Below are 72,089 nucleotides of genomic sequence, written 5' to 3'. Positions count from 1 at the left end.
AGGTAAGGGTGTTATATATGCAGGTTTTTAAATGTCATTTACATAACAATAAGCCTATTAAAATTGGGATGTATTTTGTCTTAGGTTAAAAAAGAAAATCTACAGACTGCACTGTTATACTGAATTGTTTAAAATTTATTAATCTCAATAATTTCAAAAAAGAAATTCTATAAAAAGGAGAATAAAGGAAAGAACATAATACATAAAAATTGACAAATTTGAAGACACACCATGTGTACATATCAAAAAGTGTCATATATCAGTGCTTTCAAAAGACAAATTAATTTGAAATAAATGTAGTTAATGTGAGATGTAGTAATCATTTATTAATTATATATAATGGTAGTATACATGTATATGAACAAAATGCATCTCATAAAATTATGAGTATACATTGCAAAAAATGAACTCTACAGTATTTTTTTTTTAATTTTGCTGACAACATTATAAATACCTACATCTAGGTTTATGTATTACCGAATGTTCAGGATACATTTTGTACTTCATAAAGTTTACAACTCACCAACAGACATTTTTTTTTCAATTTTTAAAAGGAGTAGTATTTATTTTCAGTTATAACATAATGCCATCATTTATCTTTAATTTTTAAATATTTTTTTAATTATATATGACAACAGAATGCATTACAATTCTTATTACACATATAGAGCACAATTTTTCATTTCTCTGGTTTTATACAAATTATATTTACATGAATTCACTTCTTTATACATATACGTTATATAAAAATATACATCATATTCCACCATCATTTTTAACCCTATGATCTCTCCCCTCACCTCCCAACCCCCCAAAGGTAATTTTGATACAAAATGATGTATGCTATAAAGTTATAGAAAAGAGTATATACCTTATAATAATATGAACAGATAAAGTTTTGTAACTAATACATAGCATAATAATAATAATAATAATAAACTTGACATTTAGACATTAATAAATTATATATCTAGCACTATTGACATCTTTTCCAAAAAAAATTGACATCTTTTCCAAAAGAAGAGGGAGTTATTTTTTGGGGAAAATGGTATTCTATGCTTTCTTAATATCAAGAATAAATTATTTTCAGAAGTAATATATATTTCAATATAAAAATAAAATAGAACCAGGTTCCATGGCACACACCTCTAATCCCAATGGATTGTGAGGCTAAGGCAAGATAATCCTGAGTTCAAAGCCAGCCTCAGAAACGTAGCAAGCTCCTAAGCAACTATGTGTGACCCAGACTCTGTGTGCCCCTGATTTAAATTTCCAGTAAGAAAAAAACAACAACAAAAAGAATACAATGTATTTATGAGGACACAGAACAAATATTCATGAACTAAAGATGGAGTAGAAATTGCTGTTATTTCATCATGAAAACTGTATATATAATACTCCTCACCAAGCAGCTTAGACCTGTAGAAATTATAGTATATGTGTGTACAATGACAGTGTACAAGTATGTGATAGCATAAGACTAGAGCTATACTTGTCAATACAGTAGAAATCTGTGGCCTAGGAGGAAAGATGAGGTGATTCAGAAAAATAAAAATAATAAAGTTTGAGGAAAAAAAATGGTTTCTGAAGCACTGAAAGATTTTTGGTTTAATTAGAGTACAAAATACCACATAAGTATTATACTGAAGTTACATCTGTTAAATACATCACATGTATAATGGATTTCAAGGAAAATATGTGGAACTTACCACAAACTAAATAAAAATTTACAAAAGCACATAAAATAACATGTGTGTAAATAAAACTAATCATTACAAAGACAACTATTTTAACTCAATTTAATATATAATATTTTCCTATCAAAATTTTAGCATGTTTTTCTTTAAATTCAAGAATAGAGCTGGACCTGTTGGTGCACAAATGTAATCACAGTACCTTGGGAAGTGTATTGTGAGCTCAAAGCCAGCATCAGCAAAAGTGAGGCCCTAAGCAACTCAGTGAGATACCATGTCTAAATGTCATACAAAATATGTTTGGGGATGTGGCTCAATTCCTCTGAGTTTAAATCCAAGTACCAAATAAAAGAAAAAAAAAGAAGGAACCAAAAAAATTATCTTAGAAATGAAATATATGTAAAATACCCCAAAACCTTTAATAAAAAACAAATAATATTGTTATGAGACACATTTAATGTATATTATGAAACTATATTGCAATAATACAGACCAATATATCATAATATAAATCAAATCTGAAACCATATGTAGATCAATAGTATTGTTAAGAGCAATAGAAAGGCATATGTAAAACTGACCATATGAAAAATAACATTAGAAATGAATGAATGAATGTTTCCAACCTAAAGTTAGAATTGGGACATAGAGGAAAAGTTCACTGTTAGAGTGTGTGTGCAGAATGTGCAAGATAGTCAGTTCCAAACTTAGCAACACTATAAAAAGCAAATATTAATAGGGAATGATGTTGAAAATAAAGCAGAATATTAAATGAGACACTCTCCCTCCATCTATAGATACATTTAAGGAAAAAACTACTGTGAGTATCTCTTTGGCAAAATCATGAATGAGAGATTTAGATACACTGGATATTAGTCCGGTCTTAAGAAATGTACCATATTTGGGACAAAATTCCCAATTACCATCATCACCTCTAGTGAACAGAAATGTGAGAGAGGGGCTGAGGATGTAGCTCAGTTTTTAGAGTGATTGCCTTGTATGCACAAGGCCCTGGGTTCAATCTCTAGCACCACAAAAAAAAAAAAAAGAAGGAAATATAAAAGAAATGATACAAAAAATGGTGATATCTAGGAGCCATAAAATTTTTCACAAGTTTTTCATCAGCTGTGACCAAGACACAAAAATACCCAAATATCAAAGCTGTCAATTTATCTCAAAAAAAATCTGCCAGCATATTTTCCCAATTACTGTTGCTGACAGATGAAGTTCACTCTAGCTTGTATTATAGGTGAAATAGGGAGGAATCCAGTAAACTACTCTTAGCTTGAGTGAGATTTTAGCACTTCCTGAATCCTGCCCCAACCCTGATGCACTAGTAATAAGGCGAGAACTACCAATTCCTCCTAGAAAAAGGTTTTTTTTTTTTTTTTTTTTTTTTTTTTTTGTGTGGGTGTGTGTATGTGTGTATTGAATGTTTCACATTTAACATATTTTGTGTATGTTACTATGTCCCTGATACACTAGTAATAATGCCAGAACTACCAATTGCTCCTAGAAAGTTTTTTTTTTGTGTGTGTGGATGTGTGTGTCAATGTGTGTACTGAATATCTCAACTTTAACATATTTTATTTACCTTACTATGTCCTGAAGTTCCAAACTCTAGAACAAAAGGTGATTGAGCTTATGTAAATCTCTGTAGATTTCAAACAAATGAATTTACATCCTTTTCCCAGCACTTTTATGAACTATGACACCAAAAAGCTGTTCAGAAAGGAGCTTAAAAAACAATGATCCCTGTTTATTCCAACAAATCTTTACAGAATAGTCCTACATTGGCTACTTCATATAAACTTTCCTCAGGGATAAAATGCATCAGTCAAAGAGATTTTCTGTAGCCTGGGCAGTGTTGTTGAAAAGGTTATTATAATAATCTGAAAGAGCTAGGTGTAGTGGCAAATATACTAGAGGCTAGAGAGGCAAGTCAGGAGGATTGTAATTTGAAAGACAGCCTTAACAACATAGAAAGGGTATAAGCAACTTATTGAGAAATTAGTGATATATCATCTGTCTCAAAAAAAAAAAAAAAAAAAAGGACTGGAGACATAACTCAGTGGTAAACACCCGCAGAGTTCAATTCCTAGCACCAAACCACACCAAACTAAACAAATATCCAAAAGATAGTAGGGACTCCAGAGTACAGGTGTATATGCATAGATAAAAATTTTGGTTACAATATAAAGTTAATAAAGATACTTTTGAAAAAAAAAATTCATGGTTCTTTTTTTTTAAAGAGAGAGAGAGAGAGAGAGAATTTTAATATTTATTTATTCATTTTAGTTTTCGGCAGACACAACATCTTTATTTGTGTGTGGTGCTAAGGATAAAACCCAGTACCACACGAATGCCAGGCAAATGCACTACCGCTTGTGCCACATTCCCAGCCCCTATCATGGTTCTTAAGAGCTCAAAATAAAAATGCCATATAATCCACTAATAATAATTTTTTTGAAGCAGGGTATCATTGTTAATGTCTGTACTCTCAGTGGCTTGGGAGGAAGAAACAGGAGGAACTTAAATGCAAGACCAGCCTCAGAAACTTGGCAATGGCTTAAGTGACTCACTGATATCCTGTCTTATTAAAAAAAATAGGGATGTACCACAGTAGTAAAGCGCCTAAATAAGTAAAAATAAATAACAATAACAATTCTTGGTTTAAAAATGCCCTATAACCCAGTAATTGTAATTCTGGGTAAATATCTAAAGAAATTGGAACACTTTTGTTAAAGATATTACTTCACTTCCATTTTTATTGTAGGTTTATTCACAGTATCTAATAAAAGGAATCAAATGAAGTGCCTTTTAGATGCAAGGTATTGATGAAAATGTTTCTTCCAGCTGCAGATCATCCATCTACTTGCCTTAAAGGCTGCATACTTATAATTCAAACTGCTCCCAAAAAGGCAAGGCTCAGATATGGATTCTTCTGAGTACTCCAAGAAATTTTGGTACCTCCGGAAAAATTCTATAAGACTTTTCCAAAATTAAGGAATAGGTAAATTTTGGAGTTTGGAATGTGGACAACATACAGTAAATTCTTCAAGGGAGAATCTTAATTCAGACACTGTGATAAGGTGTCTGGTCTGGGGGAGAAAGAGGAAGTAAAATCAGAGTTTGAGATAAAACTAGACTTTGCTTCACTGATTTCTAGGTTATTGATTTAATCCAAACAGATATTGGAAAAGGGTTAAAGCTACTAATTAAAATTTATGTAAAACAGGTATTTAAAAAGTACCAGGAAAGAGCTGAAGGTGTGGCTCAGTGGTACAGTGCTTGCCTAGCATATATGAGGCCGTGAGCTTAATTCTCAGCACCCCATATAAAAAAAATTAAATATAAAAAAAATATTTAAAAAAATACCAGGTAAGGATTTAGGGTTGTTGCTCAGTAGTAGAGTACCTGGATAGTATGCATGAGGCAGTCTGTTTGATACTGGACCTACATTAATAACAACAATAACAATAATAATAATAATAATAATAATAATAATAATAATAAATATATTTTGTTCATCCACAACTAAGAAAAAAATTATTTTAAGCAAGTACAAGAGTGCTATGGCCTGTAACCTTCTAATTATCTGTGTTCTAATTAAGCCCTTGCAATTCAACTTTCTTGTTATTTAAATTAAAGTCCAGTTCCACTTTTATTTCCTGCCATACCAGGTCTAAGGAGTTTGCTTGAATGTTAGGAATGCTTCTAAATGTCACTTTAATAAAGTCGTTTTACATATTTAAAAACTCAGTTGAAAGCAAACTTGGTGGCACAGGCCATAACCCCTTTGGCACAGAAGAATTATACATGGGTATCATGAGTTCAAAGCTACCATCAGCAAAAACAAGGCACTAAGCAACTAAGTGAGACCCTCTCTCTAAATAAATACAAAAAAAAAAAGGACTGGGGATGTATCTCAGTGCCCCTGAGTTAAATACCTGGTACAAAAAAAAGAAAAAGAAGAAAAATGAAAAAAATTCACTTGAGGACAAATACATTAAAGAAACAAACAAACAAACAAAAAACACCTTAATTTTGGACAAATTAACTACACTATTGTGAGGATGGCCTTAGGCCTGGCCTAAAGAAAACTCCATTTTAAAAACTTCAGTTTGAAACATGCAGTCCCACCAGGCATGCCTAAAGAAGCCCTGAAGTATTGCCTTCAGACATAAACAAATCACATCCCCTCACCATAAACAGAGTGAGGCCTCTGGCAGGTTGTCCTCACCTAATAAGAGGGAAGGGTGAGAAGACCAAGGTGCAGACCACCAGACCAGATGTTTCTGGCCCTAGAGTAAATGATGTCATGGAAAAATCTGGTGGTAACTAACAAGGATTGAAAAGAGGGTAAAAAAGCTGCAAAATTTAGTATAAAGAGTAGAGCAAATGAACAGATGTTCAGCCAGCTCAATAAAAAATGCACTTGAGCTGGGGAGGCTGATGAGGACTTGGAATGACATCTCATCACTTCTCATCATTTGTATTATCCTCACCACTCTTAAACTCTACAGCCACACCTTAGTGAGAGGGGGAAAGGTAAAAGACTATATGATGTTCTTCTCATATGATGAAAACTTAATTTCAGTGGGGAGAAACCCAATGGGGAAAATAAAACCAAGAGGCAAGATCTCCCACACACCCAAAATATATACTTTTGTGAATAAAAATTTTATCAAAATTACTTTAAAATTTCATTTAACTTTTGTGCTGTCTGGTCTTATGAGAAAGCAAATTTTATTTTAAACTTCTAAGCAATGTCCTAAGGCATTAATATTTTCCCAGAGGGAAAAACAATATAATGCTAGTATAATTTAAAAATTTCTAGTATTCATAATAAAAATTAAGAAGGAGAGCTTAAATCAATTTAATAACTTAAACCACTATATCCAAAATATTATTATTTTTGAAAATATAAATTGACTAATAAATAAATGTATTTTTCAAGCTTCATCCTAAAATTCACTCTTGACCTCTCAGGGATATCTATGTTCATTACAGCTATATTCTATGTTTGAGATTCATAAATACCCTGACCTCAGCAAGGTGAAAAAAATGGACAACTCAGTTCTGTGTCATAGGTTATGGAATAAACATACCAAACAACATTCTCTTACGGCCAAAGAACAGGAGAGACTCTGCACTTTGAGAGAGAAGCCATCTACAACTCAGAAGTGTACAAAAGTGGAAACTGTTTCTCACAGGATTCTGGGCACAGATCCATTTTCATTTTAGATATCATACTTTAACCAAAAGAGGTTGATATCACTGGAGAGAAGACTCTAGGTAATCAGATCATCAGTAACCCAGAAACTAGAGTCTAAACATTTAAAAAAATTTATTTTGCAGTTTTGTCTTTAGCCTAATGCAGGGTTGTTATTTCAATTTTCTTCTTTAGGATGGGGTACTCTGAGAATATCATCAAACATTAAAGGCATAGAAGTCTACACATATTTCCATATAATTCAATAAAGCCTGTCAAGAGATTAAAGTTTAAATTTAAATTAATAAAAATATAACCAGTACCTATAAGGCACAATATGTTTTTCATATAACTTCTGTTCCACATGTGATTGAATCCTGGCATTCAGCCCATGTTTAGTGAATTAGATATCTATCACTGAATAAGAAGAAACCATATAAAAATTATTGTCTCAAGTGTGGGCTTATCATCAATTAAGCCTGGGTTCATATGGGATCTTTTTACTGGATTAAGTGATAGTTGGTAAGGTTACTGAACTTCAGAGGGAGATATGGTTGCCAAAAAAAAGCACCCTTCTTCTCAGAATCAAATAAATTAAGGTGGGCTCATTCTCATGGAGGTGACAGTGTTATGAAAGTAAAAACAAAGTATTCAAAATGTTTCCTGACTAATACACTTTCATAGTCACAGATTTACATAAGTCACACACAAAAAAATAAGAGCTCAGATCCAAAATTTGTGAAATATACTCTGCACTTTGGCTACAAGAGGAGTAAAAACTCATTGTCAACTTTACGTGTACAGATAGGGCTAAAGAATTGCTAATATGTTGACACTCGGTATCATTCTGCTTTTTGTAATGGATGAGGTTTACATAGCTGTTCAGTGTGAAAGAATATTTGAAAGGTCTCCTGAATATTAAGCAACTTTACTGGAATTCAGGAACAATTCTCTGTGACCCCAAAGCCACAACTCACATCCTCTAGACTACATGAATTATCAGTCTTTCATTATTGTCTTAGAAGTTAGATAGTGGCACAAAGAAGCAGAATATTTTTTTGTACCAAGGACTGGACTCAGAACACTTTATCACAAATCACATGTCCAGCCCATTTGTTTTTAAAGAAAAGCCAAGTTCTCACTAAGATGCTTAAGGCCCCACTGAGTTGCTGAGTCTAGCCTTGAACTTAAAATCCTTCTTCCTCAGCCTCTTGAGTCACTGAAATTACAGACATGCATTACAATATTGGCTCTTGTTTCCTGGTTTATGAATAGGCAAAATTGAAATGATAAGAAGAGAAGCAGCTGTTATAATCACCCCTTTATTAATTCTGGCTTAATTGCTAAGGTTTACATATTGAAACCCATATTTCAATGTATACTGAAGGTAACATTATCTATTATAGTCAACAGTCTGTTGATCTCCATTTTATCCAGACAATTTTTTACTGCCTAAACTTTGATTTAATTTGAAAATGTTACTCAATATGTTTGAACTTCTGGTTTTTCTTCTGGCATTATTAGGATACTAGGTTCAAACCATACAGCCTATGGAAAATTACGGTGTGGTTATAGCTAAAGAGAAGACTATATGATAAAATTTTAAACTCATGAAGATGAGGTATTTTCTTTATTTTTATGTAACCTTGGTGAATAAGATACAGAGTACACAGCCAAACCTTAAATCATACAAAGCAGGCTCTAACTCTAGTTAATAAAGAAAAATTTCAAATACAAAAAGTTGTGTTGCAAAATCACATAGTAGTTGGTTTGTTATCAGCAGCACAGGAATGGGTTTCTGCCATATAATAATATCAGTATGACTTCAATACATATGATATCTTTAGATGCAGCCACGCAGCAGTTGATCAATGAGAAGTTGCAAGAATGATGAGCTTGTTTAGATACCATCTGGAGATGGGTTTTAGTAATCCTAGACAGGGGGATTGTGTTCTAGTCATATCACAATACAGCATAATTTTTTGAGGCATGTGGATGCAGAGCTCTTACCTCCTTGCTAATAGATCTTTGCAGAAGACTTCAGGTGTGTAGATTTTTTGATGATGAAACCTATAAGGGTGGATCATTGGAAAGGCCAAACATGGCTATAGCTACTCTGTTGTTGATGCTTCCAACAGGTTACTGTTATGATGATGATGATGATGATGATGATGATGATGATGATGATGAAGATGATGATGATTAATATTATTATCATTTATTTAAGTAATGAATACCTTGATTAAGAGTATACATTAATTGTCATAAACATTTTCTTCTGAGCATGTGTTCACTATGTAAAATATTGATCATGCACCTTCATTTTCTGGCCTATATATGAAAAGACATATGGAATGATGCAGGATTCTGAGGGCTGGATGCTCTGGGCTACCTGGGAGCTATTGTTACCTCTGCATAAGCATGACTACACTGCCAACTCTTCCTCACATCTCTCAATTGCTAGAGACCAAAATTTTACATCCTGGGTCTCAACACCCACACAGCAACTCGCATAGTCTTTAGGATATTTGCAGGTGAGAGATATCTCAGTCTTGATAGATTAATGGAGATTTTTAGGGGAGTAGTGGCACCTATGGACACAAAGAAGCATACAACACTTTTTTGCCTCAGTCCAATTACAGTGAACTCCTGTGAAAAACTGTGACATAATGGGATTAGTTCCTTGTAAACAGAAATAAGGATTCGGACTGCACTGTGTGGAAACATGAACCTTGGAAGTTGAACTATCAATGAATTGCTGAAGCCCAGGCTCCAGCCCCTGGCCAAAGAAAAAAGTGGCAGCAATGGCATAGATGATTTGGAGAAGTAGTCAAATGAGTCATGTGCAGCTGCTGTGGTCATGGGATGAATGGTTTCTATAGATCTGACAGCAAAAACTGATACAAGTGTAGGAGAGACTACCAGAATGAGAAATTGCAAGATAATCAAGAAGTATAGGAATCCAAATTATATCCAGTAGAGTAAGATGTCTGTATTTTGAAAATACCCATCAACATTTTCCATTGTGATGATTGAGTCTGGGGAGAAGAAAAAGGATAAAGGCCTTCAAGTCCAGTCAATGGATGATGCATAAAATGAAACAACAGCAGCCAATGGCTCCAGTGAACAACTGGCATGGCCAGCCCAGGTATCCAAGTTTACCCCATTTTACCTGTTAATCAGAACTGGTGGACTTAAAAAATAATTTACCCAGGTGGCAAGAGAGCAAGATTATTATTTTTTGTCTGTAAGAATTAGAGATAAACAGCATTCTGTGTTGCACCTTAAGAATGGAGAGGTTAGCATTGCTCCTTACAGTAGAAGTTGTAAAATGCTCAATGCCATGAGGCATTTAAGGACAAAAAAGACCATGTATGTTAGTATCTGGCCAGGCTTCCAGAGGGCTGTATTTTTAGCAAGTAACCAAGGTCATAAACAATCATATTCAATCTATGTACTCAAGATAAAAAAAAAAAAAACATTTATTTGTGAGCATGCTCTTACATCAGTAAAATGTTGTTGATATGCTTTCTTTGTCTGACCTGCATTAAAAAAAGTTCCATTTAATAATTTGGGGGGCTGAGGGATAGAAGCTAGAGTTTGGTTATGGGCTATTGCTGCTTTCAAAAGTAGCATGCCTACCATCCCAAAAGTTCCTCACATCTTCATTCAACTGCTTGAGCCCCAAACCTTGCTTTTTTGATATAAGCCCCTGCACAACAGCCACAGATGTGAAATCATTTTTAATTTGATACTATCACAAATCCTCTGCTTTATTCAAGGAGTATTGTGTTGTTTTGTAGACATACTCCCAGATAAAATTCCTATAGTAGAGATTTAGTATATTATTTATTTTAGATTACACATATGGCTTTAATGTTGTCTCACCCTCACTTTTTTAATGTAGTGTTTCATATTCTCCATTTACAAAACTTTTGTGATACAGATACAGTCCTTTTGTTGCAGTTTCCATAGCATGCTGCATTTTCATCATGACTGAAATGAAATATGCCTGTTTTCAAATTTCTCCTGATAAGAAATTTTAAAAATATTGTTTGTTCTTGATTTTTCAATTCAATTTTCAGCAATTTCCCAAGTTTATTTTATTTCCTTGCTATAAGCTTTAGACTTTTTTCTCAAACATATTATCCCCATTGAATAAAAAGTTCATCAGATGTAAAAAATTTGTTTTTCTTTTTTTTAATTCTTTCTTTTCTTTTTTTAAGGGGAGAGGAATGAATACTTAACCCAGGGTAGTTCTCCTAAACCCCTATATAATCAGGCTTTTTAAATTGTATTTTATTTTATTTTTAGTTTTCACACAAAGTCTTGCTTAGTTTCTTAGGGCCCTCTCATATTATTTAGGCTGAATTTGAAATTGTGATTCTTCTGCTTAAGTCTCCCAAATTATTAAGATTGCTGACATGAGCCACATATGTGTGTAACCCCCTCCCCTTTTTGAATAAATGTCACTACTTAAAAATGTCACTACTTAAAAATAATGATGAATCATGGCTTCTAAAGGAGGTAAGTTTTGCCTTTGTGTCAGGCATATTTGATCTTGATATGTACTTAAAAATTGTGGGCACACAACAAAGCATCTTTGTAAGATCCTGTTTCAAAATAAAGAAAAAGAAAAAGAAAAAATTGAGAATATAGCTCAGGAATATTAATTCTCTCAGTTTAACCACCAGCAGTACACTCATATAAACACACACACTCACACACACACACACACACAGTACTTATGGGATTTTGAAAATATGTTTTTGACACTGAACAGCTGTATTAACCTCATCTGTTACAAAAGGCAGAATTAGTGACATAATATCAATAGTCCTTTAGCCTTATCTGTGTGCAGAAATTTGGTAATGTGATTTTACTCCTACTCTAGCCAAATGCAGAATGCATTCTACAAACTTTGGGTCAGGGCTCTTCTTTTTTTATGGCTTTTGTAAAGTTGTGGCTATGAAAGAGTACTAGTCAGGTATCTAGTCAGGAAATATTTTTTAATGTTTTTGCTTTTTCTTTTAGAACACTGTCTCCTCAATGAGAACAAGCTCACCTTAATTTATTAGATTCTGAGATATCATGTGAAGAAGATTCAGGGTCCTTTTTCTTTTGGCAGCCAGATCACCCTCTGAAGTTCAGTAATCTTAACAGCTAAACATATGCAGCAAAAATATTGCAGATGAATGCAGTTCAATCCAAATGTGAACTAGTAAGTTTTAGAGTGACTTCTTATACAGTTATAGACAACAATATACTCACTGGAGGGAAAATGTCAGGTTTTAATCATATGTGGTACAGTGAATATCTGGAAAACAGCAGATATCTTATAAGAAGTATTTTAATTTCTTCTATTTAAGTTCATATTCCCAGCCCTGATCTTTTAACAATGAAAATGGACCAGCTTGCCTTTTGGACTTGATTCTGGGCCCACTTGGCTTAGGTTGGAGTCAGTGCCTGAAGACTTGTCCAATCAGTCCCTTAGGTGCCATTCTTTTAATCATTTTGTAGGCTTTCTGTCATGGATGAAGAGCCCAAATTTCTGTGCTAAGAAGAAGCTGAAAACAAATCACAGGGAGAACTCTGAAAACCCTGAAAGCAAGAAAATTATAAGAGTGCCTTGTTATCTTGAGACTGGATAAGTATGTTGTTTGAAGCTGGCAAGAGTGGCAATGGTGGAAAATGAAAATTGTGGCTAGGTACTTGTTCTGAGGGGGCAACAATTGTGATATATGCAGTACAGGAGAGAAATAAAGAATTTCCATGCACTTATGCCCCTTTCAATGCTTTATTCACTCAATTACTCAACACAATTTCACTCTATAGGTTCTTAATCAAGAAAACAACAATTCTTAATGCTAGGTACTGCAATAGACATAATCTATTCAGAGCTAACAATTATAAATTAATTCTAAGCACTGCAAAGCACACGTAATAATGACAGGCTAATTACAGACATTCCCTCTGCATGCTAAGTTCAAAAGTCTCAAGCCTTAGGCTTTATGTCCAGGATATGCACACTCACTCAGACCAGGGTGATCAGGACAAAAACCAAGGCAGGGCTTTCCTGGTATGGAGCAGATGACTGGTTGAGGAGAGAATCATAGGGAGAAGTTGCAGCACTCACCACGGTCCAGACAAGGGCATAGAGTTGGGGAGTGGTGAGTATTGTGCAGAGGATCAGGAAATGAAGACAACTAATGGGATGTCAAGTCCTCATCAGGCTATCTATCTCAAGTGCATCTTTGTTTTGGCTGGCTGAATCCCTGTTCATTAGCTGTATTATTTACATAAAATTTTGGGCTTTTTGACCCCCCTTGCAATCTTCTTCAGCTAAAACCAGGTTTCTCATTGTCATTTACCCTGGGGTCAGAAACATCTTTTCTGGTGGTCTCCACCCTGACATTTTTGCCTTTCTCTCTTATCAGGCTAGGAGAGCCTGCCAGGGGCTTCACTCTATTTATCAGGTTGAGGGGAAATAACTTGTTTGAGGCCATACTGGAGTGCTCTGTGTGTGTGTGCCTGGTGAGACTGCAGGTTTGAAACTAGAATTTTTAAAATAGAGTTGTGTAGGCTCAGGCCTAAGGTCATCTTCACAGGACTCCTCAGAGGGTCTCTGTGGCAGATAAACCTCCATCCCCGACCCTTACTAGTCTAGTGAAGCTTAGATCAGCAGTTAAAAACCTGGGCATTTTGTTCGATAATTATATGGTGTTTTCAGCTTGTCTCTAAAGCCCTTTGTGGGCATCCATGTGCAATGAGTCCAGCATGTTCCCACATTGTGTGGTGAAGACTGGAATAATTATCTGAAGAGAACCCCAACTTCATTTGTTGTTTCCATGCACAAGAGAGATTGTACTTTTAGAGCGTGTTATGGCGTTTTTTTTTTTTTTTGTGTGTGTGTGTATGTGTGTGTGTGTGTGTGTGTGTGTGTGTGTGTGTTTGGTACCAGGAATTCAACTCAGGGGAGTTCAGCCACTGAATCACATCCCCAGCCCTTTTTAAATATTTTGATATGGAGACAGGGTCCCTTTGAGTTTCTTAGGGCCTCATTAAGTTGCTGATGCTGGATTTTAACTCAATGCTCCTCATGACTCAAGAGCTTTTTTTTTTAGAGAGAGAGAGAAATTTTTAATATTTATTTTTTTTCAGTTTTCGGTGAACACAACATCTTTATTTTATTTTTATGTGGTGCTGAGAATCGAACCCAGTGCCCTGCACATGCCAGGCGAGCACTAAACCACTTGAGCCACATCCCCAGCCCCTCAAGAGCTTTTTTAATGTAGGGGAAGTAGTATCACAAATTCAGAACAACAATATAAATTCCAGAACTTCAGCTTAGCTCTTCCTAGGTGTGAGAATAAACCTCTAGTTTTCTAGCTCTCTGTTCACATAATCAAATCTAGGGTTCTTTTTTCATAGTGAATTAGTATAAAATAGAAGGGATAGTAAAATTACAGTGTAATCAGGATTATGAACATTATTCTAACACAGCTGGAGGATAACTGGAAGATATGTTAATCAGCACCATTAAGGCCTATTTCAAATGTAAAAAAAACCTTAATGCCCACTTTTGGAAACACCTTCAACAAAGTCCTTTGTCCAGTGGTGAAGTTACAAGAGGAAAGATGGGTCATGGAAAAGATGAAAATGAACCCATATGGTAGTCAGGATGCCTTTTCTAAAACCTATTTTAAATAATTTTTTTTTCCATTTCTGCTGAAAAACATATGTAAACTTTTAAGATGGCACACAAAAATGAGTTTATCTGGTATCATTCCCCATCCCACATGGTGGGAGTTCTATTTCAACTTGCTTAATTAAATAGATTTTATTCTTTAAAATTTGTGAGACAAGTACCCAGATGCAATTGGCAAAGTAAGAAATTTTGTTTCATCTCAAAACTCCACTTTCAACATTATCAATGACTATTTTCCCATATTTCATTTCATTTTTCTTTAAGAACTAGAGAACATTTTTAAAAGATTTGATTTATCATCTGTGTAGGAATGGTGGAAAAGCTCCATAAACTCAACAAACAGGACTGTAGAGGCCTGTCACAGAAGAGAAGGGGGAAGAAGAGAGAGGGAAGGGGGAAGAGAGGGGGAGGGGGACGGGGAGAGGGAGAGGGAGAGGGTGTTGATATTGATGAGCTCAATGGGGGATGAGGAGTAGCAGGGGGGAGTGGGCTCTTACTTCTTTATTGGCTGAGAGTTCACGCCACTTTGGGGATTTGGAGGTGTTCCATTGTGCCATTAAAATTCACGCCATTCAGTGTCATGGACCTGAGCTCCTGGAAGAGAAATGCTCCAGGCACCATCTTTTTTTTAAGAGAGAAAGAAAGAGAGAGAGAGAGAGAGAGAGAGAGAGAGAGAGAGAGAGAGAGAGAGAGAGAATTTTTTTTATTTTTATTTTTTATTTTTTTTTAGTTTTCAGCGGACACAACATCTTTCTTTGTAGGTGGTGCTGAGGATGGAACCTGGGCTGCACGCATGCCAGGTGAGTGCTCTATGCCTTGAGCCACATTCCCAGCCCCTCCAGGCACCATCTTTACCAACAATCCGAGCTTTTTACATATGAATAAAGCAGAATAAAATTAGGTGACATTTAAAAGAATTAATCTCTTCTAAATGAGGTAGTGTAGTTTATGTGTCCCAATAAAGGTCCTCAATTCATTTTGTTTTCATATGTAAGACCTTTTTATTAAAATGGCCCTGAACCATAGAAACATTCCAAACATTTCAGTAAACACCTTTCTCTGGTGTGGCAGGAAAATAAAAGTGGGACAAACTTGAATTCAAACTACATGAAAGATCAATCTCTCTCTTTCTTTCCTTTTTTTTGTTTTTTGTTTTTTGTGGTACTGGGAATTAAACCCAGGGCCTCATGCTTAGAAGGCAAGCACTCTACCAGCTGAGCTATATCCCCAGTCCCATATTTTGGGAGACAAAACCAGGGATTGAAGTCATGGGCACTCTACCACTGAGCCACATACCTACCCTTATTTTTTATTTTTACTTAGAGAAAGGTTTTCACTGAGTTGCTTAGCTTCTCACCATTGCTGAGACTGACCTCAAATTCAGGATCCTCCTCTCTCAGACTCTGAAGCAGCTGAGATTACAGGCATGCACCACCATGCATGGCCAACTTCCATCTCAAAAACTAAAGTACACAGCAAATTAGGTCACAGGCTGTCAACAAATAGGTACACTTTGTAAAAAAAACTATTTTTAGTTGTTGATAGACCTTTATTTTGTTTACTTATATGTAATTCTGAGAATTAAAAGAAGTGCCAGACAAGTTAGCTACCACTGAGCTCCAGCCCCAGCCCCCTGGTACATATTTTTTTTTTCATGGTGGATACTAGAGATTGAAATTAGGAACACTGAACTACTGAGACTCAGTCTCAGGGTTATTTTTTACTTCATTAAGAGATGAGGTTTCACTGAGTCATTTAGCACCTCACTTTTGCTAAGGCTGTTTTGAAATTTGATGCTTTTGCCTCAGCCTCTCCAGCAACTGGGATTACAGGCCTGCACCAACACAGCCAGCCTTTGGTATATTTTCAATACCTATTATAAATAGATTTTAACCAGTAGCCTTAAATCTTTTCTAATATATGTTTGGATTGAATCCATAACCCAGAAATCAGTGAAACAGGGAATCTAGTTTTATCTCCAAAACTGTTTCATCTATTAGAGTGTCTGAGTTAAGATTACCCATTGAAGAATTTACTGTATATTGTGGTTTCATCTTGACCTCCCATATGTACCTCGTTCTGAATTTTAGAACAGTCTGAAACAAGGTGCCCACAGATACCAAATATCTTGGAGTACTTTAAAAACACCAGTATCTGAGTCTTGCCTTCTAGAGACCAGTTTTAATTTTAAGTGTGTAGTTTCTAAAGGCATTAGTTGAATAATCTGCAGCTGGAAGGCATTTTCTGATAATACCTTTTATCTAAAAGACACTTGTTTCCTTTTATTGGATACTGTGAATTAAGATACAATAAAAATAGAAGTGTAGCAATATCTTCAGCAAAAGGATTTCAATTGCTTTACATATATACCCATATTTTTTAAAAATTTATTTTGAATTTAAATTACATGATAGTTCAATCTATCTCTTTCTCTCTTTTATTTTATTTATTTACTTATTTGTGGTACTGAGGATTGAACCCAGGGATTAATCATGGGCATTTTACCAATGTGCTACATACCCAGTCTCCACCACTTTTATTTATTTATTTATTATTGAGACAGGGTTTACTGATATGCTTAGGACTTTGCCAAGTTTTTGAGTCTGGTCTCTAACTTGAGATCCTCTTGTCTCACCCTTCTAAGGCACAGAGAGTACAGGCATGTACAACCTTGTGGTAGTACCCCAAATAATTACTAGTGGATTATGTAGCATATTTATTTTGGGCTTTTAAAGAACCTTAACACTTTTATCAAAAATATATTTATTAAATTTATGCTGTTGCCAACATTTTTTACATGTTTTTGTACCCTGAATCCTTATGTTTATTTATTTATTTTTTAATTTTTGGTTTGGTGCTGAGTACTGAACCTGGGGGTGCTTTCCATTGAGCCACATTCACTGTCTTTTTTATGTTATATTTTGAGACAGGCTCTCACTAAGTTTCTTGGAGCCTTGTTAAGTGAATGAGGCTGTCTTCAAACTACCAATTCTTCTGCCTCATTTTCCTGAACTTCTAGGATTCCAGGCATGTTTCATCACTCATGACAATTTTACATTATTATAATAGCCATTACAACAGCACTGTACAGGCTGCAGGAAATTCATTTGATTTATGAATTAAATCCCTGAGGCAAATTTATGTGAAGTAGCCAGTGTAAAAGTGTTGTGTAAAGATTCCTTGGGAATAAACAGGGATTTTTTTTTTCTAACCTCTTTTGTGAATGACTGTTGGAAACCATAGTCCATAAAAGTTCTAGAAAAAAGAATGCAAATTTATTTGTTTGCAGTTTACAGATATTTGCACATGCCCAGTCACCTTTGCATCTAAAACTTTAAACTTCAGAACATAGTAACTAGAACAAATTTTTTTTAAAGTTGAAACAGTGCACAAACAAATTTCTTTTAGGAGCAATTGGTAGTTGTGGAGTTATTACTGTGGTCAGCAGAATTGGGCCAGGGCTCTGGAAGGTCTCGCTCAGGGTATTGGTGATTTACTTTATTCTACACTATTACACCCACAATACAATACTCCCAGCAATAGTAGTTGAGAAAATATGCTGATAATGTCTTGAGCTAAACTGGCACTTTTGATATTTGCCTACTTCTCTGCACTGATCCCAGCTGAGTAATTAACATGGAACCAGAATGTGAATAGGGTATTTCCTGGGCTTATTGTTTTGGGGTCAGCTGCTCCATTAGGGTGGGGGGGGGTCTGAAACCAGGCTGGTGCAAGTATTTTTGTATATGTTCCTTTGCTCTGGCTGAGGTCTATCATTTTAAATGACAAAAGATTTAGAGTAATGTGCTTGGACTTATTTTTCATACACTTCACAGTTTACATCAAGAAGAAATGCCGCAGTCTGGCTGGGCACAAATAACCGAGCCACAACAAAGCCTTGTAGGTTCAAACAGCAACTACTTTATTTCAACTCTCACCGGCACTGCACGCGTACTTTTTCGCCAACGCCACTCACATAGCCCTTCCAGCAACCCCCCACACTGGAAATCCCCCCTCCGGCACTTCCCCAACCAATGGGAACTCTCTGGGAATCCTCAGGAGAACTCCAAAGTAGAGCAAGAACTTCAAATTAGCAGGCGCCCAAGGCAGCAAGAGCCACCCCATTGCCCGACAGTAAAGGTCAAATATTCAATGCAATTAATCTAGCATCACAGCAATTAGATATAGCTTAACTCAAATCATCATCTCAATGGTTCCCTGGCTTAACCTTTCAAACATTCCTTGTCACCTTTCAAACATTCTCTCTGGCAAATGCCAGGCATCATTCTGACTGGCTGTGGCTCTCAACAAAGAAACAACAGCTAGAATTTATCTCAATACCCCTTTACATACAAAATATAGGTTGTCATTGAATATGTTGGAAGTTTAATCAAGGTTTATTCATTAGAGAACAGGCTGATCTAGAGAGAATGTAAAGTACCACACAGTCCTATGTTTTCAAAACAAAAAGAAATGTGAGATATATAGGCATTCAGAAGAATTTTTTTTAATTTTTTCTTTGTTTATTTTATTTCATTTTTTAAATAGAAAGCAAATAGAGGAAAAAGGAGACCAAGGTGGGAAATATAATTACTGACAGGACTATGAAACATTAAAAAATAGAATCTAGATTTCAGAAAAGAAAGATTTGACATATTGTATTTGGAGATGTGGATGGCATGAGTGTCCATGATAAGAATGTTGTAAGCTTCTGAAAGAAAATTGATATGGTGAAAGAAGCTTATGTAACTCAGATCCTCACTTAAGCCACTTTCTGCCCCCCAAATAAGCCATGCTAGGTAAACCACTGCTTGACTCTACTGCTGAATACTGAATAAAGAAAGATTGCCAACAAAAGGTTTGCTTCATACCTTCCACCTTTGTCATGTTTGTGTCATTTATGCAATTGTTAATCAATCCAAAATTATACAAACAGTAATGACATTTCAGCCCCTTTGAAATTTGTCAGTGAATTCCTGACCATTTTGATGGAGGCTCACAGCAGGCCTAGCAGGTGCCCTGGAGAAGACTTGGACCTGAATGGCAGCATTAGAACCTTATTTTCTTTTTTTTTTTTTTTCTTTTTTCTTTTTTTTTTTTTTTCTGGCTGTGTCTTTTGTTTATTAAATACTTGATACATTGACATTTAGAAATTTCTATTTGCCTGATTTCAGATGGTCATATATCACATAAAAGAAAATTAGAAACAATTATAACTTTTCCCAAGTCAGAGGAAATTCAATATCTAGTACATTGTGCATTTTTACTACGTGCCATTAAAAAATATATTTCTAAGTTCCAATTGCCTTTCTAACTCTACCACTGGTAATGATGATGGACTGTGATTGTCTAGCAGCAATCCAGATTTTAATCCAATTCAGCCACTTGGCCTTATACTTTTAAGTTGTACAACAAAAATGCAGGTGATCTAAACTGCTAGAAGGGGTATTCTTTTTTTTTTAATTTTTTATTGTTGGCTGTTCAAAACATTACATAGTTTTTGATATATCATATTTCACACTTTGATTCAAGTGGGTTATGAGCTACCATTTTTACCCCATATACAGATTGCAGAATCACATCAGTTACACATCCATTGATTTACATATTGCCATACTAGTGTCTGTTGTGTTCTGCTGCCTTTCCTATCCTCTACTATTCCCCCTCCCCTCCCCTCCCCTCTTCTCTCTCTGCCCCCTCTACTGACATTCATTTGTCCCCCTTGTATTATTTTTCCCATTCCCCTCACTTCCTCTTGTATGTACTTTTGTATAACTCTGAGGGTCTCCTTCCATTTCCATGCAATTTCCCTTCTCTCTCCCTTTCCCTCCCACCTCTCATCCCTGTTTAATGTTAATCTTCTTCTCATGCTCTTCGACCCTACTCTGTTCTTAGTTACTCTCCTTATATCAAAGAAGACATTTGGCATTTGTTTTTTAGGGATTGTCTAGCTTCACTTAGCATAATATGCTCGAATGCCATCCATTTCCCTGTAAATTCTATGATTTTGTCATTTTTTAATGCAGAGTAATACTCCATTGTGTATAAATGCAACATTTTTTTTTATCCATTCATCTATTGAAGGGCATCTAGGTTGGTTCCACAGTCTTGCTATTGTGAATTGTGCTGCTATGAACATCGATGTAGCAGTGTCCCTGTAGCATGCTCTTTTTAGGTCTTTAGGGAATAGACCGAGAAGGGGAATAGCTGGGTCAAATGGTGGCTCCATTCCCAGCTTTCCAAGAAATGTCCATACTGCTTTCCAAATTGGCTGCACCAATTTGCAGTCCCACCAGCAATGTACAAGTGTACCCTTTTCCCCACATCCTCGCCAGCACTTGTTGTTGTTTGACTTCATAATGGCTGCCAATCTTACTGGAGTGAGATGGTATCTTAGGGTGGTTTTGATTTGCATTTCTCTGACTGCTAGAGATGGTGAGCATTTTTTCATGTACTTGTTGATTGATTGTATATCCTCCTCTGAGAAGTGTCTGTTCAGGTCCTTGGCCCATTTGTTGATTGGGTTGTTTGTTCTCTTATTGTCTAATTTTTTGAGTTATTTGTATACTCTGGATATTAGGGCTCTATCTGAAGTGTGAGGAGTAAAGATTTGTTCCCAGGATATAGGCTCTCTATTTACCTCTCTTATTGTTTCTTTTGCTGAGAAAAAACTTTTTAGTTTGAGTAAGTCCCATTTGTTGATTCTAGTTATTAACTTTTGTGCTATGGGTGTCCTATTGAGGAATTTGGAGCCCGACCCCACAGTATGTAGAACATAGCCAACTTTTTCTTCTATCAGACGGCGTGTCTCTGATTTGATATCAAGCTCCTTGATCCATTTTGAATTAACTTTTGTGCATGGCGAGAGAAAGGGATTCAGTTTCATTTTGTTGCATATGGATTTCTAGTTTTCCCAGCACCATTTGTTGAAGATGCTATCCTTCCTCCATTGCATGCTTTTAGCCCCTTTATCAAATATAAGGTAGTTGTAGTTTTGTGGATTGGTTTCTGTGTCCTCTATTCTGTACCATTGGTCCACCTGCCTGTTTTGGTACCAGTACCATGCTGTTTTTGTTACTATTGCTCTGTAGTATAGTTTGAAGTCTGGTATCGCTATACCGCCTGATTCACACTTCCTGCTTAACATTGTTTTTGCTATTCTGGGTAGTTTATTTTTCCATATGAATTTCATGATTGCTTTCTCTATTTCTACAAGAAATGCCATTGGGATTTTGATTGGCATTGCATTAAACCTATAGAGAACTTTTGGTAATATCGCCATTTTGATGATGTTAGTTCTGCCTATCCATGAACAGGGTATATTTTTCCATCTTCTAAGATCTTCTTCTATTTCTCTCTTTAGGGTTCTGTAGTTTTCATTGTATAAGTCTTTCACCTCTTTTGTTAGGTTGATTCCCAAGTATTTTATTTTTTTTGAAGATATTGTGAATGGAGGGGTTGTCCTCATTTCCATTTCAGAGGATTTGTCGCTGATATACAGGAATGCCTTTGATTTATGCGTGTTGATTTTATATCCTGCCACTTTGCTGAATTCATTTATTAGCTCTAATAGTTTCTTTGTAGACCCTTTTGGGTCTGCTAGGTATAGAATCATGTCATCTGCAAATAGTGATAATTTAAGTTCTTCTTTTCCTATTTTGATGCCTTTAATTTCTTTCGTCTGTCTAATTGCTCTGGCCAGTGTTTCAAGAACTATGTTGAACAGAAGTGGTGAGAGAGGGCATCCCTGTCTTGTTCCAGATTTTAGAGGGAATGCCTTCAATTTTTCTCCATTCAGAATGATGCTGGCCTGAGGCTTAGCATAGATTGCTTTTACAATATTGAGGTATGTTCCTGTTATCCCTAATTTTTCTAGAGTTTTGAACATAAAGGGATGCTGTACTTTGTCGAATGCTTTTTCCGCATCTATCGAGATGATCATATGGTTCTTATTTTTAAGTCTATTGATGTGGTGAATAACATTTATTGATTTCCGTATATTAAACCAGCCTTGCATCCCAGGGATGAATCCTACTTGATCATGGTGCACAATTTTTTTGATATGTTTTTGTATCCGATTCGCCAGAATTTTATTGAGGATTTTTGCATCTAGGTTCATTAGAGATATTGGTCTGTAGTTTTCTTTCTTTGAAGTGTCTTTGTCTGCTTTAGGTATCAGGGTGATGTTGGCCTCGTAGAATGAATTTGGAAGTTCTCCCTCTTTTTCTCTTTCCTGAAGTAGCTTGAAAAGTATTGGTATTAGTTCCTCTTTAAAGGTTTTGTAAAACTCTGCTGTATACCCATCCGGTCCTGGGCTTTTCTTTGTTGGTAGTCTTTTGATAGTTTCTTCTATTTCCTCAATTGATATTGGTCTGTTTAGGTTGTCTATATCCTCCTGACTCAATCTGGGCAGATCATATGACTTAAGAAATTTATCTATGCCTTCACTATCTTCTAATTTATTGGAGTATAAGGATTCAAAATAATTTTTGATTATCTTCTGTATATCTGAAGTGTCTGTTGTGATATTGCCTTTTTCATCCTGTATGCTAGTAATTTGAGTTCTCTCTCTTCTTCTCTTCACTAGCATGGCTAAGGGTCTGTCAATTTTGTTTATTTTTTCAAAGAACCAACTTTTAGTTTTGTCAATTTTTTCAATTGTTTCTTTTGTTTCGATTTCATTAATTTCAGCTCTGATTTTAATTATTTCTTGCCTTCTACTTCTTTTGCCGTTGTTTTGCTCTTCTTTTTCTAGGATTTTGAGATGAAGTATGAGATCATTTATTTGTTGGTTTTTTCTTTTTTTAAGGAATAAACTCCAAGCAATGAATTTTCCTCTTAGAACTGCTTTCAATGTGTCCCATAGATTCCGATATGTTGTGTCTGTGTTTTCATTAATCTCTAAGAATTTTTTAATTTCCTCCTTGATGTCTTCTATAACCCATTGATCATTCAGTAACCTATTGCTCATTCTCCAAGTGATGTATTCTTTTTCCTTCCTTCTTTTACTGTTGATTTTCAGTTCCATTCCATTATGATCAGATAGGATGCATGGTATTATCTCTACTCCTTTATATTGTCTAAGAGTTTCCCTGTGACATAATATATGATCTATTTTTGAGAAGGATCCATGTGCTGCTGAGAAAAAAGTGTAACTGCTTGATGTTGGGTCTACAAAAATAAATATAAAACAACTATACATGTTTACATATGTTACTTATAACAAATACATATTATTTACATGTTCAAAAATTCCAAACTACAGCATATTTTGTCCATGATTCTCAACATGTCTGGGAAGTAGAGAAACAATAAAAGCATAAATACACCACACACCATTTATATTTTTGCTTTTAAAAAAACATTCAATACAAATATACTCAGTAAGCTTGAGGGTATGTTTTCAGAGCAAAGTTAGGCATCCTATTGTACTCTGCGACCAATTATTTGTCGACTCAAATTTCATTCAGTTTTCTCTTAGTACACATCCTTTTCTGTACAGATTAAAATTCTCTTTAATAGGCTTTCTGAAGAAGTTATATTAAATAAAAAGTCACTTTACTTGAAAGCCAACCAAAAAGTTATTTATTAAATTTAGGTATCTTTTCAATCAATGAAAACCAGGAGTTGCATTAGAAAACATCAACAGGATGGAAGAAAGACACTGTAATTTCTGTTTGATGTATTCCGGTAATTTTTCATTGTCTCCATACCCATTTTTTTTCTTCTTAAAATAGGATAATTAGCCAGACATGGTGGCACAGGCCTGTAATCCCAGTGACTGGAGAGGATAAGGCAGGAGGATCATGAGTTCAAAGCCAGCCTCAGCAACTTAGCAAGGGCCTAAGCAACTCAGTGAGACCCTGTTTCTAGTTGTTTGACCATTTGGTGATGTGTAACTGATAGAAGATACTCCTGCCTGGACAACCAGCTGGGACCCATCATTAAACTGAACCCACACAGCTTCACTAGTTAACTGTGTAGCCCAACCAACATTTTTCACAAAAACAGACTTCAAAAGTTGTGCTGATGTAGGAAGACAATCTTTTAGATTATTCGAAGAGACGTTTGTTCCTGAAGCTGTAGTGGTATGGCCAAGTCTTCAGCTGTAACTATAGAAGGATTAAGTATGGGTGCCTGGGTTGGAGTAGTAGCACTATTCATGATCAATCTACCCAAAGATGGTGCATCTCTTATTGCGTAGTTTGGATCCACACAAGGAGGTGTTGACAGGGCCTTAGGTGAACTAGTATTACGAGGTTTTCTTCCCACAATTATTGGGAAAAAGGGAGCACTCCCACTCTTCTTTTACTCTCCTGAAATTACAGATTCCAGTGCTAAACAAATACGATGAGCCTCATTAGCATGGTCCATGTATATTTTTATTTCCTCTTTTAAGTTATGAATTTGATTTTCATCCTTTAAAGTGTAAGATTTCCCAGTCTTTTCAATTACTTGAATTAAATCTTCTGTTTTGTGTATTTTTGCTCCACCATAAAACCAAACCTCAAAATCAGCATCAGGAGAATTCTCCATCAAAATACATTTAGCGTATCTTGTAAAATAAGTGATTTGGGGAGATTTAGATCTTACAAGCTGTACAAATCTGGAAGCATATTGATATTTTCGCCAGTATTTTTCTGGTAAATTGTCAAAGTTGTACCTACTGATGGTATCAGTAGGTAAGGGCAGTTTATCAGCAAGAGGAAAGCCTCTTCCATCATTTGGATAATATATAGTGATCATATTCCCATCACTAGATATTTGAAGTACTTCTTTCACATATTCTTGAGATGCATATTCCTTTAGAAGCTCCACACACACCTCCTCTGAATCAAGTATGCTCACCACAGCCTTTTTAGTTTTCTGTCTGATTGGTTTTAACCTGTGAGCAATCAAAGGAGACGTAATGCTTCGCAATGTGTGTTTCTGATATCCCACTGTTGACTCCATACCCCTAGTCTTGATTTGTTCTGAAAGAGGATCATTCATTTGCAGATTTCCAAACCACTGTTGTACAATTTCAGTTTGAGGTGTCTGGTCTGAAAATGGAAAAGGACTTTTTCCTGGACAAAGATGATTTGAAAGTGCTTGGTTGTTATCAGGTCTTTCAAAAGATCCAGAACTACGAGATGTCTTTTCTTTAAAGAAATGAAAAATATTGACATTGCTATTTGTGGGTGGATATCGGTCTTCATTTTCTTCTATTCCTGATCTTTTGGACTTTGAAAGTGTTTCTGCTGAGTGACATCGTTCCATTGTATATGTTTTTGCTCGAGATTGACTATTAGAAGTGCCAGATCTATCAGAGGAATGGGCTCTACAGAGGTATCAAGAATGAGGCCTTTCTTCTGCATCTTGAATTACTCTTCCTCTTCCACTGTTACTGGTTTCATGTGCTTGATTTCCCCACTGAGTACAAAAACTGCTTCCATCTCCTGAAGAAAAGTCACTTGAATTTTTATGCTTTGGAAATACAGTCATTTTATTTGGAAGTGGCTGGCCAATCAAGAGTCATCTTCTGTCAAGTAAACTACCACTTACACTGGTACTGGAAGAAGCCGTAACTGCAGTAGAAATTGTGGCATGTCCACTATCAATTGAGTCTTCTACAGTTCCTAAATCTTTACTTTTTGTTGAAGAATTTCAGGACATAAAAGGATGGTCCAATATTGAAGACAGACTTAAACGATCTGCTGGATTTCTACGAAGTAGCTGGTGAATAAGATCCTTGGCCTCTCTTGACAAAAACGTTGGCATTTCATAATCTGCCAATACAACTTTATTTAATGTGTTCTTGACTGTGTCAGTGTCAAAAGGTGGTCTCCCAATTAGTAATGTATAAAACATGCAGCCCAAGGACCAAACATCAGATTCAAGTCCATGGGCACTTCGAGTTGCAATTTCTGGTGAAATGTAATTAGGAGTTCCACATAATGTATAGTGCTTTTCATGTGGCATTGTCAATTGAGTTGCCAGCCCAAAATCGGCAATCTTGATATTCATATTACGAGTAAGTAAGAGGTTAGAAAGTGTGAGGTCCCGGTGTAACATGCCATGAGAATGAAGATACAACATTCCTGTGATGATCTGGTGCATGAAGTGTCGAGCTTCATTTTCTGAGAAAGGTTTCATTCTATTCTTTAGGTATCTGTTCATTTCACCATTATGACACATTTCTAATACCAGGTACACATAATTGTTATCTTCAAAATAGTTATATATCTCCAAGATAGAGGGATGTTTCAATTGACAATGTATTTTCACCTCATTTTGGACTCGCTGTACCATCCCAGCTTTGTACATGGCTTTTTTATCTATCATTTTGATTGCAACTTCCAAACCAGTGTGAATGGACTCAGCTCTGTAGACACCAGCAAATGATCCCTTACCGAGCAGATTTCCGACTTTAAAATCCTCGATCTTCTCGCCGATGCAAGTCGCCATATTCTCAGGCCCGGGCTGGCGCTCCCGGGGTCAGGTCCCTTTTCACAGTCCCTTCGAGGTGGAGCTTCAGGCAGCCAGCCGGTCGTGGTGCCCATCAGGCTCTACCTTCTAGGCCGCCGCTCCGGGCGATGACGCTAAAGCCACCGAAGGAATTCCTCGACACCATCCGAGGCTTGGGCGGTGCCTCTGCACTCCCATTTTGAAATACTCCTGCTGGTGGCTGTTCAAGCGAGACTGGTGGTAGAACCTTATTTTCCTCCTTCTGAAATTAATCAATATTTTGAGATGACTTTCTGGCTGGAGGCAGAAAACAGGAATCATTTCAGAAGATTTGAGTCAGCTCAGAAATATGTCAAACCCAGCTGGGCACTCGGCTCAGTAGTTGACTGGTCACAAATATCTGCAGTGGCCTCATGATTGGCAGCCTTGCACAAAGAAAGATCAACTTGGTGCTTGTCAGGTTTCCAGGTAAGTCACATGGATCCCAGGCATTGGGCACTCACCTGCCTTCCTAAAAAACCTGCAAAGCCACTATCCAGTTGTTCATTCTTATGAATTATGTAATGCTGTTTGCTATGAAAGAGTATTAGTCAGGTATCTGGTCAAGAAACATTTGAATGTTTTCGTTTTTGCTTTCAGAACACTGGTACCTCCATGAAAACAAGCACACAATACTTTTTTAATCATGAGTTATTTGGGGAAAAAACATCAGGGTGTTTTATTGGCAGCCAGATTATACTCTAAAGTTCATTGTATTTACCAACCATCAGCTAATCATATGCAGCAAAGATTCCAGGTGAACTGAGCCTAAATTGACGACCATCCCAAACATGAGCTAATAAGTTTTAGAATGAGTTAATTAGTGACAGATAATTAGTTAATTTATTCACTATAGGCTGGATGCCAGGTTTCAATCACATGATGTGCAGAGGTTGTATGAAAAACAGCAGTCATCTTATAGACAGTGATTTATTTTTTCTTCATTAAAATTTTGTTGACTCTCTTAGTAAACTGTATTGAACTATAGAAAAATATTTATAGACATATATGCCTTTAATTGTGAAAATATTCTCCCACTACCTTATAAATTTGGTGTGAATATTAGCACAATTATGAAAGCCAAATATCTCAGTCCTGCCTCTAGACATTATGGAAAATATAATTTTTTTTAAATAACAAAAAAGAATTCGTTGAATGAATACTAATGATTTTAGTGGAGGAAAAAATGATTTGTTGAGACACATAAGGAAAATTGACAATATTAAAATCATATTTAGGATAGAATACAAAGAAATCATAATTAATAAAAGAATAAGTGCAAATCATCCAGAAAGATTTTTAAAAATTTGAAAATGCCTTTCCCCCATAAGCCTGCAGAACCATCATTGGATGATGATAGCAGCATAAAATATTTTAGGTTCTAAGGTGGAGACTAAAGAAAAAGAAAAATGTTGATGGCTTCAGAAGTTCTTTTTCTCCTTATAAGTTTTTTTCTTAATTTTTATTACTTTTAATTTGGTGGAGAGATACTGAAAAACTTCCATGGCCCAGGGAGAATTGCCCCACCTCTCCACCTCCTATGCCCTCCACCCATATTTCTTTTTTTTTTTTTTCTCAATCCACCTTTGTCCCCTCCTCCGCCCTGTCCTTTCCCCAGTGACAGGACTTGGCAGCGGTCACTGTTGGGGAGGAGGAGGGAGGGACGGCCTTGCTCCTGAGCCCCCTCCTCTGCTCCAGAGCTGGTGCGGTCCAACTCTCTCATGCTGAGATGAGGAGGAGGAGGGGGAGGGTGGAGCAGGGAGAGGAGGAAGAGAAGGAGGGGAGGAGGAGGAGAAGGAGGAAGAAGAGTGGAGGAGGAGGAGGAGGGGGAGGAGTGGAGCAGGAGGAGTTGCTAACAGGAGGAGTTATAACAAGGGAACTTGGCGGAGGCAGCCTCAGCTACAGCTTTGGCAGCGAAGGTCAGCGCCCTGGGCAGCAGGCACCTGAAGGACCAATGACTGGAGCCAGTCACCGGGCCTTCCCCAGGGGCTGCGAAGGCCGGTGGGAGGTAGGCGGGGGCTCCGGGTCCCCACCCCGGGCTGTGAGTGCCCACACGGAGCCCCGAGGAGATGAGCGCCCCCAAGAGGGCTGTTTCTGGGTGCGGGCACCGCTGCCCGAGTGTGCGGAAAAGGGGAGCTGCATCCCAGAGGCGCCATGGAGCTGGGGAGTTGGGGTTTGGGGTGGGGAGGGCGGGAAGCGCGGGGGAGAAGCGGAGTCGCGGGAGAGAAAGGAGGCCTCCAGCGCCTCGGGAGAACTCCGGAGACGAGTCCCAGAGTGCTAGGCTGGGGGAGGCTGCAGCCCCCGGTGCAGGCCAGAGGTGAGCGCCGAGGCGGGGGGCGGGGGGCGGTGGGGCGCAGGCGCGGCCCCCACTGGAGAAGCGAGCGCCTGCCGCCCAGACTGGTGCGGTGTTGGAGACAGCCTAGGCTCCAGCTCTCCCCAGGGCAGCCAGGGGAGGCAGGACTCGGGAAGTGCTAGGGGTGTGTGAAGGTGAAGCGGAGTGTCAGAGGCAACCCCCGGCTGAGCCTCTAGGAGGAGAAGGAGGAGGAGGGGAGCCCCGCCCCGCAGGCGGCCGCCCTTGTCCGCGCCGGGGGCAGAGACAGGGGCGCCGCACTACAGGGCCTGACAGGAAGGAGCTGCAGCGGGCAGGGCGGCGGAGGCTCTGGCAGAGCAGGCCAGTCCGTGGATGGGAGCCAGGCCAGCAGCGGTGGGGGCGGGAGCCTGGGGCGGGGAGCCAGAGCCGGGGCCTCAGAGGCGACAATCTGGCTCCCCCATGACTTAACTTTCTGGGTGGACATGTGTGCCAGAGGTGCGCTGGGGCCAGCCGGGGCAGGAGGAGTGCACCCATATTTCAGCTCAAAATTGTATTCATGGAGTTCTTGATGTCTAAAAAATTTTGCTTTATGAAAAGAACCAACTACTCTCAGCTTTTATTTATTGTAATTAAATTATTCCTTTGTACATGGAATAAAAAAAGAAATTATTAAATTTATTTGAAGACATCCGAATAACATTTGGTTATGCAGTCTGCCTATTTAATATGACTTGCAAAATTGAAAACTGCAGTGGAATTCAAAGTCAATAGAAAAATATCTAAACTTTTTTAAGGACATTCATCTCAAAATGTGGTTTAAAATTAGGCACTTCACCATCTGACACAGGAAGAGAAAGATAAGAAACCAAATAAAATACTAGCAAAGTCTGATAGAAACTCTCTTTCCAAAATTAGACTTATTAATCTTCACATGAGAGACTCCATTTTCTACAGAGGGCTTATTTTTTAATATACAAGACCCCCTCTCCTCCCCACTAAACTTAGAAAATTACACTGGTTTCTTGGGGCTTCTGCCCAAGTTTCTTCCTTATGAACCACTGATATTTCTGCAAACCTCCTCTAAATATTGTGAGAGATAGAAGTGGCTTTTTTATTTGGAAAAGTAGTTGTGATTTAGGATTATCAGTGAAACCCCTTGGGGCTTTATTGAATCATGTCAACAGCTGTCAGTAATAATATGTACTTTGCTGGCCACAACATAATGTATTGATATGTATAAAACAATGTTATAAACTGGAAAAAAATATGTTTTTTTATAATTTATATGCAGTCTTATGAATAATACAGAGATCTTTGTGAGCATTATGGTGCTGTAGATAATAAATTTACCCTGTTCTCTGGCCTGCAAAGAGAGTTGTAAAGCAGAATATATTGGTTCACCTTTGTGATAATAAGCAATTTTAGTATGTCAGTAGGTTCTAGCTACATTTACTTCTGAGGTCTTAAAGAATAGTGTGCTCTAAATGGTTCTTGGAGTGTTTATACTGGCTTTGACTCTCCTGGGTAATGTTTCAGTGAGTGATATGATCAGATAACAAGTGGAACTATTTCTCAAGTATTGATATTGTGATATCTCCTGTAGTTTTATTGGCTGGAGTAGCTGATTTTTTCTTAACTGGATCTGTAGTTCTTTGTATGTATTTTTAATATGATTTTTTAAAAGTGGTTTATAGACTTGTGTACATTTTCTAAGTGATATCACCCTTCTTTCTCAGTTATTTTTGCATGGATCAGGAATCAATATGTCCTTACTGTTCTTGTTTTATCTTCTTGACAAAATACAGACACCCTTATAGGAAATGTTTCTCTTGAAACTGAAATAGCGATCAATTCATCACCTCTTCATGTGTTCCAAATGGTAACAAGACATCTGCATTGGTAGCAAATCATAATTGATTATATAAATTTAATTTAGAGTAACATGTTTACATAAACTTTGTGAGAATAGCCAAGCTTTCTGTGTTTATTAATTTCTCCTACAATAACAGTAAGGGTGGTGATTTTTGCATAGGAAGAAAAACTCTGATATTCAATCATTCTTTTGGCTGATAACATACAACTGAATTTTTAACATGTTGTAATTTCCTCACAGGATAACAAAGAAGAAATAAATTTATAAGCAGCACTTTATTGAAGGTAATAGCTTTTCTACAAGGGGTGAAACATTTCATTTTGTTCTTATTTTCTTAAAACGGCATAGACTAATTCTGAGAAAGTATTTAAGCACTTTATTTATTTATATACATTTTTGGATGTTGATGGGTCTTATTTTGTTTATTTTGTTTATATGCAGTGCTTAGATGAAACCCTGTGCCTCAAACATGCTAAGCAAGTGTTATACCATTGAGTCACAATCCCAGCTCCAGGCACAAACACAGGTCTTTCAGGTCTTTCTTGATGTGTAGAATTTCTCACCCCTGCCTCTGCTGTCTTGATCTAAGTATCCATACATTTACTTCACACTGATACAGTGATTTGATGCACATACACAATACCATTTACTGCAAAAAAACAGCATGGTTTATAACTTAAATCAATTTTAAGCATTCAAGCTAATTAGAGTCATAAAGCTATAAGAATAGGGCCTTTTAATCCACTGGTATATTAACCTATTTAAGATGGTTGGGCTTTTTATACAAAAAATCCTGAAGCAGTCCTGAAGAATATTTGGATTGAAACAGGTGAAAAAAAAATGGTTGAGGCCCACTGCTCTTTTGTGTTTCACTAGTATTAATGCAGAGACCATTAGGAGCAGCACACTAGCTGAGCTGAATAAAGATGGCCAACTTAAAAGAAAATCCGAATTTATATAATACAGGACCTTTTAGATCACATCAGGTTGACTCCTTTGGAAAGCAACTGTGTAAGCTATGCAGCTCACAAGACATGACATGGATCATCCACATTCCACATGGCTTGTGAGGCCTCTGTTTGGCAGCAGAAGACCCTCAACACTGGCTCCCACAAAAGAGGATCCTGCAGTCCAATATTGGGATTAGAAAATTGTAGTAAACTATGGTGAAAGCAATTTTGAAGACAGATGCCTTCTGTTTGTTTCCAGAAAAAAGACAGTAAGGAAAATGAGTGAAAAAGTCCTTTTCCATGAACTTCTATTTGTTTTGCTTTATGAGCATACCCTATAGAAGAAAATAGAATTCTGACTGTGAGGGGAAATCTGGACCTTCAGTGATTGTTATAGAAGTATAGGAAATGTTGACACCAAGGGTATGCTATCAAATACTTAGCATAGGACTGCCTACTTCATTGAGAGAGGCTTTGTGGTAAATAGAAAATGCTGGTAAAATCTTTTCTTTTGGTTTCATGAAGCCTAGAGTTTTATTTGATGTTTGAGATCCATTGTGCTTTGAAATATAATCTTCTTAGCATCCCTGCCATAGGTTTATATGAAAGGTGATTTAGCGTACTGTGGTGGGCTAACATCCATTCCTTCTTTTCATGGGAAACATTTTGTACTAAAAAAATAAATAAATACTCTTTAATAGGGAATTTTATTCATCATTGAGTGGAGGCTTTCTTAAAATGCTTTTATTCAAACACACCTTTTTTGAGAGAGAGAGAGAGAGAGAGAGAGAGAGAGAGAGAGAGAGAGAGATTTTTTAATTTTTTTTTTTTAGTTTTTGGCGGACACAACATCTTTATTTGTATGTGGTGCTGAGGATCGAACCCAACGCCATGCGCATGCCAGGCGAGCATGCTACTGCTTGAGCCACATCCCCAGCCCCCTCAAACACACCTTTTATTTAAAATATAGAAATGACTGGCTTACAAAGCCAGTTATGTAAAAAAAATTCAGACACATTCAAATAAAGTAAACAGATCACTCATATTATATTTTCTACAAAAATATTTCATTTACCATTATATTTAGAAAAATATAAAAGAATCAAATTATTTCACATACATAGAAAAGTTAACCTTAGATAAAACATATATACATTTATACATAGTGTTCTAGAGTGCACATGCACATACATATTCTAAAATATATAGAAGATTTCATCGACTTGGAGGAAAATTCCAGGAAGTATCTAGTATTGATATTATTTAATAAACTTTCATGAATAAGTAATTACAAAATCGTGTCTAAACTTGTGAGTAATAGTTTCATATGTTATCTATATCCCAAGAAAATAGGTTTTCAGAGATTTATCAGAGGATAAATAATCTGTCATTCCTCACAGTCTTATCATGCATTCACTACTTTTCTTATTTTTAGCATGGATTCTCTAGTACATTAAGACTTCTTTCTTCATTTGTATATTTAGTTTTCCACTTCTACCTATTTTGTTTTACTTTCTTAATCACTCTTTGTATTCTGTCTTTCTGTATCTCACTCAAAGAATAAATTTAAATGAGACAATATATTATTTTTTAATAAATGAATATATTTTAGTTGCTTCAAAAGTATTTGCTTTTTTTCATAATATGTTACACTTATTCTTGAGTATTACAAACTCCACAATTGAATATATAAAACATTTCAACATATATAAACATGTTTTTTTTTTATTTTTGTATTTAAATATTTTATTTCCTCTGAATTTTCTCACAATCTTTTATAACATAATTTTTAGATTTTATTCTAATTTGTTATAAAATACAGTAGAATGCATTGTAATTCATATTACCCAAATAGAGTACAATATTTCATATCTCTTGTACACAACAGAGGCACACCATTCATGTCTTCATACATGTACTTAGGATAATGACATCCATCTCATTCCATCACTTTCCTATCCCCATGCTCCCTTTCTTTCCCTTCCTCCCCACTGCCTTATCTATAGTTTTTTTTTCTATTCCTCCCATGCTTCTCTCTCCTTTCCATTACATATCAGAAATTTTATGTGAGAGAAAACATTCCGCATTTGGTTTGGGGGGATTGGCTTACTCCACTCAGCATAATATTCTTCAGCTCCATCCATTTACTTGCATATGCCATGATTTCATTCTCTTTAATGATGAGCATTATCCTATTTTGTATAAAAAGAACATTTTCTTTATTAATTCATATACTGAAGGGCATCACAGCATACTACAAAAATGCAGCTACAACAATATTTATAGTAGCACAATTTAAAAAAATGATTTTAACTATCAGATTATAAATGCTTTTTCTAAAAATCTGATATAAAGGTATAAAAATGCTACATGGTTTCTGTTGAACATTGTGGATGTTGAAGGTGTTGAATATTTTCTTATATATTTATCATCAGACATACTATTATTTCTACTAATAAAATGTTTCTACAATTAAAATATTAAATGGAGAAGCCAATAAAGTAATAGCCTTGCCTCATAATGTATTAGGTGTAAGACTTTGTGAATATTATAGTATTTTTTAGGTGTAAAACCTTAGCTAGATTTCATTTGAACCTTAGCTTTTCTCACTTAGTAACTTTATAAACTATGATATATCACTTAACTCTGGGATTCTCAGTTTGCTTATCTGTCAATCATTAATAATTGCTCTCAGATTTTTCTGGAAAATTTGAACATGCCCAACATTGTTTTCTTTTTTAAAAATATTTATTTATTTATTTATTTATTTATTTGAGAGAGAGAGAGAGAGAGAGAGAGAGAGAGAGAGAGAGAGAGAGAAAGAATTTTAACGTTTATTTTTTAGTTTTTGGCGAACACAACATCTTTGTTTGTATGTGGTGCTGAGGATCGAACCCAGGCTGCACACACTCCAGGCGAGCGTGCTACCTCTTGAGCCACATCCCCAGCCCTGTTTTCTTTACTTACATGTTATAAAAGAATTTTTCAGAGTTCTCTAAAGTAAAGTAGCCCTGAAAAAAAGCAAGTGCTCTATACACTGTAGACATGCAGTGGTCATAACTTTTGAGATCAGAACTACATGAAGCTTGGTTTGTATACTCCATCAATTCAAATTTTGTAAACAAGGGACAAGACAATGTTTTTATACCATGAAGAAGACCTCATAGCAGGACAGGTACACACTGCAGTCACTTATCTCCATGAAGTCCCAATATCACATCCACTTATCACATCCACCACATTTGGAAAAAGACATCTCATTACATCAAAACTGGTATATGAGATGTAACCTCACTAAAAGTCTCACCAAGCACAAAAAAATTTGGACACCATGCATGGGAGGGAGGAAGCCAGGACCAGATCAAACAGAAACTGCTTGCATTAAGACCTGTAACCACCTTGGTGATGTAGCTGAACACAAAGAAAAATCAAAGCATGAGTATTGGGGTTTAGAGATAAGTGTGCAAAAGGCTTATTTGTTCTAAGGCAAGGAAGCAATGTAAACCATAATTGTAACTATACACTTATAAATCACAATTTTAAACAAAAGGACAGAAAAACAGGCAGAAGTACCGAATTAAAGAACAGGATAGAGTTTTTAACTCATAATAGAAGACTTGACAATCCTTACCAAAGGGGTGAATATGTCCAGAAATTTTTCTTTATGAAGGTAATTTGTGGAAGGAGTGAGTTTTTCGTTTCTGAAGAAAATTTTTGCAGAAATTATAGGTTAAGAGAAGGAATAGCAAAAGCACAAAAGTCACAGAAGGAAGCTAGAGTCTAGTAAGATGTTCAGTTATAGGGTTGGGGATATAACTCAGTTGGTAGAGTGCTGGCCTCACATTCACAAGGCCATGGGTTTAATCCCCAGTACCACCAAAAAAAAAGTTCAGTTACAAATTTTTATTGTGTTTATCATGATGTCATTTAGAATTATTATTAGTATTATTATTTAAATCAGGAATTGAACCCACAGGTGCTTAACTACTGACCCAAACCCCAGCTCTTTCTTTTCTTTTTTCTTTCTTTCTTTTTTTTTTTTTTTTTGAGACTTAATCTTGCAGAATTTCTGAGACTGGCTTTGAGCTTGCAATTCTCATGCCTTAGTCTCTAGAGCCAACCAAGATTATAGGCATTCGCCACCATGCCCAGCTTGGAATTTTTTTTAAGTTATTTTATTTTTATATATCAGGACTTCATCTGACAATGATTGTATTTTCTTTTGCTAATGTTTTGAATAGAATCTGTACCTTATACCACAAATAACCTAAAAACTCACTCTTTATGTAAATATGATATCATCTTGGCATGAGTGGAATGACTCTACAGTTCTTGAAGTGACTCCCCAAGTATTGTCAAGCATAATGTCAAATCTTTGATATTGTTCCATAAGAAATTTGGAAAAGAATGTGGCACATTAAATGTATATTCTAAAAAATTAAAAAGCCTTGAAAAATATGTTCCAGATGCTTGTGCTTTAATCCATTAGGAGTAATGTTTTAGACTGTATAGTTGAGAAAATAAATGTTGTTTAGAACCCCACATCTCAGTGATTTATTTAATCAATGTTTATTTCCCACTCTAAAAGGTCTAAAGTGAACAAAATCTAATGGTCAGGCAGGTCTACTGGGTGGCTTACATCTGAGATAGTTTTCAGAACTCTGGGGTTCCTGCATTTCATGGGTTTTATGAATCATTTTTCCTCTACAATTTGTTAGTATCACAAGAGTAGGTGTTTCCATCAAAAATATCCACCTTAGTCTCCCAGACTTTAGAAATCTTCACTTTGTGATGGTGTGCTGTGGGAGAGGCATTAGCTTTCAGAATAAGTTTCAGCCTTCAGCACACTTGTTTGTGCTACTTGCCATCTTGAAGGATTTTTCCAGCATAAAGTATGCTCAGACAGTTATTTTGTGTATGGAGAAAAACTTGAATTTTTATTTAACTTGCCTCTTGGCTGACTCATGTCTCTTAACCAGTGATGAATTTCTATTAATAATTTTACATGAATAATAAATGAAAAGGCATATTTAATAGGATAAAATTATAAGTAAAAATAGAATGAGCCATTATGCCTTCATTAAGATTGCCAAATGAGAAAGAAAATTAATGTATCTTAAATATTTGTATTTTAAAATTATTGTACTTAAAATATAGCAAATACGGTAATTTTAAAACTGTTTCTTTATCTTAATATATATGATTGAAACTTTATAACTTAAAGATTATTTTTTCAAACCTGAACTCAATGAATCACACCTCACCAGGTGCAAAACTCAAAAATGAAGGCAGAGAATTTGTATATTAACAACAAGATTAAAAAATTAAAAAAAAAATAGATGGCTATTATAAAACCTGGAAGATAATGTTGAAAAGATTCTTCAGAATGAAAACAGAAGATTGGACAAGGAGAATAAATTTTCCTAACATGATTCTAAAATGAGAGAAATGAGATATGGAAAAGGGGAGATAGAACATGAAAAAATAAAATTCCCTACTGCTGAGTGGGAATGTGAATCTTCAAAGAGTTTAAAGTCTTTCCACAAAGTAAAAAGTGATCATGAATAAAGGTGCCAAACCCACAGTTGTCCCTGAGTTACCACCAGTCTCCCTGTCTAAAGACACAGGAGAAGTTCTTTCAAGTTTTTTGAGATAAGGTTTAAAACTAAACATCCAAGCCACTCAACCTTTCTTTAAACTAGGAGCTAAACATAAAGACCATGGTGTCTACACAGACTTTATATCCTGTGATATTACTATCTCTGTGTTTTAAATAATTTCATCCGTTGCTTTATGAATTTTAAAAAATGACTATATTCTGTAATGGAGTCCTTTGTAAATTACCTGATAAATGTTGAATAAGAAAAAGTTATCTACCATAGCTAGAATATCAATTAGGACATGGTGAAAGGCATTAAAATTAATTAATCTAGAGAACTAGAAGTAAAAGTGTCCCAGAAATGAATGTAAATTTGCTAGTTTACATTTAACTTCTGGATTCTTACCATGTATCCATAAAAATATAAGATTTGAAGAAAAATATGTTTTAAGACAATATGTACTAGTCCTTTGTCTTGGCTAAGGGAAGTCAGACCTCTTAAGACCAACTCCATTCCTCTTTGATATAGCCCTAAATGCTGTGTGGTCCTGCACTGGCTTTGGCCTTGTTTTTCAGTTCCTACTGTTCTGTAGCACTTTTTGTTCTGACATTATTTAAATAGTGCTCTCATTCTGGGTGGTTCTACACATTCTGTATTATGAGCAACATGCACAGGGTAATCATTAATTATTGAAGAAATACTAAGAAAATTTACTTCTAAAAATAGATAAAGAGAGCTAATTATTTTCTTTAACTGTTTTGAGACCTAAATATAATTGCTTAAAAACTTGTTCTTCATTTTTTTTTTTTTTTTTTTTTTTTTGATGTCACAGTGGAAAGACGTGAGAGAGACACATGGACAGGCACAGGGGATGTATAATATTTTCTGAGGTTAAACCTTGTTGTGCACACCCATTTCTCAAGTATTTGCTTAGAATTCTGACTTTTTTTCTCTAATATATTAAATCATTAAGATTTGGTAAATTAGAATGCTTATTAGTTTTGACTTTACATCAAAATTGATTCTGATATTTTCTTGCCAAGAATTTATTTATTTCATGATCCTCAGATTTTTGAGGCTTACTTAATATTCTTATCATCTTTCTCTTCTGCTTGCATTACTCAGAGACAGAATTGCTGTACTCTTTCATATGTATTTCTTAAGAGTAAAAACTTCAGAGTATTTTTTTGGGTATCAAAAGTATTTTAAATTAATCTCATGGTAAAACAACTCTAAATACTCCTTTCTATGTTTTTACATATTCAAATTGAGGTTTTCTTCAGAGCATATTTTACTGAATATTTGTGTTTCACAATAACAGACTCAGAAATTTCAGTCACTAAAAGCCATTTATTTACTGATATATGTACAATTTGGATTTTTAATTTTGTGCAGCTACAATAATATTTGATAATAATATTTATGATGCTTTCATGAACAAAAGTATATTACAAAAATAGATGTATTTCACTATACCTTAATAGAAATGGACATGTACATTTATCATTATTTAAATGTTTATTTTCACCTCTGGGTATATTTTACCAATATTATTATAAAATAAATCATATAACATTTATTACTTTATGTTTATTTCTTTGTACCATATTTATTTATTATGTTATTGTTCTATACATATTTCTGGTTAACACATTCTTTTTTTAAGAGAGAGAATTTTAATATTTATTTTTTAGTTTTCGGTGGACACAACATCTTTGTTTGTATGTGGTACTGAGGATTGAACCCAGGCCGCACACATGCCAGGCAAGTGCGCTACTGCTTGAGCCACATCCCCAGCCCCAGGTCAATACATTCTTAAAAAGAAAATGCTATTTAATAACCATAGCAATGGTATATTAAAGAGCTTTTTAAACTACTCTTTTAATACATATTTTCTTTTATCTTTCTAAAACCTTCTAGAATGTGTAAATTTATAAATATACACAGTGAGAAACAAGAGATCCTATGGCAATAAGTAATATACCAAAGTGTCAAAACCTGATAAATTCAGTGCTAGAATTAACAGTTTTCCTGAATTGCAGGTCAATGATGTCTCTAATGCAGTTAGTAAGCAAAACATTAAAATAACTGTAATTGAAATGATTCAGCAAACTATTTGGCATGACTATATATGTCCTCAATTTTAATCAAATATATATTAGATTTATTTATAATATATAGGTTAATTTATTCCTTTATGATCATTATCTCTTTTTTGAGAAATGACCTCTAGTAAACAGCCTCATTTGGCCTCAGGATGTGTGTACAGTAAGAAAAAAAGTCTCAAGAGTTCTCTCTATTATATTCATAATATATTCATATATCCCCAAGGCCTTTCACATACTGGTCAGTCACACACAGCAAGCAATTTGAAAGTTCATGAAGTTTTGCAATATAACATTGTTATCCTTTCAAGCTATTTCTAAGAATTCTGTGTGCTTTATTGAAAACATCAAGGAAAATGAATATATCTTTTTAAACCTAGAACTTGAAATGACACTGGACTCAAGAGATCAAGTTTATGAAGACAGGAGTTATGTGTTATGGCTTCTGTTTATCTGCAGAAGAGCTGTCAAGGTGAAAGGGGTTGTGTGAGAATGGCCTTAGGCCTGAGCCTAAGCAACTCCTGTAATGCCAGATTCATGGGACCCCAATAGACCTCCAGGAGCTGAATCTGATGCAATCACAAAAGAGTGTTTATTGTAAGCTCAAGCCTGGACTCACAACCATTTCAGATACAGTGGTCCCAAAGAGTGAGTCTTGACCCTTAATTCAGTGAGGATTAATAGATTTTGGGGGACACTGTATGCATCATGACATCACACAGCCAATCATTCCACATCACAGAAAAGTCAAACAACAACTCTTAACATTGATTAGCACATTCATTGGCAGGAACAAGTTGTGTAAGGGTGATTGGTTAGTTCAAGTTGTGGATACATTTGAACTGATTGGTTTAGGCCATGAGAGGTTGCAAGAGTGTATATGATAAACTTGCCTAATCATTTTACCAATCAACAAAACTACTGGGAAGGTCACCTGGTGTTTCAGGTATTTTCTGTGTCTCATGCATTTTGTGGTAGCTAGGGGGTTGCTATGGGTCCTAACCTAGTGTAACTGAGTCAGGATCACTTGGCATGGAAGATCTCTCCAGTTATTCACAGACAAACAACTCGGCAGGGTGGGTATATGCCTAGGAGCACTCTGAGTTTTTCCATGGACAAGGGTAACTCCCCACTTTGGACAGGCTTTGCTCTGACGTAGAGGCTGGTTTCTCAAAAATGGAGTCACATCAGTTTCTCACTCCATTTAAAAAACTCAATTTTGAAACCTGAGGTCATTATTAGAGGTCATTTATCACCAGGCACACCCACAGAGCCCTCTAATATGGCCTCAGACAAATTACTTCCCCTCACCCTGATAAACTGAATAAAGCCTCTGGCAGGCTCTCCTCTCCTGATAAGAGTGAAAGGTGAGAATAGCAGGATGGAGACCACCAGACCAGATATTTCTGACCTCAGGGTAAATGAGAAATCTGGTGGCACCTGATAATTACAAGGTGTGGTAAAAAAAAAAATAATAATAATAGTATAAAACTAGAGTGAATAAACAGGGATTCAGCCAGCCTAAACAAGTATGTACTCCAGCTGGAGAGTCTTGATGAGGCTTACACTGACATCCCATCACTTTCCATCATTTTCCTATTCTCTGTGTGATCCTCACTGCTCTCAACTCTACCGCCTTGTTTGGACCTTTGTGAGAGCTGCAACTTCTCCCTATGACCCTCTCCTCAACTGGTCGTCCATCCCCCACCAGAAAAAGCCTGTTTTGGTTTGGGACCTGATCACTGCTGTCTGAGTGAGTGTGCATCTGCAGGACATAAAGCCTAAGGCTTGAGAGTTTTGAACTTAGCATTCAGAGGAAATGTCTGTCACTAGCCTGTCATGATTAAATCTGTTTTGCAATGTTCAGAATTAATCTAAAATTGTTTTCTGGGAATTAATTAATCTAGAATTGCTTGCTGTTATTTGATTATCTCCATTGCAGTGTCTATCACTAAGGATTGTTGTTTTCTTCATTAGGAACCTATAGAGTAAAGTTGTACTAAGAATTTAAGTGAATAAAGAATTGAAAGGGGCAGAAACACGTGGACATTCTTCATTTCTCCCCTTGACTGCATGTGTCACAAATTTGCTCCCTGGAAACATGTTGTTATTATTTTTAAACTATCAAATTAAAGAATTCTTATCACTAAAGATTATTTTTATCTTCAATTCTAAATATTGACTTTATTTTTGGCATTATCTCTGTCCCTTAACTGTTATTGTTACTGCTGTTTACTGGTAATGAGGTCTTGCTTTCCCAATGCTGAAGTATAACACCAGAGAAGCACATCAAGGCAAGTTTAGAATGGAAAGTTGAAGCTTTATTAAAGGACAGCAGAAAAGAATTCTCCCTGGAGGAAGAGGGGGACCCAATGAAGTGGTACCCCCTTTCTCCACAGAAAAATCCTCTTCACCATGGCTGATTTGGGGACTGTCAGCCAAAAAGTCTCTGCAAAAGAGTTCAATGTAGCTAATAGTAGAGCACCACTGATTTAAATCAGTAGACACACCCCCCCAAAAAAGCAAACCAAAACAATAACAGCAAAAACTTGTCTCTAACTTCTACTGTCGAAGGAGTACTTGATACTCGGTATTTGTTGATCTTTCTGGCCCCTCCTATGTATGCTAAATCTGTGTTTTGCTCTACTTTGTTTATATCTAATGAGTCTCATAAGCTACTTGCTTTTATGTTTAACTTCATCACTTCATTTTATTTGTGTCTCTTATTTTCTACTGCAGAATTGAATAATCTTAAATAATATGGCAAACACACATTACAAGAGATTATTATAGAATTAAGAGAGTTTGAAAAAAATGTTTGTTTTAGAAATGATGATGGAAGCTACTATGTAAAATTCATTTAGCTTATCTATCTTTGGAAATAGCCAAGGGGAAAACTTTTTTTGTTGGTGGTTTGTTTTTTCTAGGGATTTTACCTCTGAAAGAGAGGGCTTGGATCAAAGCAGATGTGGTAGAATTAAATTCTAAGTTGGTTTGTGCAAATGAAAAATTGGACCCAGGGTAAGTCCATTGATTTCTATTCATACCATCAGTGCGACAGGAACTGTGACCATCAGATGAGATGCAAGAAGTCAAGCGAGGGAGGAGGCAGGAAACCAAATGGACTTTCCAGAATTCCAGCTTCTACAACCACAAGAATATTCTTGGTGGAGTTCTGTCGGGCAGCTCAGTATCAAGACCTATGGTTCCTTAACGGAGGCCAATACCTGCCATAGAAGACGTTCCACCAGGGGGAGCCAATTTACCTAAATGAGTGAGCCATTTCATTTCGTAAATCACTGCTGGAAATTCACCTGTTTTTCTTGAAACCCAGCCACCTCTGAGAATTCTGTATTGAATGAATAAAATGAAACAAAGTAAGAAAGAAAGAAAGGAAGAACTGTTTCTCTTGGAGCAAAAGAAGACAGTAAGAATGAAAAGCAGTTACCAAGAAGTTTTGCTAATGTAGAGTCTTATAGGTGGATCCTCATTGTGGGATTCAAATGGGCTGTTTATGAGTATGCACATGTCTCAGTTTCACCCTAGACCTAGTCTGTTGAATTGATTCTGCCCTGCAAACAAGCTGCAAAAGGTGTTCTGCACACTGACATTCCATCACAGAGCTAAGGAATTATTTTAATAGCACAAAGAGAGAGAAGTTTTGTTTGCATTTGTACAAAATTAAAGCCCATTTTTGTAAATTTGACCTTTACCATTAGAACCATGAATGGGTGCAACTGAAGTGCAACAAATATTTCCCCATCATAATTTTTAAAAATGGGTTTCTCCAGGGGTGGTGGCACAGGCCTGTGATCCCAGCAACTTGGGAGGCTGTGGCAGGAAGGTCACAAGTTTGAGTCCAGCCTCAGCAACTTAACAAGGCTCTAAGAAATTTAATGAGACCCTGTCTCAAAAATACAAAATTATAAAAAGCTCTGGGGATGTGGCTCAGCAGTAAAGTTCCCCTGGGTTAAATCCATGGTACCAAAAAAAAAAAAAAAAAAAAAAAAAAAAAAAAGAATAAGTTAGCTATCATCACCTGATTGTGCCATAGAATACTAGAGTTTATTCCTCCCATCCAACTGTAATTTTGTACCCATTAACCAACTTGTTTCCCACTCCTCCCCTTCCCATTCTATTTATTATTATTATTATAATAATAATAATAATTATTATTATTATTATTATTATTATTATTATTATGTGTGTTTGTGTTTACTGGGCATTGAACTCAGGGTGCTTTACAATGGAGCTACATTCCCAGCCCTTTTTATTATTTATTTTGGGACAAGATCTCACCAAGTTGCAGAAAATCTCCCTAAATTGCTGAGGCTGGCTTTGAACTTGCCATCCTCCATCCTCTGCCTCCTGAGTCACAGATTACAAGCATGAGCCCACGTGCCCAGCTTGATTCCGTATCTTAAAATCTAATGATTTTTAAAAGGCCTAAAGTGACATTTCTAGATTGAGAGATTTACCTAAATGACAGTTTTAAGCTAAGATTCCTTCCTATCTCTTCAGCTCCCATTAGCTCTCCTACTATTTGATTCCTTGTGCAGGCTGCTAAACTCTTTGTGCTTTGGAATCTTCATATTGTGAAATGGGAAAAGTAACAGTGCACACCTATTCTTGCTTTCAAGAAGTTTAACAGTAGCCACGAAAATTATGGTCCCTGATCTGCAATTCTTGATTTTACATCTTGTGCTGTAGCCACTAAGAACACAACTCATCTCCATCAATGTCAGGAAATAGCTGGGAGAACTTTTTTTCTTAAAGACAATAATAAGAACCAGGACTCTTCCAATTACAGGTTTGTCTCAAAAAGTGAATTTGCATTACAGCAACTTGCTAACCCAAGTGCCACCTGTTTCTGTGGCTTTTTAGCCACTGAAACAAAAAGTACCTGGGGGCAGAATTTTCCAAACTTCCCTGCTCAGAAGACTCACCAAGAGTGTTTAAAACAAACAAAAAAACAAACAAACAACAACAACAACAACAACAAAAACCCCCACACAATTCTAGATCTAGAATACAAATATAGATCCTCATCTGATTTAGTAGGTGTGGGAAAAGAGGCAGGCATCCGTGTTTTAATGAGAGTCCTCAGGAAAGCCTTATCTGTTGAGAATGTCGCTGGAGGACATTGCTGTCCCTTATAGTTACAAAAATTGATTTCCTTTGTGTTATGGTTTGGAGCCGAGGTGTTTCCCCAAAGCTCCTGTGTCAATGCAGGAATATTCAGAGGTGAAATGATTAGAATATGAGAGCTGTAACCTAATCCTTCCCTCCTAGTTTGAATGGAAGGACAGGATGGTAACTGGAGGCAGGTGGGGCCTGGCTGGAGAAGGAGGTCCCTGGGGGCGTGTCCTGGAAGGTGCATCTCCCCCATAGCTCATCCCCCTTCCCTATCTCTGCTTTCTAGCTGCCTTGAGCAGAGCAGCTTCCCTGTTCCACGCCCTTCTGTCATGATCTTCTGCCTCACCTTGGGCCCAGAGCCACGGGAAGTCAGCTGACCATGGACTGAACCCCTGAAATCTTGAGCCAAAATAAACTTTCTCTCTTGTCAGTTGTTTTTGTCAAGGTATTTTGGTCACAGCTACAAAAAGCTGGCTGAGGCAAACTGGTTTGAATGGGAAGGAGCGGGGTGGGGGGTAGCTTTTTTATTTGATCTTGACCTCTACCTGTCTGACCTTGTGTTTGCTCATGCTCAGTTGTTGAAGATGGGGATAAGCTGGCCTTGGGCAGGGGTGTGAGGAGGTTAAGCAGCTGTGGCTGATAATAGGCATTTAATAATCAAAGAGCATATGACTATAACTAGTGTTTCTCGAATGTTCATTAGAGGTTTCTCAGAGACAATGCCTAAAAGGGGCTGTTCTGTTTCTTACTGGGCCAGCCAGCCTTGTCTGGGCACAGGCAACTTTCCAGAATGAAACCACATGTGGTGAAGGGAAGCGGGTTGGAGGAGTCCCTTCCACTGTGCTTCCCGTCACCCTCCCTAGGTCAGCTTGCTACAGGAGATAAATGATGGCATGGTGGTACACTCCATTCCAGAACTTGCCTTGAACTTTTCTCCTGTTCTTTGATGTTAGATGATCTTGCTGAAACCATTCAGGGAGCCAGACTCGCCTCCTGCAGCCTGTTGTCCCTATGTCTTCTTTTGGCAGGTGGCAGAATGTCCACCCAGAATGATCACTAATTCATGGTGCCCTACTCAAGAGAATATTATCCTCATCCTTAAGGAGTGCTTTGGTTCCTCTCCATTGGAAGCCGACTGCTCTCACTGCCTGCAGGGACCTGAGTCTAAGGCTCTTCTCCAGGCTTTACCAGACAGCATGAAACCTGAGCCCACATTGCTCTCTCCAAGAACAGGCCATAGAGAGAGAAAGCAGAAACGGTCCTGGGCTCCTGTGGCAGGAGGAGGGCTTGGGTAATTGGATGTGGAACAGGCTGATCACCATGCAGATCCATTATTGTACTCACCTGGAAGACCAAAGTGGCCCTTGTCCTGTGCGCTGGCTCACGTCCATCCTGTCTAGGACCTGAGTGTGCCTGAGTTATCCATGTTGACATTCTTGGTCCTGGGGCTTGAACTTTATTAAGCACCTGTTTGGCTACATCATCTCATTCAGCACCTACCTTGTCTCACTAAACTCTCCTACGAGCCTTATAAGGCAGGTGTATGTACCATGTCATAAGCATTTTGTGAAGAAGCAGGTATCAAGACCTGTGTTCAAATTTCAGCTTCTCTGCTTACTAGCTGTGTGACTTTGGATAAATGACATAACCTTTCTGAGTTTCAGTTTTTTATTGTATTTTTGGCAGTACTGGGGATTGAACCCTGTGAAGCCAGATTTAAAGAGAGGTAGTTAGTGTAGCTAGGTAAATCAGGTCTGCTATCCAGTGTAATAGAGAAAAAAGGAGTCAGTCTAATAACGAAAATGGAGTCTGGTGTGAGTCCAAGAAATCAGAAACTGCAAGTGGAAGATTGAAATGTTAATGTCCCCAAGGCCCCGTGCCCCATCCTAAAGAACTGTTAATGAAGCAGCTCCCAGCAGATAGAGAAGTGCTAATCAGTTCACCCCAGGCTCTTCCTGCCCCATCACTCCTCCCCCAGCTGCATGGGCCCACCTGTTTCCCACCTTTGGCCTTCCCTCCGGCATCCCCCATCCCAAGTAAGATAAAGACAGGAATGCAGAAGGACAAAGAAAACCTTAAATATAAATGGGAAGGACTTCCTCATACCATGGAGAAGGGTCCCCTTCTTCCTCTGGGGAGAAATCGGTTTCTACTCTCCACTTGCCTGGGTGTTCTTCTCTGATGTTGCGGAAACAAGGACTCATCAAAGTAACCATCATCTGAGTTGCTCTACCACTGAGCTACATCCACACTGATTTTTTATTTTTTTATTTTGAGATGGGGTCTTGGCCAGTGGCCCCCATTGGCCTCAAACATGCAATCCTTCTGTATTGGCCTCCCGATTAGCTGGGATTATGGGTGTCTACCACCATGGCTGGCTTCAGATTCCTCTCTTTAAAACATGGGTAAAAACACTTGCCTCTGAGAATTCATATGGGGCTTAAACATCTTCATCCCGGGGGCTTGCTAGACTCACTGGGGCATTGTTATGCTCAAATTCAGGACCCCCAAAACACCACCAGAAACCAAGATCGATGTAAACAGGAAAGAGGTGTTTATTGTGAGCTAGCTCAGTCCTCCGTGCACACACACAGCAACTGGTGATGCTGAGAGGCCCTGAGCCCAGGGTTTGCAGCAGTTTTATACATTCTTTGGAGAAGGCAGGGACCCCCACATACATCATAGCATCTCTTAGCAAATCATCACACACCGAGGGAAAATCAAATAACAACTCTAAAACATGATTAGCAAATTCACTGGTGGGAACAGGTTGGGTAGGGGTGATTGGTTAGTACAAAAGGGGTATTCATTTGAACTGATTGGTTTAAGCCAAGAGGGGTGTTCCCAACATGTTATCAACCACCATAAACTACTGGGAGGGTCATATGGCATCCCAGGTATTTCCCTGTCTCATGCTGATTGGTGGCTGCTAGGGGGTTACTATGGATCCCCACCTAGCCTGACTGAGTCAGAGACACCTGGCACAGCAGATCTCTCCAGTTATTTGTAGATAAACAAATTAGCAGGGTGGGAATGTGCCTAGGAGTGCTCTGTGGGTCTTTCCAAGGACAAAGGTCATGTCCCTTCCTTGGACAGGCTTTGCTCTGAGGTAGAGGCTGGTTTTTCAGCATACTGTTTATATTCCTGAAAGTGGTTACTGCCATTCCCCCGTATGCTACCTGGCATGTAGTAGGTACTCAATAAAAACTTCTTCAGAGAGTACACAAAAGAGTGGCAGTTCATCAGTTGATCAATAAGAATGAACTGTCTCCTTGAAGCAAAACCCTGTCCTGGGAACTGTGGGGGTCCAGGTGAACAATGGTGAAAATTTGTGTTTATGTAGTGTTTTATAACTTACAAAGTACACTAATATTCTTTCTTTTAAAACTCCTATCAAACCCAAGACAAGAAGGGTATTCTTATTAGTGTCTCTGGAGTTATCCCAGGAGAGGTTAGGGAATGGCTGAGACCCTTAAGTGCTTCCCACAGACGGAGGAGAATCATTACAGAGCAGAGGTCAAGGGATCTAGCAATAAGGAGGCACTTGGTGACCTTCCAGAAGGCCCTTTCATGAGAGTGGTGGTGACAGATGCCAGGGTTTGGTCACTAAGGAAGGTGTGGGCAGGAGGAAATGATATCAACCTCTTGGCACTGAGGCAAGGCAGAACTGGGACAGTAGCAGATCCAGTGATGGCTTTTTCAAAATAAGGGTGACCTGTGCATGGTTACCCCCTGGAAATGACTTGTTCTAGCTGATTTATGACAGCCCAAACTTGGAAAGGGATAAATCATGGCAGCTGAAGAATCACTTTGAAAAATGACTCTCCTTCATGAGAGAATTCTCCATAGAATCAAAGTGGCTGGTACACAAAGAAAAATACACTCGGCCTCCATGTAAAGTAAGCACGACTTTGAGGAAGAATGAGAGGCCATTTTGCTGATAAGATTGACCAAGAGAAAATAGTGTGATAGGACAGACAGGTGGTGAGAAAGTGGGCAGGAGGCCACTGTCACCCATCCTGTCGGGAGTGGAAGTGGGTGCACTTTTGGGGAGAATAGGATTTTGAAAATGTCTGCTGCATTTGATGTACACATTGTCCACCTAGTAATTTTACTTTTGGAAAATTATCCGGTGAGTATACTATGTATCATCCTATAGATATATGCATATCTCTTGCTATGGTGTGAGTATGGTTTGCCCCCTCTGAAACTATATTGAAATGTAATCCCCAATAAGAAAGGGTGGAAACTTAATCCATCTATGGGGCCCTTTGAGAGATATTTAGATTAAAGGAGATCATCAGGATAACATCCCCATGATTAAATTCTGGTGTCCTAATAAGAAGACACAGGGAGATCAGGACAAATACATAGTGGGTGTGTGCTCTTTCTCTAACCATGTGATGCTCTAGGCCACCTCAAGACTCTGCCAAGCAAGAAGACCGTCCATAGATATGACCTTGTGGTATTGTGTTTTTAGCATCAAAAAATAGACTAATATGTTTTAATATATGTATAAAGATATATTCACAGGCACTATTTGATGTGAAAAGTGGAATCTAAGAAAACACACTGAGAGTATTAAATATGCTTCTAGTCATTATGTATTGCTTTCTTCCACAATTAGGAGATCTGTATTTCTTCAAATATTTCACTAGTCAGCTCATGAAGAAATACTTTTTTTAACAAATTAAAATTAACTAGGTAGAAATGTAGAATAAACTAGACATAATTACAGCTGTTAAAGAAAAACTGTATATGTGGCAGTTTGCCAAAGAACACTTGTCTTATTCAAAGCCTAAAAGTATGTAATATCCCAGAATGGTTGTTTTTCTTTATGTGACAGGGAACATTTTATTTTCATATTGTTATATGGATTTTACTTGATTTCTTTTTCTTTTTTTCCTATATGTCTTGCTCACTGAGACGGTATTTGCTAGAGACAAACATGGTGAGATACAGATCAATCAATGGCATTTTCAACTAATGTTTAATAATACATTTCTGATGCATTTCAATTGTTTCCATTTTATATAATACCATCATGAACATTCAATATGAGAATAGATTGCTGCTTAAATTCGCTATTCATATTGTGTTAGGTACTTTTAAATGATGTAGGGAAAATTATAACTATAATGACAAAATATCCCAGTTTGTTGTTTCCATTTTTCCTGTGCTGCTGCTGCTGCTACTAATATCAGCATGCTGGCTTTAATTTGCATTGTCCATATAGTTTCTCAAAAGATAGGATACTTAGAATTGGGGAAATCACGTATGACTTGTTTGTTTTATACACTGATATAGACTCAATGAGAGACTTCAGCATTATTAATGTATATTTATCAAAATTCTATTAAATCCCAATATGATGTACATTAACAAAATTTCTTACAGCTAAATATTTCATTAACCAATAAGTGATAAGGCACCATAAGCTAGTATGCATTTGTAACTATTCATTTACTGAAATCCCTTTATTCACAATATAGTATTAAAAAACACACACATGTCAAAATGCTTGTTTTTGAAAATCTGTTTGGTGAATTACTAACAATGCAGTATTTACTTGTTATCTATTATAAATGGATCATATTTTACCCACATAGTAAGATTGTTACAATATTCAATGAGTTATAGGCAAAACCAAAAAATGTCACACACCACATTTTACAGATTATTTAAAGCACTTATTCTTTCTTCATTCATTATTTAAAAAAAAAAATCAGGTATTTACTATAGGCTAATTGGCATGAAGTGCATCCTAATTATTTCAGATATTTCAAGAAACTGCAAGACCTCATTTCAGAAGAGCATTGTAGATTTCAGAAGTAACTACTCTTCCTATAGTGACTATTATATATAAAAATCTGCTAAGTACATGGGGTATGCAAAGATATTTGAGATGTATTGCAGAAATGCATAAGAAAAAATAGTACTATTTTTCATGTTAGATAAATGAAGACAGATATCATACTAACAGCTAAAATGGATTTTTTTAAAATTTATACATTACAGTGGAATGCATTGTAATTATTATTACACATATAGATAACAATTTTTTATATCTCTGGTTGGATAAAAATTATGTTCACACCAATTCATGTCTTCATACATGTACTTTGTATAATAATGATCATCATGTTCCAACATCATTTCTAACACCATGCATCCACCCTTCACCTCTAACACCTCTGCCCTATCTAGAATTTATCTATTCCTTTCATGCTCCCTCTCCTTATTCCACTAAGAATCAGCCTCCTGGGCTGGGGATGTGGCTCAAGCGGTAGCACGCTCGCCTGGCATGCGTGCGGCCTGGGTTCGATCCTCAGCACCACATACAAACAAAAGATGTTGTGTCCGCCGAAAACTAAAAAAAATAAATAAATAAATATTAAAAAAAAAAAAAAAAAAGAATCAGCCTCCTTATATCAAAGAAAATATTTGGCATTTGGTTATATGGGATTTTCTAACTTAGCATTATATTCTCTAATTCCATCCATTTACCTGCAAGTGCCATGATTTTATTCTCCTTTATTGCTGATAAATATTCTATTGTGTATACATGCAATATTTTAAAAATCCATTCATCTAATGAAGGGCATCTGGGTTGGTTCCACAGTTTAGCTATTATGAATTGTGCTGCTATAAACATTGATGTAGCTGTGTCTGTGTAGTATGCTTTTATTAAGTCCTTTAGGTATAGACCAAGGAGAGGGAGAGCTACATCAAATGGGGGTTCCATTAAATGGAAATTTAATGAAGAAAAGACAAATTGTGCACTGGTATTTTAAATAATCTAATAATAATTTTGACTATAATCTGTTGTTTCTGGGTCTTATTTCACCCTTTACTGCAATGACATATCAATTATATTTTGACTTAATTACTCCTATGATGTTAAAATATGTAAGGTTAATTTATTTTGGTTTGAGATGTCAATTGGAAATATTGGCATTTAGTAGATAATTCCACAAAATTTCTGTTATGCTGTACTAAAAAGCTATTTCAGGTTTATTGAAAAAATTAGGTTTGTTTCCATGTAACAGTAGATTCCAAATGTACAAATTAGTAAGATAATTCTGGATGTGCTCAAGGAATATGTAACACAATATTTGCTAATCTTTATGTTATAGTCTATATGAAATGTTGCTTCCATATACCCAAACTAGACCTCATTAAAATGTCATTTGTTGGATCAGCGTATCTTATTATAGATGGAGATTTTTTGGCAATTTTTCTCTCCTTTCTTCCAAACTACAACCTGGCTAATTTCTCATAGCAATGTTTTATGCTTGCTGATCCTCTCGCAAACCTCAGAATAAACTGTAAGGTATCCATTACAATCTAGAAACAAACATATGTGTGATATTGTATAGATTAATATATAAAGAATTCCAAAAAACTTATTGATCTGGCCAAGAGATGATGTGGTAGCTATATACTGATCTAAAAACTGAAATTTAAATACAACTAATACTGAGAATCACTAACAATCATGTAGCCATTGAAAGCAGATATTCTAAGTAGGAAGCTATTGCAAATGATGTCCACTTCATCTTTCATATGAATATTTGCTCATTATGAGGGTCACCAGATTTTAACCAGCACACTTTTGAGGTCTCCATAGAGCATATTCAAGAAAACCAGCATTTTCTTTATGTACATAGGTATGATTTCCTAAATATCCTTTGAGTTTTTGCACTGACTATTTACATCTTTTAATACAATTAGCCCATTATTCTTGTCCTATTCAAATCCATCCATACTTTAAAAAGTAGTTGAATTAAATCCCCGATGATCTTTTTAAAGTCTCCACTAAAATATTTTTCAGGTTCTCAAGTATTTTTATTGAAGTGTCTAGTATATTCATGACCACTAAGTAATAGCTTTCGATGTTTCATTTGTACAGTGTGTCTCTATCATTACTTCCATTATGATTTGAATATGTTGTTCAAAGTGTCATGTGCTGGGAGCTTGGTTTGCATTGTAAGAGAATTTGTAAATAGTGGAACTTATAAAGAGTTCACTAGGAGATGGTGGTTAGATCATTTGTGAAAATTCCCTTGGAAAGGAATAATGTAGCTCTCATGGTACTCAAGTTAATTTTTATTAAAGCATGTTGCTACAAAAAGAGCAAGACTTGTCCCCAATTTGTCTGCTTCCTGTCTCTTTATGTTCTCTCTCCCTCGTGAATTGGCTGTCACCATCATGCCTTCTCATGTGTGATGCAGGTGAAGGGGGCCTCACAGAAGCTGAGAAGATGCTGGGAAAGTGTTCTTAAATCTTCATAACTATGTACTCAGATAACAATTGTATGTATTTTTTTTTTATTTTTATGCATTGGCCTGCCTCAGGTATTTTTGTATAAAATTATAACACAGACTAGAACAAATTATGTGTCTTATTTCTCAAAATAATTTCTGGGGAGACAGTGTAGTGCATTACCAGGAGTTCTTAAAAAAAAAAAAAAAAGATTAGGAAAAACATCTGTTCTGCATTCACTGAGTTATCTTTAGTGAGTGATTAAATGTCTTTGAGTCCCAGGCCTCTCATTTATGACAATGAGTAGGACATCTATGATTACATTTTAAAATACCTTTTGTAGATCAGATGGTAAAGGGCTCAGTTTTTATGAATCTCATTTTTTTGTTGTTGTTCAGAAGAAGTATCTTGTATTTTTTATATTCCCCATGGTACTTAGACTAGTTTCTTGCCATTTACATTGAAACTGAAATATGTGGAGTGATTTTGCTCAGTAAGCAAAAGGAATGGTGACTTCTTAAATTTTAGCAAAGACTCTATGTGAATGTTCTGATATGTAATGTAATGCACTGTCCCCTTGCTACTGATTATAGAGCAAAGTGGCATTTATCGCTAGATCTTGATGGCACCCATTAATCAGAAGTGGTTTAAATTGACTTGATCAAAACTGTTAGAAAACCATAAATAAAGAGGCTGATCATTAAACAAATTTAGGTTTTGCCAGCAGCAGTTTGAGTCTTCAACTAGAGTACAAGTTATGTGTATTTGTACTAGTGAAAGGACTCTAAATTATGTATTTACTCTTTAAGCTACTTTTATTAACATAAGTCAAAATCAATTATAATACCAGTGTAGAAAGAGATATGAAGATCTTCAAAAGCTGAAACATGTTCAAGTACAAACTCATATTTGTATTTGAATGCAAAACAGCTCTCTTGATTCACATCATACCTCTTTGGGCTTAAGATACTCATCCAGAAGAAAGCAAATTTTGTGTGTTTGTGCACATATGTGGGCAGGTGCTAGACACATTAAGAACTAACATAATTAGAATGTAAAGTAAACATATTTTTATTTTGGGTTCATTTGTTCAAAGTAGGAGGAATTGCCCAGGAAGAAACTGCAAGAGATTTTTGTCATCCATTTCACCAAGTTTATATGAGAAAATCAATTATCTGTCAATTATAAGTGGAAACCACAAGTAATCAACAGCAGGTATTGAAAGGTTGTCATGAGAAACCAAACTAAAGCTGTTTTTCTCGTTTCCTCTAGCGCTGATTGATGTGCAATTTGATTTGGATGTTTGCTATATTAAAAATTGTATTGAAAATAAACATGACAGAATATGGCGGCGAAGGGAGTGCATCAGCCCCGTGTACCGCGTCACTGTGCGGGAGAATGATGAGTTAGAATGGCTAAAAGCTATCTTGTTAAGAATTTCTAGCAAAATTGGGGTGCTCCAAGACCTAGAGGAAGGATTTCCATCGCACGAGGATCAGCTATGGGGGCTCAAATGCGAGAGATTTCTCCGCACGGAGGGTAACGCTGCTTATTCAGCAAATTGCCCTGTGGCTAGAGTCTGCATTGCGCGCTGGGAAACGACGAGATAGCAACGCAAAGATACAGCTCTGAAGATTCTGCGGGCTCCTGCCAGCTGTGCAATCACCGTGCTCAGGGCTGAATTCTGGGTTTGAGACGGGGGAAGGAAGTGGTCCAATTCGGTTCTCCACACCAGTCAGAACACAGAGGAAGCCAGTGGCCACCATCTTGGAGAGCTGACGTCACCATCCCTGTTTTTGACTGATTGCAGCTCATTCAGCCATAGAACAGGTAATTTCAGGCTGCCATTCACCTGCATCTCGCAGACAAATTACTCAGGCTCAGTACTAAAGAACCTGTGGAAACTGCTTCTTGGAGCCTGCTCCTATCAGAACATACACCGAGCCCAGAGCGGATGAATTCTGGCTCCCAGAACTGCTCTGGCCCAGGGCTAAAGAACCTGCAGAAGCTACTTCTCGGTCCAGGTCCTGCTGAATACAGTGAAAGTAAATACCAACCGAGCCTTCATAGGCAGTGGCAACAGGATTGAGATGGGGCTTGTGAGGGCCAGTCAGGACTCACCCGTTGCTTTGGTCACCCGGCAAAGGGAACGAAATGCTGCCATTCACATGGGATACCAACATGGCAGAGATCAGATGTCATCAGAAAGCGGCAGAGGAGAGAACTTCATCAATACCAGCAGCGACAGAAACAGTTGGTCTCCTGGTAAAGAAAGTGAGTCACAAACACCCGAGTCTCTCTCACTTTGTCTTCAAGCCAGAGGGGTAGAGCAGAGCCGCCGCCCGCACCCGGAACAGGCCCAGTGGCCCACCGGCTCAGTAGTCACGTCACCCCAATTGGAGTCGGGGCAGAGCAGAGCCACCACCCGCACCCGCAAGGTAGGCAGACCTGCGACCGACCGGCAGAACAGGCCCAGCGGTCCGCGGGCGTGGTAGGAGGGGCAGAGCAGAGCCGCTGTCCACGCCTGCAAGGTAGGCAGACCTGCGACCAACCGGCAGATCAGGCCCAGTGGCCTACCGGCGTGGTACACACGTCACCCCAATTGGAGTAGGGGCAGAGCAGAGCCTTCGCCCACGCCTGGAACAGGCCCATCGGCCTGCCGGCGCGGTAGTCACATAACCCCAATTAGAGTAGGGGCAAAGCAGAGCCGCCGTCCGCGCCCGGAACAGGCCGAGCGACCTGCCGGCGTGGTAGTCACGACACCCCAATTGGAGTAGGGGCAGAGCAGAGCTGCCACCCGCGCCCGCAAGGTAGGCCGACTTGCGACCGACCAGAGGAACAGGCGCAGCGGCCTGCTGGCGTGGCAGACACGTCACCCCATTTGGAGTAGGGGCAGAGCAGAGCTGCCGCCCGTGCCCGCAAGTTAGGCAGACCTGCGACCGAAGGGCGGAATAGGCCCAGCAGCCGGCCGGCGTGGTAGACACTTCACCCCAATTGGAGTAGGGGCAGAGCAGAGCCTTCGCCTGCGCCCGGAACAGGCCCAATGGCCCACCGGCGTGGTAGTAACGTCACCCCAATTGGAATAGGGGCAGAGCAGAGCCGCCACCCACACCCACAAGGTAGTCAGACCTGTGACCGACCGGCGGAACAGACCCAGTGGTGTGCGGGTGTGGTAGACACGTCACCCCAATTGGAGTAGGGGCAGAGCAGAGCCGCCTCCCGCGCCTAGAACAGGCCCAGAGACCCGCCTGCATGGTAGTCACATCACCCCAATTGGAGTAGGGGCAGAGCAGAGATGCCTCCCGCGCCTGGAACAGGCCCAGAGACCCAACGGCGTGCTAGACACGTCACCCCAATTGGAGTAAGGGCAGAGCAGAGCCACCGCCCGCGCCTGCAAGGTAGGCAGACCTGCAACCGACCAGTCGTCCTCAATAAAATTCTGGTTAATCGGATACAAAAACATATCAAAAAAAAATGTGCACCATGATCAAGTAGGATTCATCCCTGGGATGCAAGGCTGGTTCAACATACGGAAATCAATAAATGTTATTCACCACATCAATAGACTTAAAAATAAGAACCATATGATCATCTCGATAGATGCGGAAAAAGCATTCAACAAAGTACAGCATTCCTTTATGTTCAAAACTCTAGAAAAACTAGGAATAACAGGAACATACCTCAATGTTGTAAAAGCAATCTATGCTAAGCCTCAGGCTAGCATCATTCTGAATGGAGAAAAACTGAAGGCATTCCCTCTAAAATCTGGAACAAGACAGGGATGCCCTCTCTCACCACTTATGTTCAACATAGTTCTCGAAACACTGGCCAGAGCAATTAGACAGACGAAAGAAATTAAAGGCATAAAAATAGGAAAAGAAGAACTTAAATTATCACTCTTTGCAGATAACATGATTCTATACCTAGCAGACCCAAAAGGGTCTACAAAGAAAATATTAGAGCTAATAAATGAATTCAGCAAAGTGGCAGGCTATAAAATCAACACGCATAAATCAAAGGCATTCCTGTATATCAGCGACAAATCCTCTGAAATGGAAATGAGGACAACCACTCCATTCACAATATCCTCAAAAAAATAAAATACTTGGGAATCAACCTAATAAAAGAGGTGAAAGACTTATACAATGAAAACTACAGAACCCTAAAGAGAGAAATAGAAGAAGATCTTAGAAGATGGAAAAATATACCCTGTTCATGGATAGGCAGAACTAACATCATCAAAATGGCGATATTACCAAAAGTTCTCTATAGGTTTAATGCAATGCCAATCAAAATCCCAAAGGCATTTCTTGTAGAAACAGAGAAAACAATCAAGAAATTCATATGGAAAATAAAAGACCCAGAATAGCAAAAACAATGCTAAGCAGGAAGTGTGAATCAGGCGGTATAGCGATACCAGACTTCAAACTATACTACAGAGCAATAGTAACAAAACCAGCATGGTACTGGTACCAAAACAGGCAGGTGGACCAATGGTACAGAATAGAGGACACAGAAACCAATCCACAAAACTACAACTATCTTATATTTGATAAAGGGGCTAAAATCATGAAATGGAGGAAGGATAGCATCTTGAACAAATGGTGCTGGGAAAACTGGAAATCCATATGCAACAAAATGAAACTGAATCCCTTTCTCTCACCATGCACAAAAGTTAACTCAAAATGGATCAAGGACCTTGATATCAAATCAGAGACATGGCGTCTTATAGAAGAAAAAGTTGGCTATGATCTACATACTGTGGGGTCGGGCTCCCAATTCCTCAATAGGACACCCATAGCACAAGAGTTAATAACTAGAATCAACAAATGGGACTTACTCAAACTAAACAGTTTTTCTCAGCAAAAGAAACAATAAGAGAGGTAAATAGGGAGCCTACACCCTGGGAACAAATCTTTACTCCTCACACTTCATATAGAGCCCTGATATCCAGAGTATACAAAGAACTCAAAAAATTAGACAATAAGATAAATAACCCAATCAACAAATGGGCCAAGGACCTGAACAGACACTTCTCAGAGGAGGACATACAATCAATCAACAAGTACATGAAAAAATGCTCACCATCTCTAGCAGTCAGAGAAATGCAAATCAAAACCACCCTAAGATGCCATCTCACTCCAGTAAGATTGGCAGCCATTATGAAGTCAAACAACAACAAGTGCTGGTGAGGATGTGGAGAAAAGGGTACACTTGTACATTGCTGGTGGGACTGCAAATTGGTGCGGCCAATTTGGAAAGCAGTATGGAGATTTCTTGGAAAGCTGGGAATGGAATCACCATTTGAGCGAACTGTTCCACTTCTCGGTCTATTCCCTAAAGACCTAAATAGAGCATGCTACAGGAACACTGCTACATTGATGTTCATAGCAGCACCATTCACAATAGCAAGACTGTGGAACCAACCTAGATGCCCTTCAATAGATGAATGGATTAAAAAATGTGGCATTTATACACATTGGAGTATTACTCTGCATTAAAAAATGACAAAATCATAGAATTTGCAGGGAAATGGATGGCATTAGAGCAGATTATGCTAACTGAAGCTAGCCAATCCCTAAAAAACAAATGCCAAATGTCTTCTTTGATATAAGGAGAGTAACTAAGAACAGAGTAGGGAGGAAGAGCATGAGAAGAAGTTTAACATTAAACAGGGATGAGAGGTGGGAGGGAAAGGGAGAGAGAAGGGAAATTGCATGGAAATGGAAGGAGACCCTCAGGGTTATACAAAAGTACATACAAGAGGAAGTGAGGGGAAAGGGAAAAATAATACAAGGGGGAGAAATGAATGACAGTAGAGGGGGTGGAGAGAGAAGAGGGGAGGGGAGGGGAGGGGAGGGGTGATAGTAGAAGATAGGAAAGGCAGCAGAACACAACAGTCACTAGTATGGCAATATGTAAATCAATGGATGTGTAACTGATGTGATTCTGCAATGTGTATACAGGGTAAAAATGGGAGTTCATAACCCACTTGAATCAAAGTGTGAAATATGATATATCAAGAACTATGTAATGTTTTGAACAACCAACAATAAAAATTAAAAAAAAATAAAATAAACATGACATATTTTTAAAATTATTTTAAGGTTATTTTAAGACCCATAGCCTAAGGTCACAATACACATTATAATTACCTCTTATTTGTATAATGCACTCCAAAGATAAAGCATTTGGAATATATCCTTTATGAAAAAAAAATCTCATTTTTCTGAGTAAAACTAAGTTGTAACATGCATCATATTTTTCTCTGAAATATATGCTTGATCTTAAGATTAAAAGAAGAAAGTGTTTTGATGGAGCAGCCAAAAGATTAATATGATCTTGACTGGGGGGAATGTTGTGGCAGGATAGATGGAGGATGAACCAGAAGTCCTCGGGGATCATGTAATTTTTTGGCCAAAGACAAAGAAATTAACATCATTGTTATTAATGAAAAAGACTGGCTAGAAACATCAGTGTTCTTTAATTTGTACATAAGGGAAGAATTTCTTTGTTCAACAAAAATTCCCTGTGCAGCCAGCAAGGCTGAAATACATTATACTGAGATTTTGGGAACCTGGGTTCTATTTTTTTGATAGTTTCTGTAACTAGTAAAGTGACCTTAGCCAGCTCAATAAAACTCTCTATATCGCTTCATTTGCTTCTAAAACCAGAGGAGCAATGCTTTCTAAAAGAAGAGGAGCAATACATTTCTTTTGTTTATTTTTTTTAAATTTCTGGATTTTTTCCCAATTTGACTAAGATAAAACCTGAAGAAATATTTCAGAGTGTATCACACAGCATACAAATGGGATTTAATAATCATTGCTAACTCTATTTATGACTCTTTTTTCTTTCAAAGGTTGTCCTTGCTCAAATGGTTTATTCTCTTACTGCAATTTACTCAAACTGATTATATATAAATTTTCCCTCTTCTTTAGCCATACTATATCCACTAGTAGTCTCTTGCTTAAATCTGTTCAATTTTTTTTCTATGTTGTTGTATATAAACCCAATTGAGCTTGCCTGTCATTCAGTCATGTTTGGGGACATAAATGTTGTCCATATAACATATTTTATCATGTTCCATGTAGAACTAAATTGGAAAAAAATACATTTCTATATTTTAGAGTCTACTATGTTCCCATAGCTTGTTTTTAGCCATATGTTTTTGTAAACTTAGTTCTTCATGAATTATAGGTAATATCAAAAAAATTCATAATTTTGGAATATGATTGTTGTATAGACCCCATGTGTGAGAAGCTTTTACCTTATTGTAACTGGTAAGCCAAAATTTTATTATAAGAAATTTAGAATTATTTACATTCAACCTTCTCTGGTTATCTTTTACACTTGGGCCACAGAAAATAAGGCTCAGAAACATACCTCACTGTGTATTTTTTCAGATATCTAAGGCCTCAACCTTGATTCAAGATCCATTTCTCTGATTCGTGCCCTGAAGTCACACTACATATGGAACCACAGTGATCTCAGAATTTAATAGTGTACCTTAAAACACTATTGGCCACATTCACAGCAAGATTAAATATTGCCACCGGGGCTGAATTCTAGAAGGCCATTATGCACACACAAGAGAGAGCAAGCTGTTGTCTCTTATAAAAGTCCACATTTAAGTCTGTGGAAATTTTATCTTTTCAAAAAAATTCCTGCTCATCCCAATCAAAATGCATGGCTCTGACAAGAGTGGCAGTTCACAATGGATAGGAAGCAGCTGCTAAATTTATCTAGGACACAACACATTCTGTGACTGAAAATTAGGCAAGGAAAGCAACCTACTGCTGCCACTGGTCAATTTCTACCTGAACTACAAACTTCACTTCACAGTATTCTTACTCACACCTTCTAAATTCTACAACATATGTAGGTCTGAGAAACCATTAAGAAATATTTAAAACCAAGAATTAATAAATGGAATGGATTCAACTAAAAAGTCTCTTCCTCACCAAACAAACAACACACAAACAGAAAAACAATCTGTGAGGTGTATAGAGAGCCTACATCCTGGTAGCAAATTTTTTACTCCTCACATATCAGATAGAGCACTAATCTCTGGGTATATAAAAAACTGTAAAATTCAAGCACCAAAATACCAAAATAACCAAATCAATAAATAGGCCAAGGACTGAACAGTCACTAATCAGAAAAGAATATACAATCAATCCACAAATATATAAAAAGAATGTTCATCATCTCTAACAAATGAAAACTACTCTAAGATATCTCACTTCAGTCAGAATGGCAGCTATTATGAAACAAACAACAATAATTGCTGGCCAGGATGTGGGGCAAAAATACATTCACACACTGCTGGTGGGACTACAAATTGGTGCAGACAGTATTGAAAGCAGTATGGAGATTTTTGGAAAAATGAGAAATCACCATTTGACCCAGCTATCCTCTCCTTGGTCTATACCAAAAAGACATAAAAACAGCATACTACAGGGACACAGCCACATCAATATCTGTAGCAGCACATTTCACTATAATCAAACTCTGGAACTAACCTAGATGCCCTTTAATAGATGAATGGATAAAGAAAATGTGGCATATATACACAATGGAATATTACTCAGCAATAAAAGGGAATAAATCATGGCATTTGCAGGTAAGTGGATGGAGTTACAAAAGATAATGCTAAGTGAAGTTAGCCAATCCAAAAAACCAAATTCTGAATGTTATCTCTGATATAATGAGGCTGATTCATATTGGGATAGGGCAAGTTAGCATGGGATTAATAGACAAACTCTACATAGGGCAGAGGGCTTGGAGGGGAAGAGAGAGGGCATGGGGTTATTAATGATGATGGAATGTGATGATCATTATTATTCAAAGTACAGGTATGAAGACATGAGTTGGTGTGAATATAATATGTATACAAGCACAGATATGAAAAATTGTGCTCTATATGTGTAATAAAAATGTAATATATTCTGCTGTCATATATGAATAAAAAAAGAAAGAAAAAATCCAAAATATGAAAAAAAAAAAAAAAGATTTGTTTATATTCTAGGTGCATTTCTTCAAATAACAAAAAAACATTAAATAACTAAATATAATATAATAGACAATAAATTGAGAAATACTATGCTACAAAAATACTTAAATAATAACTAAAAAGAGTCTGGGGATATGGCTCAAGCAGTAGCGCGTTGGCCTGGCATGTGTGCGGCCAGGGTTCGATCCTCAGCACCACATACAAAGATGTTGTGTCTGCCATAAATATATATAACTAAAAAGAATATCTTCTTTTACAATGTAAAAATCTTGAAAATTTTAACAAAGTGGAAGTTATAACCTTTTTAACTTTTAGTTTTATTTGTAAACATTATGGAATCCCACTACATTATTTTTGTACTTATAAAATTATGTGTGTCAAGCAAACTAGTGAGTAAGGAAAGAGAGTTATTGAAAAATTAAAAGAAACACCTTTGTAGAGGCTGTCCTACAAACAGGAAAGCTTCTTACTCTGAGGCTACAGAGAAAATTCAGAGGAAAAGTGGTGCCTATAGCCAAATTCTGAAAACATTCTGAATTTGTTTTGTTTTGTTTTGCTTTTTGGATTGGCTAAATTCACTTAGCATTATCTTCTGTAATTTCATCCATTTATCAAATGAGAATGGTGCATGTGAAGTGTGATCTGGAAATCCAAAGATAGGGCAGGAAGTCTAAGGAGAGAACTGAGCAGCATAAGTAGGGGATGCATTTAAGTATTACAAGAAGATAGGGTCCTAATGAGTTTGGATGATAGTTGTGACGTAAAGTCATGCATGTCCATAGTATAGTGCCATTGAAAACAGATTAGGTCCTATTTCTTTGGAAGGACTAGATCCAGGTTTGTATATACACAAACATGTAAAAAATGTTTATTTGCACTGAAAAAGGCTAAGTGAGGTGGATTTTGGTCCCATGAATAAAAGTGGATTGAATCACTCATCAAAAGAAATTAAAGAGTGTTTTCTGGAGAGAAAGAGGTACAGGGAATTCCAATACTAAATGGAGAGTCCAACAAGGGAACTCCTGTTCCTCTTGATTCAATGATTTCACAAGTCTATTGTCTCTTGTCCAAGATTCCTAATTTTTCATAGTGGTAACATGCAGTTTTAAATGTCTCTCACATATCTCTTTAGTTCATAGATTTTTATCACATTTCCCGTCTATTTTCTGAATGTACAACATACTAATGAAAAAGTATAACCTTAACAAGCATACTAAAAGAATACACGTATGTTGCTGGGATTCTTACTATGAGTCAACATTATAAATGTCTCCTCATTACTATCATTTTAATATCCACCCATAAATTTCTTCAGAACAGATTGAGATAAAAAATGTATTTTTGCTGAACAAGGTGACATTCCAGTGCTTCTAGATACTTAGAGAATCTCTCTTGAAAAGAAGATTCATAGCACCAAGTGCTGGGTCTGCTCAAATGTCTGCTCTACCTTACTGGGATACCTAATCTGTTAGTTTCCTCACTTGTAAAATGAATGATAATACCTGCCTACTGACATTTTCATGAAACTTAAATGGGATAATTTATGTAAAGTACACAACAACATTTATATCCCAGTTTAATTATCTTTTGAGATTTGCCATATTTTAACTTGTATCATGGAAATCTTTATGCGTCTTATCCCTCATGGGGTAGCTCCATGATGTACTGTCCTGGTTATATCAGTAACTCTCACAATATTTTCTTACCCTAAAGTTACTTCAAAAGAGTTAAGTTGGATATTAAGAATAAAAAGCTGGGCTGGGACTGTGGCTCAGCAGTAGAGCACTCACCTGGCACAGGTGGGACCCAGGTTCGATCCTCAGCCCACATAAAAAAAAATAAAGGCATTGTTTTGTGTTAATCTACACCTAAAAAGTAAATAAATAAATATTTTTTTTAAAAAAATAAAAGGCTGGGCATGGAGGACCATGTCTAATTCCAGCAGCTCTGGAAGTTGAGGAATGAGAATTGTGAGTTCAATGCCAGCCTTACAAAAGTGAGATGCTAAGCAAATCAGTGAGACCCTGACTCACAAAAATACAAAAATAAAAAAATAGGACTGCTTTTATACCCCTGAGTTCAATCCATAGTACCCATTCCCCAGAAATAAAAATAATAATAATGTTAAAAACAGCTAGGGGAATAACCAAGTAGTAGAGTAGTTACCTACCATGTGGGAGGCCCTAGGTTCAATGTCAAGCACCATAAAATAAAATGACATAAAAGTAATGTTACATGACATAAAATGAAATGAAGTACAAAGAGTGATAATGAGGAAAAGCATACATTTTTCTTAAGAAAAGTAATATCATATGTTCATTTAAATGTAAATTAAGTAAAAAAAAATACAGATTAAATCATAAAATCTAGCACCTAGGCTTTAATACTTCAAAATAAGAGTAAAACAGAAACACATCCACAACAATCTGGATGAGGAAAATAATATTTAAAATATTGATAAGGCACTTTGAGAACAAAAACTTCTGAATACTAATGATACATACAGTGAGGCTGGGTTTGTGGCTCAGTGGCAGAACATTTGCCTAGCACGTGTGAGGCACTGAGTTCAATCCTCAGCACCACAAAAAAAATACATAAATAAAATAAAGGTATTGTGTCCTTCTACAGCTAAAAATATTAAAAAAAAAAAAAAGATGCAGGAGACGATGGTGTACACCTATAATGACAAATACTTGGGAGACTGGAGGATTACAAATTCAAGGCTAGCCTGAACAACTTAGTGAGATTGCCTCAACATAAACAATGAAAAGGGGTGGGCATGCAACTCAGTGGTAAAGTGCCCATGAGTTCAATCCTCAGTACCAAAATATCGTTTAAATAGTTTAATTGGAAGGATAATTCAAACAACCTTTTAAAAAAGTTAATTCTATAGCAATGCTTGCTACTTTGTTATTCCCAGGAAAAGGCTGCTATATTGCAGAAAAATTGCAAAACAACAGTCCTGAAAGGTGTCTATGCAAGTTACAATGTAATAAAACTAGTGTCTAGACAGAATGCAGTGGCACTCACCTAAAACCCCAGAGAGTATGGGAACAGAGGTAGGATAATTACAAATTCAAGGCCATACTTGGCAACTTAGAGAGAGTCTGTCTCAAATTTTTAAAATAAAATAAAGAGGATTGAAGATGTAGCTCAGTGGTAGAGTACTCCTGGGTTCAATCCCTAGTGACAAAATAAAACAAAAACAAAACAAAATTAAAAATCTAGGAGTCTACTAAACACTAAATATGCAGATTTGATCTCAGTTCTCACAACAGTCATCCAAAGTTAGAAAGGTAATTATCTTTCTTTAATGGAGGTAATTATCCTCATTTTCAGAGGAAATCACTGAAGTTCATGGAAATTAACTAACCTATGGACACATGGCTAATGAATAGAGATTAGAAGACTGAACTCCCATCATGCCTGCTTATGCATAAACAGGATCAAAAGAAGACAGACTAGATACATCAGGAAAGTGACAAGTACCAAAAAACGTAAGAAAAGACTTCAACATATTCACTACAGATTCTGACAGAGTACAATATACTCACAACATTAGAAATGGTGCATCTTTAAGGCAAATCTGAAAATTTTAGGAAGACACATTTAAAAAGTGGCATTGCTGGGTGTTGTAGTGCACACCTGAAATCCCAACAGCTTCACGAGACTGAGGCAGGAAAATGGCAGGTTCAAAGCCAACCTCAGCAACTTAGTGATGCACTAAGAAACTTAGTGAAACACTATATTCAAATAAAAAATAAAAATGGCTGGGGTTGTGGCTCTGTGGCTAAGCACCCTGGGTTCAATTCCTAGTACAAAAAAAATCTTTAAAAAATTGTAAAATAAAAAGAGAGCTATTGATAAATTCCAATATTAATAAGCTAGTTCTTTAGTTATTATTAAATTTCTTAAATCACAGGATTGAAGTTTTTAGCTTGTTTACTAAGTAAAAAAAATATTCTATGCATGAATTCTATAAGTAGCACTATCATACAAACAGAAGGGAATTATGGTTAAGTGGGAGTTCTTAATGTAACCCAGTCTTAGCTTAAACAAGAATATAAAATGAGTCTGGAATTAAGCATCCTCCATTCCTATCCTCTAGTTATCAGACATGATGTCTCTGTACATGAAACCCGCTCCCCTGCCTGCCTGCCACCTTCTGTTCATCAACAAAGATGCAGTTAAAGTGCCAGTTTCCTAGGAAGCTTCCCCCTTGATTTACCAGGAAAGAGAGGGAAATATATCTAACTAACTTGAAGCACAATGATCCTTTACTTTGGTCACAGTCCCTCTTTGAGACTGTGTTGAAGTAGACTGTCCTCCTAGAAAAATATGTTCTCTCAAAAAATTTAAATATTATTTCAGTGAATTCTACAACATCTAAGGACACAGGTTAATAACTCTTGCTATACAGAAACAAATGAATATCTCATAGATAGCAGCACATGAAAGTGTGACTCCTGTTTTACATCTTGCTGAAAATGGGCTCTTTCCTCCTTGTCCCCTGAATATGTTCCACAAGAAAGACCTGGAAAAAAATCTAAATCCAAGGAAAAAATCAGTTAACCCAAATGACAGACCCATGATATGGTATGTGCATGTCATAGAAAAACTGCAATGTGCAGACACCATTCAACAGGTTCTGTTCATAGAAAACATACTGGGACTCTGAATTATCACCTAGAATAATGGTTAAACCTCTGGGTAAGTTCTGTGTTTAGCAGGGAGAATAATCAAGTCTAAGAGTGTCTTAGGCTAACTAAAAATGTAATGATGTTTCTCACTTTAGTTACTTCCTATGTGACTATCAGAAGGACAGTTTCTCCTTTAGATTAGCAAAATTTATTAAAAATGAGCATCAGCCTTCAAATTGCAGAATGGTAATAATGAAACTCATTAGATACTCCCGCATTATATCCTAGGTCTTACGTACACTTTTTAAGTTTAAGTTTTCTGGAACAATATCAGTGACTATGACAAGATTTTGACTTATAATATTTTACACATCACCTAGAAAAATATCTTAACATAAATAACACAAGTTTATCTACATCTACTCTGTACATTTTCATTTCTTCTTTTCAGTTGTTCAAAACAGACAAGGGACAGAGTTTCTGAAAAGGTACCTTATCATGTAAGCTTTCTGCAAATAAATACTGAGCACAATCATGTGGAACAAAGCAAGAAGGCAGTTTTTATCCCATTGTTTCCCCATTAGAAACAACAAAGAAGTTTGCACAAACACAGGGAGAGAGCACATACTCTTATATAATTGCTTTATAAATAAAGTATAAGAAAATTATACTATTTTCTACACAGTAGGAAACTAGTACATTCCTAGAACAATATCAGGTAAGCCTCAGTGAGCTTGCCAAGGGAATTGATAGTATTCAATTACTTCAGGAGTTAACAACCAACTAGGTTATATATTTATGTAACTGAATATGTAATGCAAAGAAAAAAGTCAGGGAAGAACAGAAATCAATTAAACCAAGGCACATAATGGAAAAGAGCAGGAGTATTTTGAAAATATTAAGCCAGAAATGCTAAGACCTGATTGCAAACAAGATCGACACATTGTGGTCTCCCACATTGCCCTGGCTGCCCAATGAGAGTGCTTTCATTCCTCCCCAACTTTCTCCCAACTTCTATGTTCTCCTTCCTTCTGTATCCATAGATGGAGTGTCTTCTACTGGTTCAAGTTTTAAGATCAGGTTATATGTGAACAAAACTGATAAAACCTCTTGGTCTTTTTAAATTGGTTAGTTATAAGGGTTTTCCTAGCTATTTACTGAAGCTTTTGAGTTTACTAGTGCTGGAATTTAGTTTTCCTGACAAATTTTTATATAGGGAGCATGTTATCTCAATAATAAAATTACAGGAAGCCTCAGTGTTCCTCATGATTCAGCCTACACTGAAATCCAAAGAACTGTCTCTGACCTTCTGCTTTTTCTGAGTTCATAAGAATCCAAAGCCATCTTATACTCTAACTTGACAAAGCCTCGGTTTGAAAAATAAACATGCCTATTGCACATATATCTCTATTGCTAGGTATAGTTATAACATTAATCCAAGGATGTTCCCTATTTTGATACCCCAAACTGCTCAAAAAATGGCAAGAAAAACAATCTTCAACATCAGAAGTCTTAAAAGATCTGAGAGTGCTTCTGAAAGGCCCATGATGCATTGTAATTCATAGTGAGGTCATTGGTAGCTGGCTATGAACACTAAATGAAACCATCTTTTTAAATGTCATTTAAGCCTAAGGATTTCACATAGTTAAAAAAAAAAATCAAGTCAACATGGAATGATTCAAGCATATTTTTAGAATGAGACCACAAACACTCCATGTTCTCACATCTTAGCTATTGGAATCAGAATAATGGCCTTTCAAAGATGTCCACATCTTAATCCCTGGAACCTGTGGCTGTGATACCTTACACAGCAAAAAAAAAAAAAAAAAAGCACTTTGTAGTTGAGATTAAGTCTCTTGAAGTGAAAGATGATCTCGGAATACCTTGGTGAGAACAGTGTAATCACAAGTGTCCTTAAAAAGTGGGAAAGATCAGATCAGGGAGACAAAAAGAGAGAGGGTGAAGTGATGTGGGGCCATTACCCAAGAAATGTGGGCAGCCCCTATAAATAAGAAAGAGGAGGAAGCAACCTTTTCTAGAGCCTTTAGAAGTGATGCAACTTTGCTGACACCATGATGTTACCTCACTAAGACTGACTTAGACATCCAGAACTGTGATGTAATTAGTCTGTATAGTGTTAAACTATGAAAGTTGTGATAATTTTTTACAGTAGCTGTAAGAAACTTGCAGACAGATCTCTCTGAATCACATAGTAGATGTTCAGTTACCTCTGACTCCAAGATCTGACACCATAAAATGACATCATTAAAATAAAAAAGAAATGCCTTCTCATGCTACTAACCTTTTTGCAAGCACAAGAAAACTAAATCTAATTATGGCATATGCCAGTAAATGGATGGAACTAGAGAATATCATGCTGAGTGAAATAAGCCAATCCCCCCAAAAAACAAAGACCTAATGTTCTCTCTGGTATGTAGATGCTAACCCATAATAAGGTGGAAGGGGGGTAGGATAGAAGTTCATTGGATTAGACAAAGAGGAACAAAGGGAAGGATTGGGGGATGGGAATGGGAAAGTCAGTGGAATGTATGGGACAGAACTTTCCTATGTTTATATATGAACACAAAACCAGTGAAACTCCACATCATGTCCAACCACAAGAATGGGGTCCTAATTAGAATAAGTTATACTCCATGTGTAGAATATGTCAAAATACATTCCACTGTCATTGTACCTAAAAGAACAATTTAAAAAAAAAAAAAAAAAAACAACACTAAATCTGGGCCTTTTGTAAAGGCAAAGGAAACAAAAATGGTACAATATCTAATTTGACCTTCCTCAGAGTTCAGTGTGTCAACTATAAACACATGAAATAATGGCAATTCAAAAGACTAACCCACATAAAACCCACACACACCCCTACTGCATGGTCCAGTTTTAACACCAGAGTAACATTCAGAGAAACAACAATCAGATTTTAAAAAGCACAATTCAGAGCTACTCAAATCTTTTTTAAGAAGATTCTAAAAGGGAAAATTTATATCATCAGCTGGGGAGACTGAGGCAGGAGGATTGCTAGTTCAAAGCCAGCCTCAGCAATTTAGCAAAACCCTAAGCAACTTAGTGAGACCCTGTCTCAAAATAAAATATTAAAAAAGCGCTGGGGATGTCTTTCAGAGGTTAAATATCCCTGGGTTCAATCCCTGGTGTCCCCAAAATAAAAAAAGAAAATTAAGTTTTTTTTTTTTAAGAGAGAGAGAGAGAAGAGAGAGAGAGAGAGAGAGAGAGAGAGAGAGAGAGAGAGAGAGAGAGAGAGAGAGAATTTTTAAATATTTATTTTTTAGTTTGTTTTTGGCGTACACAACATCTTTGTTTGTATGTGGTGCTGAGGATCGAACCCAGGCTGCACACATGCCAGGCTAGCACGCTACCACTTGAGCCACATCCCCAGTCCCAGAAAATTCACTTTTAACTGATAACTTCTTAAAGGTCTTCTTGAAGTTTATCTCATTCTCTATTTAAAGCATAGCAATTGCTCACCAAAAGTTTCTCTTTCTTTCTCCCAGAGTTGTCAACACCCAGATTTATCTCTTCTCTGGTCTTGTTCCTCATCCTCTCCAAGTCTCAACCCTTTAATATGTAGATCTGTGATTCTCAAGGAGGGGTTAAAATGCACAGGCCAGCCTCACAACAAAGAACTGTCTGCATAAATTGTCAAATGTACCAGGTAGTTCCCCACAGAAATGAAGGAAGGGAAGACACAGTATCTTATGATTTCAGTCTATTTTCTTTTATGTCTGTGCCATAAGAATTGAATGGTGGCTCAAACCATGAATGCTCAAAAAATATTAGTTCTCATACTTTTTCTTGAAGGAAATGAAGAACCCAATTTATTCTAAATACAGTATCCCTAAAATCAAATAGCATCTCACCCTCTGTGGCCTTCCACCTCATGGCTGCCTCAAATTTCTGAATATTTCAATTAAAAAAAAAAAAAAAAAACTATTCACCTACTAAAAGGGAGTAGCACATTCCTCAGGAGAATTAGGTTTGGAGAATAAGAATATCAGAAAAACAACAGATAAGAGGATTATTAAAACCCAGCATTCTACTGCTGAATACTGAAGACTCTAATTAATATTTCAACTTAAAATCTTTGTCAAGTAGCATGCACAATTTGTTAGAAAGAAAATGACTTCTACCTGTTTAAAAAAAATGCCTCATTTTTATTGTTATGACTGGGAAGACCTTTGCACTTTGGTTACATATATAGAATTTTAATTTCTCTGCATATGTTTTTAAAATTATGGAATATATGTATTATTAAATTTACCAATTTAACCATATTAAATTGTACTGTTCAGTGGTATTGAGTATATTTGCATTGTTGGGCAACCGTCACCACCATTATCTCCAGAAACTACTACTCTGAGCCCATTAAACAATATCTCTCCATTGCCCACTCAAGCAGCTCCCAGTGGCCACCGTTCCACTTCCAATGCCTGTAAGTTTGATTGTTTTAGGTCCCTCATACAAATGGAATCATGCAGTCATTGTTCTTTTGCATCTGGCATATATTATTTAACATGACATTTTCAGTAATTACCACCCAGTAGTCCATTCAAATTATTAGTCTATCCAATGAAATAATCCACTGAAAATCTAATCATCTCACCTCTAAACATTCCTGGACTGCCAGATACATTCAATAATACTGATAACTTCTTAAAAGTCTTCTTGAGGTTTATCTCATTCTCTATTTAAAGCATACCAATGACTCCCCGAAAGCTTTTCAGGGGACCTTAACCACCATAAATTGTGGAACTCAAATTTTACTTTTGCTGACCTGCAAAAATAAACCAGTTAAAACTTCTGAAGCAAAATTGAACAAAACAACAACAAACTCATTATTTTAAGGACTGAAGGTGCCATGCTATTTTATCAACCTAGCCATGTGCTACTTTAGGGAAGTAATTTTGTCTTCCAATAGTAATTTTCTTTGAGTGTCTACTATGCACCAAATATTGAGGTGAGCACTTTACATGTATCACATGTATCAACTTATGGCATACTCATAATATCTCTATGAGAGACAGATCATCACTACCCCTAGTACTTAGCCTAGCAAT

The 72,089-nt window shown here is 36.9% G+C and overlaps 1 long non-coding RNA gene, 1 other non-coding gene and 1 pseudogene across 2 annotated transcripts; 1 reads left to right on the top strand and 2 right to left on the bottom strand.

The window, feature by feature from the left end:
- Positions 1-15,773: 15,773 nt before the first annotated feature.
- Trnar-ucu (transfer RNA arginine (anticodon UCU)) lies at positions 15,774-15,847 on the bottom strand. The gene has a single exon. It is a non-coding gene; the product is annotated as a tRNA-Arg (tRNA).
- An 8,378-nt stretch (positions 15,848-24,225) lies between these two features.
- Positions 24,226-27,064, bottom strand: LOC139704383 (serine/threonine-protein kinase PLK4-like; annotated as a pseudogene).
- Positions 27,065-31,284: 4,220 nt separating this feature from the next.
- On the top strand, positions 31,285-43,966 carry LOC139704385 (uncharacterized). Its single transcript, XR_011706310.1, has 2 exons — positions 31,285-31,571; positions 42,996-43,966. It is a non-coding gene; the product is annotated as an uncharacterized lncRNA (long non-coding RNA).
- Positions 43,967-72,089: the final 28,123 nt, after the last annotated feature.

This window comes from Marmota flaviventris, unplaced genomic scaffold (assembly GCF_047511675.1).
Source record: "Marmota flaviventris isolate mMarFla1 unplaced genomic scaffold, mMarFla1.hap1 Scaffold_55, whole genome shotgun sequence".
In the NCBI taxonomy this organism is placed as follows: domain Eukaryota; kingdom Metazoa; phylum Chordata; class Mammalia; order Rodentia; family Sciuridae; genus Marmota; species Marmota flaviventris.
This window is presented reverse-complemented; position numbering and strand designations above follow the sequence as displayed.